At 40.8% G+C, this 52,412-nt stretch overlaps 2 protein-coding genes across 3 annotated transcripts; one reads left to right on the top strand and one right to left on the bottom strand.

Annotated features, from left to right (window-relative positions):
• Window positions 1-12,427: 12,427 nt before the first annotated feature.
• On the bottom strand, window positions 12,428-17,233 carry arv1 (ARV1 homolog, fatty acid homeostasis modulator). The gene is made up of 5 exons (XM_034200175.1): window positions 17,092-17,233; window positions 16,774-16,893; window positions 16,066-16,219; window positions 14,660-14,884; window positions 12,428-13,571 (listed from the first exon to the last, which is right to left on the bottom strand). The coding sequence occupies exons 1-5, from the start codon at window positions 17,185-17,187 to the stop codon at window positions 13,444-13,446; spliced, it is 723 nt and encodes a 240-aa protein (XP_034056066.1). The 5' UTR covers window positions 17,188-17,233; the 3' UTR covers window positions 12,428-13,443.
• A 501-nt stretch (window positions 17,234-17,734) lies between these two features.
• On the top strand, window positions 17,735-50,126 carry ttc13 (tetratricopeptide repeat domain 13). Of its 2 annotated transcripts, none has more exons than XM_034200185.1 (23): window positions 17,735-17,956; window positions 19,790-19,884; window positions 21,493-21,568; window positions 21,655-21,725; window positions 21,836-21,901; window positions 22,591-22,683; window positions 27,932-28,048; window positions 28,556-28,666; window positions 31,962-32,044; window positions 32,182-32,323; window positions 34,603-34,777; window positions 34,916-35,072; window positions 36,267-36,397; window positions 36,476-36,608; window positions 37,662-37,754; window positions 38,005-38,088; window positions 39,213-39,297; window positions 39,636-39,742; window positions 39,871-40,006; window positions 44,354-44,433; window positions 44,878-44,956; window positions 48,135-48,214; window positions 48,294-50,126. In XM_034200185.1, the coding sequence occupies exons 1-23, from the start codon at window positions 17,788-17,790 to the stop codon at window positions 48,406-48,408; spliced, it is 2,478 nt and encodes an 825-aa protein (XP_034056076.1). In that variant the 5' UTR covers window positions 17,735-17,787; the 3' UTR covers window positions 48,409-50,126. The 2 variants fall into 2 exon arrangements, with proteins under 2 accessions (XP_034056076.1, XP_034056075.1); XM_034200184.1 differs by having other exon boundaries at window positions 39,633-39,742.
• The last annotated feature ends 2,286 nt before the right edge of the window (window positions 50,127-52,412 follow it).

The raw sequence follows: 52,412 nt of genomic DNA, 5'->3' as shown, positions 1-52,412 counted from the left end.
AAAAAGTACCCAACTCGCCTGTAGTGGGGTAAGGCGCTCATTTTGCAGCTCATGGTTTCAAAACAGAGATTGGCTGGAATATTCCTGTAAAAAAGATGCCATCTTCTGCTATGCATGTAGACATTTCGGTCTTGAAAGGGGAGTGATTTGTAAAATATCCATAAAGAAAAAGTAAATCTGCTTACAGTTCTGTTTCATATGGGTGTTGAGAGATGTATCCATAGATCTCTTCATTTTGCTCTCAAAGTGCACCAGGTTGATGCTTTTAACTTCAATATTTAAAAAAAAATCTTCCCGTGGGAGCATGCCCCCGGACCCTAGAGAGCGTTAGGTCCACCCCCCACTTATAAAAATAGCACTTTACCACTGCACCCTCTCTAATCTCAGATGCACACTGAGTCATTTTGTTCTGGAACCGGGCCTGGATGTGGTGATGTCGTCTCAGGGCTAAAGTGGTGTTTTCCTAATAAGAAATGTACATTTGATGGACAGAAAAAATCTTAAACTTTTGAACATGATTGTAAAGTTACACAATGTGATGTGTTACCAACATTCTATTTTATGAAAATGTGAAAAGTTTAGGTACAAGTCTCTCATAATATCCAAAAAAAGCTTGGGAGTTTCTACTTAAAGTGGCGCCAATAGACCAGAATGCATTGCAACCACAAAGGTGTCATGTGTTTTGACTAAATTGAGGGTTATTACAGTAATCAGTCACGCCCCAGCTTTAGTGGTAAGCATCCAGGACATTATGTGGACACACTCAACAAAATAACTCAATCAAAGAGACTCGAGGTTTTCATGAGCTTCTAGAGGGGAACTTTATTATTAAAAATGTTGAATAACAGGCCCAAAAATGTACCAAAACTCAATCTTATTTTTCTTAGCTGACCTGTGTTGACACCTGAGTTTAAGCAGTTGAATTGTGGCGCGCTGTTCAGCCAAGAGAAACACAGGAGAGCCTTATAGGCAGGGGTGCACATAACTTTTTTGCCCTGGTTCTCAAAGGAGCACCTGGAGATGTTGCTTGGTGCTCATCCTTAAAATGAAATAAACCGTAACTTTTGAGGGGGTCTGGACTTTATTTGCCAGACACACGGCACTGAACACACATGCAGAGGTGAACACAGAACACACATGCAGAGGTGAACACAAGACAACATTAGCACGACCAGTAATCCTACAAGCTGTCATCACTACCCTCCTGACTGTTCTCCTGACTGTCTTCCTCTCTGTCAGACATGGTAGCTGATGATGTAGGCCTACTTCTTTCTCTCTGGTTGAGTCTGCGATAGCTGCTGGTTTTGGGTCGAAAGTCTCTGTTGTCATCTTAGACAAGTGGATGTAATCAAATAAGTATGTGAACATAACCAATAACCTACCATAGCCAATAACAAATTAATGTAACTTATTTTATTGTTGTTGTTCATTCATATCTTATTTTACCTTAACATTTATATATTTATGCATTTTTTTAAATCTTTCCAGTGTTAAAGGATATTTTTGGTTTACTGTCCTATAGTATACATTGGAATGATTTCAAACCTGTTTATCCCAATAATTATAAAGGAGTGCCTTGGAAATATGTGTTTACATAAATTGTGACCAAAACGTTTGAGACCCACTGAGACAACTTAGACTAAAGTGAACTATCTAAACACTCAGAGTCCTTTACCTCACTGAGCTGTAGTTATCAGCCTCAGTCTGACTGGAGAGGACTCTCCCTCCACATTATTGTAGAAACATCTTCTTCTTATATCCGTTAGAGCAGCTAGCACCAGATGCTAATAACAACAGCGCCGGAACCGGTGCACCCTCCCTCTCTCCCACGCTCACTCGCACTTTGGCTGTGAGCTGCGGGCGCCAGCTAAGCCAACATCCCCCATTTTCATCACTTACAGCGCCCATCGTACAGGGCAAATGAAACGTGTAACCGGGGTGAAAAGGGTGTTACATTTACTTAATTATGAATGTTGTTACATCAAGGCCGAAAATTAGGATGAGCCCCAACGGTCAAAAAATTGTGTTTCCCTCCCAGAGCTGCCAGCGCAGCGCCTCCAGGGATCTGGCGCCCTAGGCGAACATCTATAACGCCAGTGCTACGGCGGGGGCGGGGGCGGGGCCAACCCTGAGTTCATGTGCAACTCGCAAATATCTTTCTCTCTCTCCTCTCTTCTCTCTTTTCTCTTCTCCCTTCTCTCTCTTCTCTCTCCTCTCTCTCCTCTCTCTCCCTCAATGTTGGTACGCAAATGCGCCTTTTTTCAAATGACCCGGTGCTCATTTTTTGGCGGAGGTGCGCATGCGCACCAGTTATGTGCAGCCCTGCTTATAGGTATTACATATACCATCAGTTTCAAAGCATTTACAAGCCTTGAAATCCTAAAACATTGGATTATAATCCACTAATAATGTGCTGTAGCTGCTACATTTGTTTGAATTTGCAAGAAAAATGTCTGACTTTATGTCTGACTTTATAATGATAATTATATCATCCGCCATAATCATTCATTAAATCGCTATATTGATAAAAAAAAAAGGTGTTAATGATATATAAAGGATGTGTTAAACCTGTGCTGCGAACATCCATCATTACTCCATACTTCTTGACTATCAAAGTTATTATACTGATATGAGTTTAATAAAGTGAGTCCATACTTTTCAAGAATGGAGTGAGCTTTTTTTAATGACTACATGAAACCGAACCAATTAGAAAATGTTTGTAGAAATTCAGTATTTTGAGTTTAAATTGTCTCTTAAATCGATTTAACGTCTCCTTGACCAGCAACCTGAGAACACAACATCTTGTGGATAGTTTGCCTTTTTTTATGTTTTCCCCCCTTTTACCTTAAATATCTGGAGCCTGACATTATCCACCAGTCTGGGTAGTGTTTGAGAATCTTAATGCGCCGATGTTGATCCAAGATTTTCAGACGCTTGACAACTGTATATACATCTGAAATAACTCTAAGCTAAAGTACTGTGCCTCTACTGGGACATGTCTCCATGCTTTAATGTTCAAAAAGCTCTTCATTTGTCTCTTACTGCCTGTGCTGCAGCACCTCTTTTCACCCTCTGTCTGAAACCAGAGCCCAGTCTGCTCTGATTGGTTAGCTGGCCGGCTCTGTTGTGATTGGTCATTAACTTGTGATGATGTCCCGCCCCTTATGCTGCGTTCACACCGGATGCGATGCGATGTTTGGGGGTGGCGCGATTACATGTAAAGTCAATGCAGAGACGCGGACAGACCTATGGGACAGACGCGAATTGCATGAAGCGGTGGACGCGAATTCCGCGGCGCGATTGAAGGGGGCCGCGACAAATGCTCGAGTTCAATTTGTTCAACTCGAGCGTCATATTCGCGTGACGCGATCTCGTGGTAGCCAATCAGCGGTGAGGATCTTAGCCTGCCGTCACTGACGTTCAACCAGACAACATCAGCCGTTAGCTGTTAGCCCTCAAGCTCACAGCTCCTCATATCTGTTCAGAAACTAGACAAAAGTTAAACAAGTACAAACCACAGACTGCCTGTGTCATGGCGAATACAGTCGCTGCTTTATGTATGTCTGTATAGGACAGGGGCACTCAAATACAAATCTTAAAGGTCCAAAATAAATGTTTCAATAAGACAAAGGTCCGTTTATTACGGTCATTCAAACTTTAAACAATTGCACAAGATTCTTAACACGAGGTTGCAAAAACAAAATAATCTGTATGCAGGCAGTTTTCATTGGTATTGTGTCTGTGCTTGACCCCCTCAGAGTCGCAGTGTAAGAGCTGCACAGTTAGAATAAAGGCAGCTGCACCCTCTTTCATTCAGCCTTCCCATTATGCTTTATAAATGTCTTGCCCCCTTGTGTGTCCACTGAGGTTCGTCAGGCCCAAACACATCTTCAACAACTCCCCCTTTGCCTCATCATAAAAACTCACAAACACCAGCAACTGAGCATTGTCAGTGGGTGTCAGTGGACTCACCACAGCTAAGGAAATGCACTGTGCATTTTTTATTCCCATCACAAAGCTGATTAATCAAATCACCAGCCAGTATTTATGTTCTTCTGGTTTGCTGTGGAATTGAGAGGGGATTTGCTTGATTTGACCCTGTTATTTCCTCTTTTTGTTTGGCCTCAACATGGATCTTCAGTCATGCATTCTTTTATACTCAGTTATTATCCAGTGGAAAGTCCTTACCTACTGGCCCTAGTTCAATCAAAGTGGTTACTTTTTTTTTGGCTGGGCAGTGTCGTTTTTAAACACCGTCTTATTTGACTTTCTCAGGACTTAAAACAGTTTTTTGGGGGCAGACCCCCTCAAAGAAAACAATATATTTACACACGTAAGGTCATCATCTTAATAGTTTTGTATGCTCATCCGTGAGCAGAGCATCAAGTTGACATGTCTATTACAGCTGAATGCGGCGATTACCATCTTGTCAGCAAAACGCCTCACAAACGTATTAAGAATCAACAGCTTTAGTGCGTTTTGATTCAATGCTGAGTACAGTCAAACTGACAGTCTCTTATCTGTCATTGTAGACCGCAAATACCTCATTCCTTCAGTGCTTGGGTCCGAATGCTTCTCGTTTTGCGCCGTCCAGTTCATAAATGGAAATCGCCGCCAAATCGTATGTCCACGTCGCGCCAGGACCGGGGGATGGGGTTACCATGACGTGCATCTTGTGCTTGCATTCACTGGCACTCGGACATAGAGACTTTCTCTCATAAATGTCCGATGAGCCCACAACTTTTCTTTCAAAACAAAGCTGCCAACTGGGGTGGCAGCTGGGGTGGCAAGGCCTATTTTAGGGTGTCAGTTGCCACCCCGGTAGGTGAAACTAGGCTACTAGCTACAGTACAGATGGAACTAGATGAGCTGTTAACTCTCGCTCTGAATTTTTTTTGTTTTTGTTTTTAATTCTCGCTCTGACTTAGACAGGTGAAAGAGACACACACATTTTCCCACCCGCATTCCGCGAAGACCCGCCCTACTGTGCCTCTGATTCGCAGATTGTTGGGGGAAAACAACGCTGACTGGGATGCTGAATGTGATTGGACCAAAGCGTTGACACACACAGGTGGAACACAGTGGAACAGTCAGACATGCAATGAGGCGGCTGTTTGCAGTGGACATAGCGGGAGAAATTTTGGACTCGTTTGCAGATATCGTTTGTGTCGATGTCTCATCATATATACAGAGAGAATCATACATATGAAAAGTATAATTTGCTCAGAGTCCGGAGGACAGTGGTTGGTTCGGTCCCGGATCCGTGTTGGAGTGTGGACGGTCGGAGCATTGACTGCGTTAGCTTTGCCAATCTCCATTCAGAAAAAAACACATTTTAAAAGGTTGTTCGCCTGCCGTCTGTCTGCAGACTTGTCAAAGCATTAATTCATGGTTTTTACTAACCGGTATCAGTATGTTGTTACTTCGGCATCATTTAGAAACCTGTATTACAATTTAATCACGGTAAAATATGTTCATTTTGTTGTAGTCTTGTTTGAATGATTCGAGTAAACACAGCTGGCAGCCGCGGTGAAACTTCAGCGATAGGAGCAATTAGAGCGAAGCGAATATTCCCATTTGCGTCCGGTGTGAACCTAGCATTAGCCTATCACATACAATATGTTGGAGGGCTAGCCAATAGAAGCACCAGTGTTACATAGTGATGTCACTATGGTACAGAAGTAAGAAAAGGAGTCAAATGGAGGCGTTTTCAAACAGGGGGGGGGGGAAGTGTGTGGGAGAGTAACCTCTGGAGGGAACCCAGATTTGAGCCTTTGCAGACCATACACACAAACCTATACAACACACTACAGGAAAGGGAACAACTCAAAAAGAATACAAAGGCCCCCTTTAAAATACATAAAAAACAGTAAGACAAAAATATGAAGCATCTTCTTTTTCACCCAAAATCAACCCAAGCTAAACTCTGAGCTCTCTCACAGCAAACTGCAGTCTTCCTCCTCTCTCTCTGCTGCCCTACTTCTTCTTTCTTTCCCCTGAATGCATCTCCCTCTGACCTGCATTTAAATGCACCGATCTGCATTTTTGTCCCGACGTTCTGCCACGCCGGAGCAGTTCCGCCTTAATTGATCATTACTGCAGCAGGATGTGAGGCTTTGAAGCAGCAGAGCTTCAGATGAATTACTGATGATGATAACACTGTTTATATTTCCATACTCCGACACTCCTGCATTTCAATTCTCCCTGAGAGACTGAAGAAATGGGTCACAACACTTTCAACTCCGAATGTGTTTTTCTGCTGGTTTGGTATCTCTGCTCTGCTTTTTAATACTGTGAACTGTGTCCTTTTAAATCTCAAGGTCTCAAATAGTAAGAGGGTGTCTCTTTAAGTGTAAGGAAATATGTAATACTCACCAACAGATGACTTTTTAAATGCAGTTAAAGTGTTGTTTATACAGCCTGTTATAATAACCCAGTATTTTAAATGTAATTATGTTACCTTTCACTAACTGCACTTCAATTATCTGACAGCTATAGTTACTGGTTACTTTACAGATTAGGATAAAAGAATAAAATATGAGAAATGGTTATACGAACAACATACAATTTGTCAAATTAGCTGTGAATGCATCAATATCTTAATCCAAAGTAAAACGGCAGAGGGCTTTTTGCAAGCATAATAAATACTTTTACATTTTTACTTAAAAAATGATATTAATATTGTGATTTTTTTTTGTATCTTAAAAAAACTGTATTTTCATTAGTTTCAGTGGTGACAGTAGTGCAAGGAGCATCAAGTGAAGCCCATGTTGTTTTGTTTTTTTTCTCTCTCTCTCTCTCTCTCTCTCTCTCTCTCTCTCTCTCTCTCTCTCTCTCTCTCTCTCTCTGTGTGTTGTGTGTGTGCTCGGCCGCCCTCTGAGCGTCTCTCCGGAGATTAGAGCAGATTAACATAATCTTAACCGAGAGCAAATCCAAGGTGCGCATCACTCTCTCCATGGGGAGGGAGGGAGGGACAGACAGCCCTGAGTCAGTCTGTGAGGACTATCACGAACAATGAACTATAAATCAGTTAGTAGGAGAACACTGGTAATTATATATTAAAGGTCCCCAATTATACTGTTTATCATCAATATATTATAGGTCTCAGATATATACAAAACATGTCTCTGAAGTGTTTTGCTCCAAACACCAAACAGATCATTGCAGCATTACCCATAATCCCCTCTGTTTCAGCCCTGTTTCCAAAGTGCTGATTCTCTGTCAGTTACTTTAGACGAAAAATAAGGAGCCCCTCCCCACGCCCCTCTGAGAGATATTTGGTTACAAAGAACACAATGGTGCTCTAGGAGGAGATTCAGGTGATAAGGTGGGGGGGGGGGGGGGGGGGGGGTTACCTTGGTTGCTGATTGGCTAATTGGTTACACGAGACAAAAACATCGTTATGACATCACAAAGTGGCCAAAATCGGATCACTCATTTTCAGACAGGTTTTATAGAAATGGATCAAAAAGAGAGAGAATCTTTGTTCCTGAAACTTAGAGTCTCTTTCACAGAGGGGACACATGTTGATGTAGAAGAGACATGAAGAAGAGGGGACACATGTTGATGTAGAAGAGACATGAAGAAGAGGGGACACATGTTGATGTAGAAGAGACATGAAGAAGAGGGGACACATGTTGATGTAGAAGAGACATGAAGAAGAGGGGACACATGTTGATGTAGAAGAGACATGAAGAAGAGGGACACATGTTGATGTAGAAGAGACATGAAGAAGAGGGGACACATGTTGATGTAGAAGAGACATGAAGAAGAGGGGACACATGTTGATGAAGAAGAGACATGAAGAAGAGGGGACACATGTTGACGTAGAAGAGACATGAAGAAGAGGGGACACATGTTGATGTAGAAGAGACATGAAGAAGAGGGGACACATGTTGATGTAGAAGAGACGTGAAGAAGAGGGGACACATGTTGATGTAGAAGAGACGTGAAGAAGAGGGGAGGGGACACATGTTGATGTAGAAGAGACATGAAGAAGAGGGGACACATGTTGATGTAGAAGAGACATGAAGAAGAGGGGACACATGTTGATGTAGAAGAGACATGAAGAAGAGGGGACACATGTTGATGTAGAAGAGACATGAAGAAGAGGGGACACATGTTGATGTAGAAGAGACATGAAGAAGAGGGGACACATGTTGATGTAGAAGAGACATGAGAAGAGGGGACACATGTTGATGTAGAAGAGACATGAAGAAGAGGGGACACATGTTGATGTAGAAGAGACATGAAGAAGAGGGGACACATGTTGATGTAGAAGAGACATGAAGAAGAGGGGACACATGTGATGTAGAAGAGGACATGAAGAAGAGGGGACACATGTTGATGTAGAAGAGACATGAAGAAGAGGGGACACATGTTGATGTAGAAGAGACATGAAGAAGAGGGGACACATGTTGATGTAGAAGAGACATGAAGAAGAGGGGAAATATGTTGATGTAGAAGAGACATGAAGAAGAGGGGACACATGTTGATGTAGAAGAGACATGGAGAAGAGGGGACACATGTTGATGTAGAAGAGACATGGAGAAGAGGGGACACATGTTGATGTTAGAAGAGACATGGAAGAAGAGGGACACATGTTGATGTAGAAGAGGACATGAAGAAGAGGGGAGCACATGTTGAGTAGAAGAGGGGACACATGTTGATGTAAGAAGAGACATGAAGAAGAGGGGACACATGTTGATGTAGAAGAGACATGAAGAAGAGGGGACACATGTTGATGTAGAAGAGACATGAAGAAGAGGGGACACATGTTGATTAGAAGAGACATGAAGAAGAGGGGACACATGTTGATTAGAAGAGACATGAAGAAGAGGGGACCAATGTTGATGTAGAAGAGACATGAAGAAGAGGGGACACATGTTGATGTAGAAGAGACATGAAGAAGAGGGGACACATGTTGATGTAGAAGAGACATGAAGAAGAGGGGACACATGTTGATGTAGAAGAGACATGAAGAAGAGGGGACACATGTTGATGTAGAAGAGACATGAAGAAGAGGGGACACATGTTGATGTAGAAGAGACATGAAGAAGAGGGGACACATGTTGATGTAGAAGAGACATGAAGAAGAGGGGACACATGTTGATGTAGAAGAGACATGAAGAAGAGGGGACACATGTTGATGTAGAAGAGACATGAACAAGTGGATTTTGCACAATAGGTGACCTTTAAGGTGGCAGTTGCTTGTTTATGTTGATGAGTGTTGTAAATATTGTCTGAATGTGTATTTTCCCCACTAAGCCCCACTAAGATAATTTCTGTTGAAATGTGCTTCCTTTGTGTTTTCCTTTCAGCCTGTTGATCCCAGTGAGGCCAGTTTACAACAGACCTGCTGTCTCTTTGAATAAGAGACAAAGGACGGCTGGTTAGTGTGCCAATAGGCCTCGTTCCTGCTCATTTAAAAGTTCCTCCATCAGTCCTCAATCCTCAACTGCAGTGCAATAGCTTTGAAAACATGATGTACTAACTAGTCATGATGTTAAGTGTTTTTTCAGTTTTACGTTATCTATGCTAGTTGCTGTAGCTTGTGGTTTTTTTGGTCAAATGTCTGCAACAATTGGATGGATTGCCATGACATTTGGTCAATTCATGTGTATCTAATACTTTGGTTTTTAAAGAAATTCCTTCCCAAATTTCCCTCAGATGTCCTATTAATTTGTAACTTACTATAGCTACTTTTAAAAACACTGAAGACTTTTATATTCATCATCCTGCCTTTAACTAAAACTGCAATCTCTGTTAGACTTAAGCTCTTTTATTCTCCTTGCCCATCTTTTCTGACTGTTTTAATACATCCGGAAATGTGCTATACAAAATAAACAAGCACATTTTAGCAGCTTAACATCAGCACGCTGTTAAGATGCATTCTGATGTTATTAGCATTTGACGAGCACGCTCAAAGCTAAAGCATGGTTAAATAAATCTCTCAATATGTTCTTTTGTTAATGCGAAAAAGAGATACAAATTGTACATCAACCATGACTTCCAATGTGAATTTAATGTCAAAATAAATCACCAAAAATCTGATAATTCCCCGGTAAAGGCCAAGGGTTTTTGAACCAGCATCATGCACGAGGAGGGTAGATTGACTTCATGTTGGATTTACTGTACCCAGCTTTATCTCCTTGGCTAACGCCGGTGCAGACTGCAGGGAGGTGACTGCTGTAATCTGATTAGTCACATTTAACCACTGCATGCCACACTAATTGAGCCACACTTCCACATTTAGAAACTCCCTCAGGGTTTGTTTACAACAAATCTCGGTCAACAAGTTTAGCAGACATCCGGTATCGCCTATGATGTCCCTGCCCATAGGACTCAGACAAGTGTCTACCATAAGCATTAACTGCATTTATAAAGCACTTAACCTTTCATTTAGCGATTTGCACAGCTTTCATAATAGGTGTATGTCATGTTACAACCCCCATTGAAAAAAATGAGTACAAACTGGACTACTTTTCCTACAATCACTCTGCTGTGTGGCTCCATGAACACACCAGTGTATCTCCTGCAGAGTACGATTGTTACATTTCTGTGTTAATCTGAAAACAATGCCGACTTTGTGTTTCTGCAGAGACTGGAGCACAGTGAGGACAGCTTACAACACATTCTTCAGTGTGTGTGCTTTCTCCTCAACTATTCACACGCCTGTAGTAACATGCATCCACGTGCAGACGCAGCACCCACATACGTACACGAATGCGCCAAAACAAATCACAATTCCATGTATTTATGTCGTCCTGTCATACTTTTATGTCAACAGCATATCCTGCAACATTTCTCTGCAGTGTCTCGTGGCAAACTGGCTCTTCAAGTTAATTTACATAATCTATCACAAGATATAAATCCCTGCCAAACTTCAGGGCTTGTCAATGACAGAGAGACACAGATATTCAGGAAGTTAAGGAAATAAGCTTCACATTGAATATGACTCAGAACATAGGAGTGTAGTGCAACAAGAAATATTCAGGAGGCAGCTTCAAGTATAATATTCAATTTAAAGTGGCAAAAATGTAGTTTTATATTCAATGTATCACTATTTTTGAGGAATACACACATCTGCTCTTAACATCATCATAGAGAACATTGGCAACTGGCTTTACAGTGTACTTCTTTGTCCACTTCTTATAAATGGGGTACATTTTGATAGTGTTGCTTCAATATAATATATCAACAGCAGGAGGGAACCTATTGGCAGAAGGAGTGAAACGCAGAAGAAAGAAATATCTTCTTATCTCTTTGACTAAACACCAGAGAAAGGATATGGAGGACAAGACAACAATGTGAAGAAGTAAAAACAGAAACACTTGTAATCGATATTTAGATACATATGATGTTGAATGGATGCTTACTATAGCCCTTAAAACGTTGAATGTCCATCACATTATCTTTGAGAGAATATGATGAGATCTCATGGGTCTGTCAGCAGATGGTTTTGTTCAGAGAGAATCCAGCCTCATAACAACTCGACTCCTGCAAAGACTCCTGGGGGCCGGTTCACTCTTCATACTGTAGGAAAGTGCAGTTGATGAATTCCCATCATTCCACAGACACTCAGTCTGCTCTGGATGTTTGTTTTACGGATTCACTTTGTTTACACACACCAGGGAAAGTAAGTGTAGATTTACCCACATCAACCTACAGCGCCTCACACTCAGGGACCTTACGCTGCTTTGTGTACATTCATCACAACAATATGTATTACTGTAACCTCATCAGCACTTTATTTACTCTTTGCACTTTATGGTTGAATGCAGACTGCATTTAGTTGTACTATGTGCAATAACAATACATTTGAATCTCATCTCACCTAATAAGGCTTGTGAAGATAATTACCTTATCAACATTGTTGGAGCTATCTCTTTATATTATTTAATAGTTTAACATGTATTCTCTTGCTGTTTATTGTAAATGTATTCTTAGTTAGCGTCATAAGTTAAAGTAGTTTCTATGCTTTTATTTTGAAGGCATGTTTGGGCACTGGGTGATTAGAGCACCTGGTGTAATTGTATATATTGGAGACAGGTGGTGGTGGGAGCCAGAGCACTAGTAGGGAAACGGTGTTTTACCAGGGTGTTTCAAGCCACACAAGGGAAAGCCATAGGAACGGCTTCAGGAAAGAGATATAGGAAACCTGTTCATTGTATTTTGTTATTGGAATAAAATGCACAAATGGAGGTTCTTGTCTGGACTTGGATAATTATTGCCCTGCGTAAGATCCGCTAACTAGTGCTTCCGTGGCTGTTTTAGTTCTATAGGATTTTGGCCGCTACAAACGTAATAAAATACATATTCTAGGGTGTTTTGTAGGGGTGGGGGAAATAATCGATACAGCATATTATCGCGATACTTTGCGTGGCGATATTGTATCGATTCACGGATGCCAAATAATGATATTTTATTATATAAACTTTATTTATTTTTTATATAAAGTGTAGCATATCCCTCCGAAAGATGGTCGTATATAAAACAGGAAGTTACGTTAAGACATGTATACAATTGCAATGAAAGTAACAAAAACAATGTCATCTCCTTTTCAGGTTCAAAGAACACAAATTGGGTTATTTAGATAAACTATTCATATTGCAAATACATTTTTTAACCAGGGTTTGTGATTTATAATATCTCAATATATCGTATCGCAATACTTAGCATATCGTAGAATAATCGCAATACTCTCGTATCGTGGCTTAAGTATCGCGATAGTATCAGATCGTGGGGAGCCTGGTGATTCCCACCCCTAGTATTTTGACTGTTGGTCAGACAAAAAAGCAAATTGAAGCCATCACTTTGCGCTTTCTATGGCATTTTTCGTTCTCTTCTGAGATGTAATTGATTAATACTAATGCAAAATCCACATCTAGTCAAACCCAAACGTTTACATGAGCTGTCACTGTCCCTCCTATATACAGTATGGGCTATATAAGCTTTCAGCATTGTAATATATAATGGGAATAAATAAAGGGAAAGTAAATCCTGGATTCTTTATTTATTAATTATCCCCATTTATTCTCACAATGTACCGTGTGTGTGTGTGTGAGTGTGTTTGTTAAGCGAAGCATTTCCCCAATGAGCCAAAGAATGTGAAGAGTGTAGTCACAGTCCTGTCCGAACAGAGAAGTACTTATTGTCACATTATTCAAATATGACAGGAATCTTAAGCACATTATCCACTTTAAAACCACGATAAAAAAACAACGTCACCTCCTAAATATCTCTCCAAAATGAAGATGTATCATATCTCTGTAAAGAGTACAGAATAAAAGTCATTATAATGTCTCTTCTGCTGGTCTCTGTCTCAGATTGAGAACTGGATATGAGCAGCAAACACCTTTCTGTGTAGTGGGTTCCCTGGCACAGTTTGGCATCACTTGTCCATCCCTGAGATAACTGACAGTTCTCTCAGTCTGAGGACGTTCAATCAAAAGTCAAAATGTCCTGGGCGCTCCACAGAAGCTTCTCAGAGGCCTGAGCCACGCAGGTCTCTGACAGCAGGCCGACACACACGGCCAACAGAGAGAGACGCCTGCTGCTGTTCAGGATCACTGCGAAAAGAATAGAGGCGAGAGAGAAATTAGATTCTGTCTGGAGGTCTTTGTGAGAAGCACCAGGAGCAGGGGGATGTTTCACACAAAGTTGGAGGTAGTTGCCACCTGCTGGTGCTCTAAAATGTTTTTGAAGAGCGATACCCCTGAACTATAAGGTTCAAATATTAGAAAATGTTATTAATCAGATACAAAATGACTTCTAATTTCTATAATAATGCCGTTTTATTTTGATCAGCATCGTATCCATCCCTTAAATTATGTGATTCCACTATAACCTCAAAATCTGGTTTTGCTAACACCCTATGTTAGGAGGGCACAGGGAAACACATCTATGGATGACCACTTATATATCATAAGTTTAAGTTTTATATTGGTACTACATACTAAAATGGTATAAAAGGTATTACTCATATTATTTTAAAAGCTCCTATTTCAGATTTGTTTAAAGATCATATTCAAACAAAGACACCTACAGTATTCACAGTGAGACTCTAGATTATCCAGAGTAAAGGAAACATTCTTTGTAGAAACAGATGCTGCCGCTGACTTCCTAAAATGTATATGTTCAACTCTCTGATCCACACCAACTACACACACACACACACACACACACACACACACACACACACACACACACACACACACACACACACACACACAACACACACACACACACACACACACACACACACACACACACACACACACACACACACACACACACACACACACACACACACACACACACACACACACACACACACACACACACACACACACACACACACACACACACACACACACACACACACACACACACACACCACTTCAGGGGACATTACATTGACTTACATGCATTTCCTGGAGACTTATCCTAACCTTAACCCTAAGCAACACATGCCTAACCCTAACCCTTACCCTAACCCTAATCCTAACCAAGTCTTCACCCTAAAATTAATGATTCCCCTCATGCAAACCTCCATTTTGTCCCCATAAGGGAGGCGAGTCCCCACACGTGACTGTGTAAACAGATTTAGGTCCCCACAAGTATAGTAATGCTAGGACACACACACACGTTCTTATACCTCTGATAGCCTGCGAGTTGGAGGTGAGCACGAACATCTTGATGAGGCCCAGGCAGAGCGGGGAGTGGTCGTGCTCCCAGATGACGGCGGGGATGAGGAGGACCTTCCCGTAGCAGGAGAGCAGCAGAGCCCGGAGCAGCAGGCGGAGGTCGAGGGTCGCGCCCTGCAGACCCCCCACCACCACCATGAGGAACAACAGCACGGCAACGCAGAACGCTGACAGCTCTACACACACAACACACACAGATACATGCATTTAATGATACCTTTGTGCAAAAGGCGTTGATGGGAGTGTTTTACCAGCAAGATTTAGCCTGATTCAATATGTTTCTCCATCTCAATGTTTATTTATTTATATAGTACATTTAAAACAACCTAAATTGACCAAAGTGATGTACAGGGAATAAATATAATATAAAATAACACAATGGGAGTAAAATAATAAAATAATCATTCAAAAAATCACAATAACTAGAAACATATAGAAATGTAAAAATGTTATCAACTAGTATTGAAAGCCAGTGCAAAGAGGTGCGTTTGACATGTCATACCAAGAAGAGAAACATTTAGCAGATATATATTCTGTATCTTATACAGCTCTCAACTCCAGGGTAGTGCTGACATGAAGTGTTGACTGACAGAAAATGAATCAACTAAATGTTTCAGAGTGATTCAGTTATTCATTAAGCAACATGTCAATCATTCTGTGCTCCCAGCATCTCAAACGGGAAAATGTGCTGATTTTTTTTAGTAAAAAATAAATCGTAGACTTGGACTGTCGCTTGGCAAAAACAAGTCATTTAACACTTAGGGCTCTGGGAAATTGTGAAGGGCTTTAGTATTTTAAAACATTTTCAGACTAAATGACAGTTATATTAAAACCTCGAGACTAATCAAAATATAGTGTAAATGCAGTCATACTCCCAGGTAAACAAAGCCAGTAACCAGAGGTGGGAAGCAGTGGAGTACACATACTTCGTTACTGTACTTAAGTACATTTTTTCTGGTATCAGTACTTTACTTTATTCTGACGACTTTTTACTTTTACTTCTTACATTTTTAACACAAATACCTGTACTTTCTAATTCACTTTTCCGAATGCTCAAAGTGCTTTACATGACATATTACACATATCAGACAAGTAACAGTGAATACAGCAAATTAGGGTGAAGTGTCTTGCCCAAGGACACAAGGTTATGGGTACTTTTTACTTAAGTACATGTCGAAGCCCACACTTCTTTACTTTTACTTGAGTAAAGAAGTTTAGTCAGTAGTTCTACTTTTACCAGAGTATTTTCAAACTTATCTTATAGTATCTGTACTTCTACTTGAGTAAAGGATGTGTGTACTTTTGCCTTCTCTGCCAGTAACAGAGCAACAGGTGTGTATAAAGCTCTGGTTCTCACCGAGGGCGGCCAATCCGAACATGCCGTAGAACTCCCACTCCTTGGTGTACCGGATGATGTCTGCGGGGTCGCTGCTCTGCTCGGTGCCGTGCAGCAGAGACCACCTGAGGTACGCCTCACACAGCAGGCAGAACACACACAACTTCCACTGGATCTGGAGGAGAGTACACACACACTTGAAGTACCTGAACACCAGTGGTGAAGTATTCAGATCCTTTAATAAAGTAAAAGTACTAATTGAATTTCCTACATTTCCACTCTATATAAAATACTCCGTTACAAGTAAGAGTCCTGCACACAGAGGTAAAAGTATGTCAAAATGAACAGCAACATTGAAATACTGAAAGTAAAATGACTGCAAAACCTTCCAAAACAAAACAATAAAACAATGCATGGAGAGAATGCAATATATACGATACGATATTATTTTAATGGTCAGATCAAGTCTGAAATTTGACTTGCATCACAGCAGCTCCATGTATAACATCAACATAGACAAATATCAGGACACAGTACATACAAAACAACAAAAAATACTATATACTGTTTTCCTGTAAGTGAACACTACTTTCAATAAGCTCTGTGTCACTTAAGAGTCCTGTTGTGAACACAGAGCATGCACAAATCTACAAACTGTTGATACATAGTAGAGTAGTTTATTTTTTATATATTATTGTTTGTGACCATGTGAAAGGAAATTAGACTTACATTCAGGCTCGTGTTGAACAAAATGTGTCTAAAAGCCTGCGTCTTGCACAAAATGGCATCAATCAGGATGATAACTGGGTCATATTCAATGTATTTGTCCACTGGCTTCTGACACGACTCCTGGAAACACACACACAATTTGTATTAAAATGTTGCTGTTTTGGAATAACACGATAATATTAAGCATTTGTGTCAAAAGTTAGGAATCAAACATGTCTATGAGATCTATGTTAGCTGTATCATCTTATAGCATGTAGCATCTTCATTCATAAACAGTGACCAAACCCCTCTAATTTAGGAAGATAAAAACTAACGTACACATATTGTTATCTTCAGGATCCCGTTGCTGTAATCCCGGTGTAACTCTGGTGCTTTTTCGTTACATTCAACACATCTAAAGCCATCTTTCCCCATTCTTCAACCTGTAAACTGATAACTTTACAACACAGCACAGCTAGCATGTTGTTCAATCAAAGCGGAAGTACGATGGTTCCAAACAGCTCCGCCTTCAAAATAAAAGCACAGATTGTAATTAGCTATTTAATCAATAATTAAAAGTTAATCATTTTATATTCTCCCCCAATTAATTGTAGTTATTATACATATGTGTACATTATTTTATTTATTTATTTTAATATAAAAAAAGTTGTATCACTTTATATGTCTTCCCCTGATAGGAACTTTTTTAGATACAAAATATATGATGTTCAAATATGTTCTTGAATAAAAAAACAAAGAAAAAAAACAAAGAAAATCTGGAAAAATGTGGAGCCATACAAATAAAAAGTATCGCAATTTTATTTTATTCTGAAAGTGTGTTCGTTTTGTCCGGCTTGCTTGACCGCTTTACACTGGACCGGTTTGACAGCCGCAGAGTATGCTGGGAAATGTAGTTTAATCACAATCTCCGTCTGCAGTCTTCTTCTTCTCTCGCGCGTGAGGGGGGCGTGTCCCTCTGTTTCGGAACCAACTGCCGCAGCTTCCGCTCTCAACGCGTCACACATGTAGCACAACATGGCCCCTGCCAGCCGGGCTGTTGTGGTAGCAGCGCTCTCTCTGCTCTACCTGAGCCGAGAAATCCTCTCCTCTGAATATTTCTCCACTCTCACCCTGTTCAACAATGAGCTCCACAAGCAGGGATGCAGCTCGCTGTCCGAGTGGGAAGAGTACGCGGCTGACTGCGGTAATAAAGTCTCCCTTTTTCGGCTGTTACTTTGCCACGTCCTACCTCTGTTTCAACTGTCACTGTGGAAGTAGCCTAAACGTTTGTAAGCTAACAGATGAGCTAATAACAACAAGCGGTGAGATAACTGAGATAAGCTATGGCTCTTACCACCGTAGAGGTTAAATGGGATTTGAAATGGTGATAAATGACAGTGTACATGAATGTGTACAGAACAGTAAATTAAGGGAACCTACAACTCATTCACAAACTGCATTGTTGTTGGCTTACCCTAAAAGGTCAACACCAAACTCCATTCAGAAAATACATTATTTTGGTGTTGACTTGCTCTACAGAAAAATCTCATATTTATCAGAGCATTAATTAAACATTTTTGTGAAGGCAATAAGCTTGTGGTGGATTCTGCTATAGCCCCCAGCTATATACACTGAACAAAAATATAAACGCAACACTTTTGTATCTGGGGTGAGGGGTAGGGGTAGGGTTAGGGTAATGTTGTGAATCGAGTGGCCCATGGTGGTGGTGGGGTTATGGTATGGGCAGGCGTATGTTATGGACGACGAACACCGGCCACTCGATTCACAACATTACCCTAACCCTACCCCTACCCCTCACACCAGATACTGACTGGTTTTCGGACCCCCCCAATAAAGCAAAAATGCACGTTTCAGAGTGGCCTTTTATTATGGCCAGCCTAAGGCACACCTGTGCAATAATCATGCTGTCTAATCAGCAGCTTGATATGCCACACGTGTGAGGTGGGATGGATTATCTCGGCAAAGGAGAAGTGCTCACTATCACAGATCTTTTCAGATTTGTGAACAATATTTGAGAGAAATGGTTATTTTATGTATATAGAAAAGGTTTTAGATCTTTGAGTTCATCTCATGAAAAATGGGAGCAAAAACAAAAGTGTTGCGTTTATATTTTTGTTCAGTGTAGTTTAATAAAAAAACTGTTTTACTTACTGCAAAGTGCATATAGTGCATATAGTGCAAATTTAACTGTGAATTATACTGGAGAGTTGTGGTGCAGTTATGTATCAGATAATTTGACCAAGAGGGGCCAGGTTGTACAGTCTGGGAGTGAAATAAAGGTGAACTGGTTGTACAAATTGACATTATGCTGAGATTACGGCTGTCTGCTTTAACCCATGTGTGTGCTGACTGAAGAGATATTATTAACCAAATCTAAAATATTTAAGAACACTAAAAAAGCATTTTGAGCTGTTAAATGTTTTTCCTGCCGCCTCGGCAATCCGCTTGCTTGGTTTATTTATTATTATTATTAAAGGTTATCTTTTTGTAGTAATGCATTGGAAACATAACAAAAAAATCTCTTTCAATGCTTTAAATATTTTATTTTTTACCCCACATGTATAACATAACTCAGACACACTCAAATACACCTCAAATATGCACAAACCTACTTAATTTGGCAAAAGCCACGTGTTTTGCAGGAAGTTTCCTAAAACACCAATATAATAATTCACTTTTTAAACCACAATTGCAACTTTAACTTCCCAATATTTTAATATAACTGCACGTGTGTTTAAAGAATGATCAATATATACATTTTTTAAAGCTTAAACTATGCAGTTAAAAGAGGACAACGTCTTCCAAAAACATGATTAGAATTAATAATCAATAAATAACTTATGAGTGCATTACTTTCGTTCTCAAGAGCTTTGTGGAGTAATTCAAACTGCACTGCTGACGTGCCACTGGAAGTGGGGTCAGGTCTGCTTGGCAGTTGTCGTGGCACTTCCTCGTTGTGATGTTTTAAATGTAATTTGACCCCTTTTATAAATGCTCTGAATATTTCTCTTTTCAGAGTCCTCTATTTTACAGTTGGAAGACCCAGACTGTGAGGAGGGAAGCAACCCGCCCTGCGAGTCAGTCTTCTCCCTTAACGCAGAGAAGATCCTGGTGAGATCGCACACACGCACACACGCACACACGCACACACGCACACACACACACACCATGTATACATCACTTCAGGGGACATTACATTGACTTACATGCATTTCCTGGAGACTTATCCTAACCTTAACCATAACTAACACATGCCTAACCCTAACCCTAAACATAACCCTAACCCTAAACATAACCAAGTCTTCACCCTAAAATGAATGATTCCCCTTATGGGGACCTCCAATTTGTCCCCATAAGGGAGGCGAGTCCCCACACGTGACTGTGTAAACATATTTAGGTCCCCACAAGTATAGTAATGCTAGAACACACACACACACACACACACACACACACGCACACACACACACACACACACACACACACACGCCTCAATCTGATGATTTGTCTTTGCCCGTTTGCTTCAGGGAGAGAAATGTAGGTTTTTGAGTCGAGCATATTCAGCTTTGTTCTATTGTAGCACATCAACTCTGCACTATGTGCTACATGTCTGTTACAAGCTCTCCCGTCTTTCATTTGTGTATCAAGGAAGAAACCTGACCTGCGTATTATTGATTGATATCCTCTTATTTATGAATGAACTATTACACTATGCTCATGTTTCAGTTTGATACGCATTGTTTTTTGTAATGCTTTTACACTTTGATCACAAGATGAATGACAGAATCTCTTTGAATTCTGAGGGGAAACAACAACCTTGCTGCGTGTATACCAAAGTACCACATCTGTTGCACTTCTAACCACACCCAACAAATGATGCCAACACCGCACCCTTCCTCTAGAGGTGAAATACTTGAGCTAGTGTTCATTCCCAAAAGTGAGAAACACCTGAAATGTTGGCGCCTTAACAATCAAGAAGATGTCTGCCTGATAAGTTAGAAAGAGGAGAAACACAACCTGCTGCTTTCTGCCACAACCTGAGTTCACATTCTGATGACCGTGACTCTATCCGATGATGTCGGTTTTCTTGCCGCCGTTTTGAAAACCCGAAATGCTGCCTACAGCGACATTTGCATGCTGTCTATTTGCATGCTGAAATGGTGTATGTCATGCTGCCATTCTGCATTAGGGATGGCACGGTGACACGACGTGGCACTGTGAGAGGGAGGATGACAAAACAGCCTTTTTAAGCAATACACAGAATAGGTATTGCTCCACAGGAACGGCTGCAGTCGCCGTCCTCAGCAATGGGCTTGAATTCTAAGAATAACCTTGATCTTGTTGCACTTCATCTTTGTGCTTTTAATGTTTTTCCACTTTGAGTAACCTTCTTTAAAATGTGTTTTATAGTGGAACTTGGCTTGCCTTGAGAAAGCTTATTGACACCCCTTTTAAGTCACCTAAATGTTCTTGACAAAGGTTTTAATTTAAACGTGTTCTGTACTTGTTTCTAAAGAATTCAAAGGAACAGGAAGCGTGTTTTTAGATATAGCCCCTCTGATAACCATCTTGTTAATCTGAGTTTCTTCCACAGTTAGTGGATCTGTCGTTGGCTTGGCTTCACACAGGAAGCTACTGTTTTTTAGTTTAGCGTGCCATCTTAATAAATGTCTTTCTTTTTTTAACCCCTACATGTTTTTTGTTCTCGTCTCCACCTCACAGAATCAAGCCAAGTTGTTTATAGAACAGAAAAAAATCCCCTTCCCCGTAGATAACCACAACACAAACGAAGAACTTGGTAAGTTTGCTTGATGTTCTAAATACAAAACCTATCTCTCGCCATGTTCTCCTGGTTATTCATCATCCTTTGTTCTGTCATTGCAGCGATAGGCTACGTTCTGATAGGCAACGGTCTTTATGATGAAGCCATCAAACACTTCTCACTCTTATTACAGGTGTGTTTTCATTTTGCCGCACTTTTGCTATTTTGTCAACCCCCGTGAATCCTTTCAAACCTAGAGTTCCTTTCTTTCTGTTGCATTTGACAATATGTTTTTGATTTAAGGGTGACCCCGAGTTGGTCAGTGCCATCTATGGGAGGGGGATAGCTTACGGGAAGAAAAGCTTACAGGTGAGTGGTTGACGATTGTGTTTGGGAAATCCACAAAACGATTCTTGTATTTTAGTGATCTGAACTTTCTGTGCACATGTAATGCAACCTGGCTTTGAAATGTGCAAAAGACATATAGTTTACTTTGACTTTAAAACCCCCAGATAGCATCAACGGTATACTTTGTGGCCTCATTAGGATATGAAGTGATTATATCCTCAATGATACGGATGGAAAAATGTGGTTATTTATGAGAAACACTTATAATACTACTTGTTGTAGCTGTCAGCGAGGTCTTCAGATTATTCACAGCAGACGACTCATACCTGCAGAACAAGCTAAATAGTTCCTTTTCTGTTTTCTTTAGAAATGGAGTTCCTTTATTTGCAATAAATTGGGAGTCTGCCGATAAAAAAAGAACCTTAGTTGATATATAATTTAGAGACGGTGTTTGTTGTCTGTAGGTTTTCTTTTTGCATCATGCATTTTGATGACTGCAGCACTCTCAGGCATGTGCAGGATGACTCGGTGTGTCATTCAATGAATACAAATGAAATCTGTGGCTAGGAGAAACTGCCCTCCAGAAAAAACACTGGACAGCACTTTTTAAGCTTTCTTAGTTGTTTGTGGCGGTGCTCCTGGTTTTGTTCACTATATATAAAGGTTTATGTCAACAAAATGTGACCGCCTCTCCTTCCTCTCCACGCCAGGACATAAAGAATGCTGACCTGGCGTTGTTCGAGCTCAACAGAGTCATCACCCTGGAGCCTAACTGGCCCGAGGTCTACGAGCAGCGAGCAGAGGTGAGCTGCACTAAGACACCAACAAAGAGTCAATGGATGGTTTGCTCTCTAACCCTCCTTTTAAAAAGTGTTGTTCTTAAAGGTCACCTATTATGCAAAATCCTCATGTCTCTTCTACATCAACATGTGTCCCCTCTTCTTCACGTCTCTTCTACATCAACATGTGTCCCCTCTTCTTCATGTCTCTTCTAAATCAACATGTGTCCCCTCTTCTTCATGTCTCTTCTACATCAACATGTGTCCCCTCTTCTCCATGTCTCTTCTACATCAACATGTGTCCCCTCTTCTTCATGTCTCTTCTACATCAACATGTGTCCCCTCTTCTTCATGTCTCTTCTACATCAACATGTGTCCCCTCTTCTTCATGTCTCTTCTACATCAACATGTGTCCCCTCTTCTCCATGTCTCTTCTACATCAACATGTGTCCCCTCTTCTTCATGTCTCTTCTACATCAACATGTGTCCCCTCTTCTTCATGTCTCTTCTACATCAACATGTGTCCCCTCTTCTCCATGTCTCTTCTACATCAACATGTGTCCCCTCTTCTTCATGTCTCCTCTACATCAACATGTGTCCCCTCTTCTCCATGTCTCTTCTACATCAACATGTGTCCCCTCTTCTTCATGTCTCTTCTACATCAACATGTGTCCCCTCTTCTTCATGTCTCTTCTACATCAACATGTGTCCCCTCTTCTTCATGTCTCTTCTACATCAACATGTGTCCCCTCTTCTTCATGTCTCTTCTACATCAACATGTGTCCCCCTCTTCTTCATGTCTCTTCTTCATCAACATGTGTCCCCTCTTCTTCATGTCTCTTCTACATCAACATGTGTCCCCTCTTCTTCATGTCTCTTCTAAATCAACATGTGTCCCCCTCTTCTTCATGTCTCTTCTACATCAACATGTGTCCCCTCTTCTTCATGTCTCTTCTAAATCAACATGTGTCCCCTCTTCTTCATGTCTCTTCTACATCAACATGTGTCCCCTCTTCTTCATGTCTCTTCTACATCAACATGTGTCCCCCTCTTCTTCATGTCTCTTCTACATCAACATGTGTCCCCTCTTCTTCATGTCTCTTCTACATCAACATGTGTCCCCTCTTCTCCATGTCTCTTCTACATCAACATGTGTCCCCTCTTCTCATGTCTCTTCTACATCAACATGTGTCCCCTCTTCTTCATGTCTCTTCTACATCAACATGTGTCCCCTCTTCTTCATGTCTCTTCTACATCAACATGTGTCCCCTCTTCTTCATGTCTCTTCTAACATCAACATGTGTCCCCTCTTCTTCATGTCTCTTCTACATCAACATGTGTCCCCTCTTCTCCATGTCTCTTCTACATTAACATGTGTCCCCTCTTCTTCACGTCTCTTCTACATCAACATGTGTCCCCTCTTCTTCACGTCTCTTCTACATCAACATGTGTCCCCTCTTCTTCACGTCTCTTCTACATCAACATGTGTCCCCTCTTCTCCATGTCTCTTCTACATCAACATGTGTCCCCTCTTCTTCATGTCTCTTCTACATCAACATGTGTCCCCTCTTCTTCATGTCTCTTCTACATCAACATGTGTCCCCTCTTCTTCATGTCTCTTCTACATCAACATGTGGTCCCCCTCTTCTTCATGTCTCTTCTACATCAACATGTGTCCCCTCTTCTCCATGTCTCTTCTACATCAACATGTGTCCCCTCTTCTTCATGTCTCTTCTTCATCAACATGTGTCCCCTCTTCTTCATGTCTCTTCTACATCAACATGTGTCCCCTCTTCTTCATGTCTCTTCTACATCAACATGTGTCCCCTCTTCTCCATGTCTCTTCTACATTAACATGTGTCCCCTCTTCTTCACGTCTCTTCTACATCAACATGTGTCCCCTCTTCTTCATGTCTCTTCTACATCAACATGTGTCCCCTCTTCTCCATGTCTCTTCTACATCAACATGTGTCCCCTCTTCTTCATGTCTCTTCTACATCAACATGTGTCCCCTCTTCTTCATGTCTCTTCTACATCAACATGTGTCCCCTCTTCTTCATGTCTCTTCTACATCAACATGTGTCCCCTCTTCTTCACGTCTCTTCTACATCAACATGTGTCCCCTCTTCTTCACGTCTCTTCTACATCAACATGTGTCCCCTCTTCTTCACGTCTCTTCTACATCAACATGTGTCCCCTCTTCTTCACGTCTCTTCTACATCAACATGTGTCCCCTCTTCTTCATGTCTCTTCTACATCAACATGTGTCCCCTCTTCTTCATGTCTCTTCTACATCAACATGTGTCCCCTCTTCTTCATGTCTCTTCTACATCAACATGTGTCCCCTCTTCTTCATGTCTCTTCTACATCAACATGTGTCCCCTCTTCTTCATGTCTCTTCTACATCAACATGTGTCCCCTCTTCTTCATGTCTCTTCTACATCAACATGTGTCCCCTCTTCTTCATGTCTCTTCTACATCAACATGTGTCCCCTCTTCTTCATGTCTCTTCTACATCAACATGTGTCCCCTCTTCTTCATGTCTCTTCTACATCAACATGTGTCCCCTCTTCTTCATGTCTCTTCTACATCAACATGTGTCCCCTCTTCTTCATGTCTCTTCTACATCAACATGTGTCCCCTCTTCTTCATGTCTCTTCTACATCAACATGTGTCCCCTCTTCTTCATGTCTCTTCTACATCAACATGTGTCCCCTCTTCTTCATGTCTCTTCTACATCAACATGTGTCCCCTCTTCTTCATGTCTCTTCTACATCAACACGTGTCCCCTCTTCTTCATGTCTCTTCTACATCAACATGTGTCCCCTCTGTGGAAAGAGACTCTGAAAGTTTCAGGAACAAAGATTCTCTCTTTTTGATCCATTTCTATAAAAACCTGTCTGAAAATGAGCTGATCAGATTTTGGCCACTTTATGATGTCATAACGATGTTTTGTCTTGTGCAACCATTAGCCAATCAGCAACCAAGGTAACACCCCCCCCCCCCCCCCCCCCCCCCCTTATCACCTGAATCTCCTCCTAGAGCACCATTGAGTTCTTTGTAACCAAATGTCTCTCAGAGGGGCGTGGGGAGGGGCTCCTTATGTTCATCTAAAGTAACAGACAGAGAATCAGCACTTTGGAAACAGGGCTGAAACAGAGGGGATTATGGGTAATGCTGCAATGATCTGTTTGGTGTTTCAGCCAATCAGAGACAGGTTTGTATATATCTGAGAGCTATAATATATTGATGAAAAACAGTATAATAGGAGAACTTTAACTGAGATTTGAAGTTCCATAAAACACTCACTTATCTGATCCCACTGATAACTTATCACCACTATATCTGATCATTGTATGTTTGGATGGTGGCAGTGGAGCATAATTGGCTCCTTGATGACATGTGAGTCACACAGTGCCTTTCTGGTGCAGTGAGAAGCAACACATACAGTATGTTCACTGTACTTTATTTAGACTTTTTAGGAAGCACACAAAACATAAAATGGTGTGTGAGATGTTAAAAATAATTATTTATTTTTAAGTAGCTGACACTTTAAAAGATGGGGAAGTTATCAGTGTTGATTTGATAGCACAGAAAACATCATATGGAAAAACGCATTTGTTACTACATACAAATTGTAGTTGTTTCCCAGGCAAATCAGACGAGCAATAACTGTGAGTTTTTACTTTGAAGAATCATTCTGCTAGGTTTCACTCTGAGGCCGTTTCCTCTTTGTGAGCCTCTTGAAAAACATCTGTGTTGAAATCAAGCTGACATGCAAGTCACACAAAAGCGGTTACACAACCCTGCCTTCACACGACAGAGAGTCACTTTGTCATTTAGTGTCGCCTTATTATGGTAACTCTTTAAGAACAATGCACCAACACTGCAGCCAAAAGACCCCGTTAGGAATTTCACGAGATGTTTAAGTGTTTGTTAAAACATATTCTTCAAGATCCTAAATGTCTGTCTTGTTGTCCTTAAATGTATTTGTATTTAACATAAGAAGTATCACATTAGAAAAGCTCTAAGAACTGTAAATGGCGAAATGTGATGAACTTCCTCACCTAAACGTGACGAGTGCGATTTGCATTAAAGAGATTATCATACATTTCTTTCAGTTGTAATTATCAAACCAGCTTTTCCTAATAGTGGAAGCAGTTTAATATCAAACAAAGGAACCACTTCCTAAAAACCCTGCCATTGTTATTGTGTGTGTATTTGTCTGCCTAGTAACTGGTGAAGTCATGTTGGGAAAGCCATAGTCCTTGTTAGATAGGCAAATCAAATCAAGTGGATTTCTGCAAGAATGATATGAAAATATATGTTGGTTTTAGAACTTTTTATTTATTCCACAAATATATAACATCCATGGAGATGTATATTAAAGTCACACCCGCCTCAGTTTACAGTCCACTCAAATCTACACGTTATTGCTCACATACATACATACATACATACATACATACATACATACATACATACATACATCACCCCTTTCCTTCCAAGTCGTGGCTAATTATACTTAAATACAGACATTCATTTAAATTCTCTGACCTCTCGCTGGGTAGTCGGTACAGACAGGTATTCTTACAAATCCGAAACAGGTGCTAGTTAAAATTTAAATATAAACTAATATACAGAGTTCTTACGGTCATTAAAAACCTGGAAAAGTCATGGAAATTCAAAATGCAAATTCCAGGCCCTGGAAAAGTTATGGAAAACAATATTATTCCCAAAGTTTTGGAAAAGTCATGGAAATGTAACTAAAGTTGCATCAAATATAATTTATATTTGATCTAATCGCAGAAATAGTAATACTATAATGATAATACATAGTGTATCGTATAGTAATGAAACGTAAAATGGCATTTAACTGACGAGGTGTTTTGCTGGTGAGAGATTTGAGTTGCTTTAGCGTGTAGAAGCGAGTAAGCCAACTATTTGATTTGTTTTAGAGGCACAACATGTTTCAGACCTTATTTTCCTGTTCCATGTTCAAATAAACCATTTTCAGTGGTACCGCTGAGAAAGAGTAATGTCTTTGGTCATGGAAAAGTAGGTAAAGGTCATGGAGAAGTCATGGAAAAGTCATTGAAAATCATTGGTGAAAAAGTGTATGAACCCTGAATATAATACCCAACCAAAAATAATATGTAAAATAAAAATACACATTTAAAATAGGTGTAGAGCTCAGATCTCACTTGTGTTATTGGTTTCCATACATATGTTGTTTTTATTGAGTGTGTGCGTTGTCTGATTTCCTGTGTAGATCCTGTCTCCTCTGGGTCGAATCAGCGAGGCTCTGGGCGATCTGACCAAAGCCATCCAGCTGCAGCCCTCCGCCCGCCTCTACAGGCACAGAGGAACCCTGCTCTTCATCTCAGAGGTGATCATCAAACATTATGTAATCCCCAGCTGCCCATCAGGACTGGATTAGAGATGTCTTTGTTAATATGGATACAATTAGATGAGAGGGTCGTCTGCTAGTTTTAAGAAGACATGGGGACCAGTTTTTGCATATACTGATAAAAGGACCTTTGATACTATCCCGGACTGACACACTCTTAATTGGTGTATTACTGCTATGCACTCAATATATGTACGAGTATATGTGAGCACTTACAACTGCCATGTATCAAGATCATTTCTTAACTGTCGAGGTGACCTATCGTGTTTGCTCGTGGCCTTTTTTGTTAGTTTTACCAGACAGGTGCTCGGTTTACTCTCCCTCTCTAGCCTTGTGTTTCTTACCTGTTCTTGTATTACCTAAAGCCCAATGTGATACTCTGAATACTACTGTTGCCTGTTATTTGTCTGAAAACCGGTCTTTATGTGCATTATGAACATGCATGTCCTCATTCGTCCACATGCTGATCCTGTGCTCTCTCCCCAGGACTATGTGGCAGCTATGGAAGACTTCCAGCAGTCCTTAGAGCTGAAGAAGAATCAGCCCATCGCCATGCTGTATAAAGGCCTCACCTTCTTCCACAGAGGCATGCTCAAGGTAAGGGTTTCACTGCAGAAATATAGGTATTTGGATGTGTGTGTGTGTGATCTGAATATCAAGGAAAACTGAAAATCAGGCTTTAAAAATAGCATTCACGGCACAAACATCCCATTTAAGATTTGTTTTGCCTTACTAAGAGGGACAGTGGGGCAAAAACAGCACCCCATTTTTGTTATTTGTTTCTTTACTGTCAATAACTGCACGATTAACGCAACAATAGGCAAACTGCACTTGCTAGCGACCTCTCACTGAACGGAATATAACATTTGTGGGTGCTTAGGAGCATAACAAGCTTTAAACCAATCCACATCTTTTAGAAAGTCTACTTATTTTATTGTGGGAATTGATCAAAACAAAAAGCCTTATTGATAATATGTTTACAATCAATAATATTGGGGAACACTTTAAATGAGATGTATACAGAATATCAACAAGGACATGCTTTGAAGCTAATGGTGTTGCATGTGCAAACTTAATTACCATCCAATATATACACTAAACCACCTATGAGCAGCTGCAAACTAGTAGACTGCTTTGGGAGTGTGGGTTTTCTTGATTTTTATGTCACACGATAAGAGAGTTTGAGCAGCTCTCTCAGTAGGGAGAATTGAATCCGTCTGAATCTGAGCGAAAGCTGTGTTTCACACCAGTTTCCTGTGTCAGTTTCCTGTGGACTGCTAATGTCATCAGAAACCTCAAAGACACTTCAGGGTGTTATTCGACACACAGGAGGCTGTACTTTAAAGGTGTGGTGTTGCAGACGGGGTTCCCCTGAGGGCTGGGCAGGCCTGATGCATAGCTGACTTCCCATCTCATCTTCAGCAGTCCTAACTAGGGCTGCTCGATTATGGCAAAAATCATAATCTCGATTATTTGGGTCAATAATTGATATCAGGATTATTAAAAACGATTATCTATTTACTTTGAAAACATCCATTTATTGGAGAAACAGTTGATTACCCTGAACTTTAAGTATAATTCAACTGATTAATAAAAAAAAACAATACAATTATTTATTTATTTTTAAATAAATAAAAAGTAATAATAATAATAAAAAAATAATCGTTTTATTTCGATTATGTTGTTTTCGTAATCGTTGCAACCCATAATCGTAATTGCGATTAAAATACGATTAATTGAGCAGCCCTAGTCCTAACCCTTTACATACATTATTTTGTACCATTCTCATTAAAAACACACACTGGAAATGTCCTGAAAAGTCCCTAACAACCGTATGTAGGCACACTAGAGTTCTTATCTCACTTTTCAAATGCAAGTTGCTTCATTTTGGCTTCATGAAACAACTTAAACATATTTGTCCAACTCTTGTTAGTCAAGTCAAAGTCAACTTTATTGTCAATCTCATTTTGTAGTCTCTCAAACCTCAATTACAGCACATTCAGTGTGTCTCAGTCTTTGATTAAAAGATGTCAGATTAAGTGGAGTGCCGAGCTGCAGCTGTTTAATCTGAGGGTTTCTGCAAAGCTGCTCCAGTTGCTCGGTTTAATTCAGTCACATGAGTGTGTGGTTTGTTTTTGGTTGTGCTTATCACCTCGGCTAACGCTCGGCTAACCAATTTCCTGGGGGAAGCCCTGTGCAGCAGCTACTGAAAACACACTGTGAATATACTGAGAAAAGAGCCAGTAGAACATTTGACTATCAGAACCAGTTACTCTCACCATTAACAGTAGTCTAATGATGTAACTCTGATATGAGAGTTTAATGTATTTTAACAATTTCTCATGAAAACAAGTCTACTCTGCATCTCTACATGCTTCTAATCAGTAGGAGGAACTGTGACGGAGTTCTTTTTTGTGAGAAAGGGAGACGGTTGTCTGCTGACCCATAAGCGGCCCCTTCCCTCAATGGTTGAAGATAACTACATTTACTCATGTTATACTAAAGTACAATTTAGGGGTCTTTGTTTTTTACTTGGAACATTTCCATTTCTTATACTTGAGGCACTTTTTATTCTACTACATTTACTATAAAGCTTCAAATACTCTTTTAATTGTACATAAAAAAATGCAGATGTCCCCACTTAATGTTTCAGATTTTTTCATTTAAACAACTGTTACCTAACGTCCACACGGCAGCTTCAACGGAGACGCTTCCCATTCGCTTTGAGTGACGTCACGCTTTGCCGAACTGCATTGTGGTTGCTTCGCTTTGCCTCCGTTGCTCGTTTAGAAAATTCAGAACATTTCAACTTTTCAAGCTTCGACGGAAGCGCCAGCCAATCAAATCATATGCCAGTACAAGCGCTAGCCAATGAAACCGCGTGCTTGTGTGTCCGGGGCGGGAGATTAATGTGATTGGTTGTTGGTCGCACGCCAGACACGCCCACCGGCAAGCTTCAACGCACGCTGCCGTGTGGACGTACCGTTAGAGGCTCAAAGAGGGAAAATGATCCACTTTTTCACAGAAATGCTAAATTTGAGAAAAGTCCAAAGGAGCATACACATTTTAAAAGCACAACTTTGTTTCTCCTTGGTCTCCCTCTCCCGTAAATATTCTCAAGACCCATCTCATTTATCTTGTGACCCTTACATAATGTGTTTTCAGTACATTAAGATAATAATACAACTGTTCTTTTACTTGAGGAAGATTTCAAATGCATCACTTTGACTTATTGTGGAGTACTTTTACATTTGTGTATTGGTATTTTGAATTAGGTATAAGATCGTACTACTTCTATCACTCCTTGCAAGGATTACATAGTGGGATTGTATTACATTTACACTTTACAAAACATTATTTTATGCATCTACATCAGTGTTTCTCAAACTTTTTCACACCAAGGACACTTAACCAATAAAAAAACACTCGCGGACCACCTAACTCCACAAATATCAAAAAACACCTCATTTTTCTAGAACAGATTACAAATCGCCTGAAAATGGTACAAACAAGTGGCAACATGTGTGACGAAGGTGTTGCGCTTAAGCTCGCTCCATTGTGGAGATATTCCCACGAGAGTGCGGAAAACTTAAATCAATTAATTTATTTCAAATGTGAAATGTTACCAATATACTCACGGACCACTAGGGGGCGCTCACGGACCACCAGTTGTCCGCGGACCACACTTTGAGAAGCACTGAGAACAGAGTTGGAGGTTCATGAGTTCCACTGTGACGACTGTTCTGTAAACTAAAATGTGCCATCGCTATCTGGTTATATCTGAAACAAGGTCTGCACCATCTGCCGAGTCTAACATTTTGGGTCAATTCTCCTTTTCACTTTTTGTAATTTCCTGTTAACTTTGTGTCGTCACTTTGTTTTCTCTCGTCAGGAAGCCATCGAGACATTCAAAGAGGCGCTGAAGTTAAAGGCTGACTTCATAGATGCTTATAAGAGCCTTGGACAGGCCTACAGGTACAGAGACTTTTATATACCCGATAACACATGTCCTTTTTTGCATTGAAGGAGTTGAGATTACCCCCCCTCTCCCCTCTGCTTCGCTAACAGCATGTGCATGTTGCTCTCTTGGTTTCTCTTCTTCCTCTTTGCAGAGAGCTGGGGGATTTTGAGTCTGCGATGGAGAGCTTCCAGAAAGCCCTGATGTTGAACCAGAACCACATCCAGTCTCTGCAGCTGCGAGGCATGATGCTGTACCACCACGGCTCGCTGCAGGAGGCCATCGGGAACTTCAAGGTGAAGGGGGGGGATACACTGTGGAATTATATAGCTAGGCTTTATATCCTATTTATTTGTTGGGCCTAATATTCATTTACATTACATTGCATTTAGCTGACGCTTTTATCCAAAGCGACTCACAATAAGTGCATTCGAGCAACAAGATACAAACTAGAAGAAAACAGAATCATAAAGTACATCAGGTTTCATAGAGCAAAACATTTCAAGTGCTACTCAACTAGCTTTAGATAAGCCAGTCCTTTATTAGTGTATAAGTGCTTAGTTAGTAATTCTATCTCTCGAAGTGGAGTCGAAAGAGATGAGTTTTCAGTCTGCGCCGGAAGGTGTGTAAGCTATCAGCTGTCCTGATGTCAATGGGGAGCTCATTCCACCATCTAGGAGCCAGGATAGCAAACCCACGTGTTTTTGCTGATGGGAACTTGGGTCCCCCTCGCAGCGAGGGCGCAGCGAGCTGTTTGGCTGATGCAGAGCAGAGTGCACGTGCTGGGGTGTACGGTTTAACCATGTCCTGGATGTAGGAAGGGCCAGATCCATTCGCAGCATGGTACGCTAGTACCAGTGTCTTGAAGTGAATTCTATCAGTTACTGGAAGCCAGTGAAGGGAGCGGAGGAGCGGAGTGGTGTGGGAGAATTTAGGAAGGTTGAAGACCAGACGAGCCGCTGCATTCTGGATGAGCTGCAGAGGTCAGATGGCACATGCAGGTAGACCAGCCAGGAGGGAGTTGCAGTAGTCTAGGCGTGAGGTGACGAGAGCCTGGGCCAGAACCTGCGTCGTTTATACTGCAGTTTTAAGCTATAATATGTAAAACATTTCCAAAAATGACTAAACCTGTTATAATAATAATAATAATAATAATAAAGCTTTATTTATATAGCACTTTTCATACAACACATGACGCTCAAAGTGTTTTACAAAATGACACATCACAAGTTAAAAACAAACAAGAAATTCCCCTCAGATTATTTGTTAAGAACTTTACAGATAAAAAATATAACATTTTATCAGGCTGATAAACACAAGGAGGTCAAATGTATGATAATTAAAATAAAATAATATAAAAAATGGTTTCTCTCCGACAGATAAGACACAAGACAACTGAGTCGATGCAACAATATAAAATATAAAACCCCATAAAACAAAGTGAACATATAGGTACAACAGAAATAAAAATAAAATATATTTTATACATTTGCGGTACGTCCACACGGCAGCGTTGCGTGCTTCAACGGAGACGCTTCCCATTCGCTTTGAATGGGGTGACGTCACGCTTTGCCGAACTGCACTGTGGTTTCGTCGCTTTTCCTCCGTTGCTCCCTTCGAAAGTTGAGAAAATATCAACTTTTCAAGCTTCGACGGAAGCGCCAGCCAATCAAACCGTGTGCTTGTGTGTCTGGGGCGGGAGATTCATGTGATTGGTTGTTGGTCGCACACCAGACACGCCCACCGGCAAGCTTCAACGCGACGCTGCTGTGTGGACGTACCGTTGGTTTCGTTTTTTACTACCAAGTGTTTCCATACATTTTCCAGCCTGGAAAAATTAATAATAAGTTATATTAATTGTAATTGAGGTAACGGTTTTTAGCCATATTTCTTTCAATGCTTTTTTTGGTCATTTGTTGCACAGAGTCCAAGAAACCCTGATTTTTAACCCATAAATGCTCATGTGGGGGGGGGGATTACACTATTAATTATATGGCTATTATATTTATTTTGTGGGCCTTCTACTCGTTAAACTGCAGATTTAGAATTATAATATGTCAAATGTCACATTAAAGTGTCTCAACACGGTCTATATATTTGGTTTAGTTGAATTATTTCAAATCTTTCCATACATTTCCCAGCCTAAAAACATATTTTAAAAGTTTAATATAATGGTAACGTAATTATTCTACTTTTTACTCATATTTTGTTGGCACATCTCCATTTGTTGCACAGAGTCCAAGAAAAACAGATTTTAAACCCATAAATGCTTAATTTTATAACCACCTAATCCAGCTGTTGGTAAACATCTCCTGAATGATGAACAATGCTTACAACGGAGAGGATAACTACAATTACAACAATGGGGGTGAAAACAACAGCTCCCATGATACCACACTACGTCAACATGTCACTACATCTTTTGATATTGTTGTAAATGTGAGACCCCTTGCAGCAAAAAAATCCATATTGAACTTCTGTATACCTTAGGTTGGTTAATAACAAACTATCTTTTTCAGTCCAACCCTTCTTATTGTTCTTCTGTGTTTGTTCCCTTTGTATTTCTCTGCTGCAGAGGTGTCTTCAGCTGGAGCCGTACAACGAGGTGTGTCAGTACATGAAGGGGTTAAGTCACGTGGCGATGGGTCAGTTCTACGAGGGCATCAAAGCTCAGACTAAAGTCATGCTGAACGACCCTCTGCTGGGACAGAAGGCCAGCTCTGAATACCTCAAAGTCAAATACCTCAGAGGTCAGTGTCCACACAGTCCCTTTAGTTATCCCTATAAAAGAAACCATAAGCAGCCGACAGTTACTATAACTACAAACCTCTATTTATAAACTAAACCAGTACATTTTAAATGATATCTTGCATTTATTTTCCCACCAGAGTACTCTCGCTACCTGCACTCCCACCTTGACATCCCGGTAGCAGAGTACAACGTGGACCAGGACTTACCGGGAAACTTTAAGAACCACTGGGCCAAGAACCTGCCGTTTTTAATAGAAGATTATGAAGAACAGCCCGGCCTGCAGCCACACATCAAGTAGGTTTGATCAGTGGCGAACCGTGTCTATCACAACTGGACCTTCTGTAGACACACACACCCCCCGCCCCCCCCTCCCCCTCCGCGGCGTTATAATGTCCGTCTTTTCACTGAATTCTCTGAATACCTTGAAGGCCCTGACGGTTCGCCACTGGGTTTGATCGGTCCTATACAGCTGATATTATACTTGGTTTTTTCTACTTTTTCCTGCTCTGAGATCAAAGAAAAACTGCAGTTAATGCTTAAGATATTAGCAAAATGTAATATAATAAGGTACTTCATTTGTAGCGCAATCAAAGGGGTTTCAAACCAACATATTAATATATAATATTCATACGTTTTCTTGGTTTTATTTGGTTCATTACACAGTGTCCTGCACGGAAGAGTAATAACAGGGGGTCCGTAAAAAGTATTAAAAATCAATTTAGCGAAAATGAAGGCTATTCAAAAGTATTAAAGGGCATTTTCCAAGGTATTACATGTTGTAGCTTGTTTTCAATAAGTATATAAATGGTCCAAAGAGGTTGTATTCCACAGTCTGCCTGAATGTAATCATGGCGTAGGTGTGTAGTGTGATTCTGTAGTTTATTGATGGCATCCCGTTGGATTTGACGTCATCTGAACAGGACATCGCACGCTCACTGCTTGATAGCGCGCGAAGGTCCGTTTACGCCGGTTGTTAAACAACATCGTTATGTGGAAATGCAAGTCTGCGTCCAAATGGTTGGAAGATAAGGAGGAAGGACAATCAATACTGTATATAGTCAATGTGAGGTAAAGTGTGTCGCCAAGGTAACCGGTTAAAACTCCAAGTGGCGATGAGGTCTTAAAATGTATGGAAAGGGTCTTAAAAAAGGTCTTAAAAGGTTTTAAATCTGACTTCAGGATTCCTGCATATACCCTGAATAACTTAATTTCAGAAATCATGATCCATCACCTTCCTATTGTCTTGAGCTGTAGTTTGTAGAAAACGCACGAGCCCAGAGCCCATCCAAACAGTGTATAATGGTTCATAGGCAACACCTGCCATCTTTTCTATAAGGCTTAAAAGATCCAGTGTCCTTAAGGCAGATTTTTTTATGCCAGAAATAAACGTTTTCTTCTGTTTCAGAAGCTTTAACAGTAGCCACAGTACAGTCCAGAAATAAACTAATAAAAGGGCACACCTCATAGATTTGTGTTTGTGTTCTGCAGAGACGTGCTGCCTCAGAACTTCGAGAGCTACAGCAGTGAAGTCCAGAAGCTGATCTGCACAGCCGACCACCTGGGGGCGCTCATGCAATACGACACTCCTGGTTTCTTACCTAACAGGAGAATACACAGAGGTGATGAATGCTGCAGTTCATACAGACACTTGAAGTATAAACAAAGGCAGTAGAGTAATGATGTTTGTGCCGTTTCAGCCATGGGTTTAGCCACTCTGGAGGTGATGCAGGCCATGCATCGGACGTGGAGCAACTCCAAAGTCAGAGTCAACGGGAAAACCAGGCAAATGCAGTGGAGAGACATGTTCGACATAGCTGTCAAATGGAGGAGGTGAGAACTGATTCTGATCATCTGTGTTGAAATAAACACTATTGAACTTCATCCATTCACAGTCCAACTTATCGACTGTTAACATCAGTTATTGAGTCAAAAAGTGGTTACTCTTAACACGGTGTAAATGTGTTTTGACTAGATGAGAAAACAATGAGTAAGACACCTAAAACTGTATTGTATTCCAAGAGAAATTAAACGCGGGAGCAACTGTGGATACATATTCATCTCCGGGAGCTCATTCTAAAACACACAGGATTCAAGGGATAAGAAGACAGATGATTTGATACATCATAGCCACCAATTTACCCTCTTAAGTAGCATAGTAAATGCTAGACTCCAGATCTGTGTGGTCTTAACACTGATAGAGAGGCGAAGACCCTCCCTTTCCGGGGACCTTCATGGGACCTTATTTCGGAAAAAGTATGTATTGAAGTCAATGGAGAGAGAAAGATTATCTTTCGATCCCGTTTGAATTGTGCCATGAATTACACATATGTTTGTCAATTTAAAAGATCATTTTGCAAGTAAATCTTTTTTAAATGTGTCGTAAAACTGTTTTTGTGTGAAACCGCTCAATGACCTACATCTCCCGTCTCGCACCACACACCAAGACGGCCGTCACGTTGAAACATTTCACTTCTTTCTCTCAGAATGAGGCGGAAAGTATTAAACGAGGTCTGGGCACGTTGAGAGCTGTGCATACACACAAGGGGAGTTAGTCGGTTCCGTGAGAGCCAGCATGCGGGACCGGGATTCTGGAATTTGTAGTCTTTCTGGTTGCGTATTTTTCATAGTCTTCTATTTCAACAGTTTTACGACAAACTGTGACTTTTTTGACGTGGAAATAATTTTTTAAGATTGACAAAAATCATATATGTAATTCGTGGCACAATTCAAACGGGATCGAAAGATACGTTTTCTCTCTCCATTGACTTCAATACATACTTTTTCCGAAATAAGGTCCCATGGTGCGGAAGTAGATGGGCGGGACTTCGCCTCTCTATTGAACTACAGTGCTAACGGACTCACCATCTTTTCCTCTGCTCGCAGGATCGCAGACCCAGACCAGCCCGTCCTGTGGCTGGATCAGATGCCTGCCAGGAGTCTCAGTCGAGGATTCAACAATCACATCAACCTCATCAGGTAACAGCTTCCCCCCTGGAGACAGAGGCTCCCATAAGTCCCTGGAGTGACTTGAATTTCCACATTGCCTTGCTTTGTCTCCTCAGCTTTGTATTGGTAACACTTGTATTGAAATTCATGGTTATACGACACTGTTTGTTCAGTTTTTAATCACTGTAGCCTTGACTCTGACAAACTCACAGAAAGCTCTTCTTCATACCAAAGCAGATCTTTTGACAGTATGAATTTTGTTGTCCTTGTCTTTCCTCAGGGGACAGATTATCAACATCAGATACCTGGCGTACTTTGACAACATCCTCGACTTCATCAAAGACAGAATACTGGTGTATCATGGGTAAATGACACCATTACTGAAACATTTATCACAAACAGTTACCCTAATATTCTGTACTGCCTCTGTTTTAGTGATGGGAATGATGGCTCTTTGAAGGGAGCCGGATCTTATGGCTCCGTTCCTTTCAAAGAGCCGTTCAAAAGAGCCGTTCAAAAGAGCCGTTTAAAGGGTTACTAGGTTTATCTGCGAAATAATCACCAGGATAATGATTGACTGTATTGCCAGACCTAATGTCAATCATCTGCATTGTAAACATGACACAAGGTGGCGCCGTATCCATGTCATCATGTCAGTGAATGTACTTTGAATTTCCCCTCTGTATGTGTTGAGTAAATAAAGTTGCCTTGCCTTGAATGAAATTCACGCAACTCTTAATATTAGATACTGTGTTTTTAAGTGGCGATGGAGATTATTTGTTGACCCTGCTTTAAAGGATATTTTGCCTTTACAAATGGTGCGCTTTATCACCGCCTGGGTTTTGGTTGAATGCTGCGTTTTCGCGTTTGGCTCATTTTCCATCCGAAAAACACGTCGTCTACCGCTCCTGTACCACTTGTTATGACTTCTCTCTCGCGCGTATTCCGTTAAGACCCACCCCGTCTCACTCCTCGTGCTGAAACCTAGCAATCAGAGTAGGGGCGGGTCTTCACAGAATACGCGTGGGGAACAAAATCAAGCTTTTTAAAAGGCGAGTGGATTTTGGAGTGAGTGCGGACCAACAATTGAACGATGAAAAGAACGGCTCTTTGGTACGAACGAGGGGAATCGAGTCGTACTTGGTGAGAGCCGTTCTTTTTATCGTTCAATCGTTCAAAATAATCGGCTCGTTCGCGACCGACACATCACTGCTCTGTTGCTGCAATATCCTTTTAGTTATTTCCTTTTTTCCTTCCTTTGCTTTCTTTGAAAAGCTGTATCAGAAAACAACGAAAGACTAGCATCCCCATGTCTGTCCTAATTTATTTCCCAGGAGCTATGGTATTATTGTTGCTACTGTATTCTGCCGACAAAGCAGAACTGTGTACATTATTCTTTCCTTCAGGCTTTTACATTTTTGTTTTGCATGAATTTTCTTATGCATGAATATAAATATTTATTCAACTTTCTCCTGTTTTGTGTGTCAGGGCGTACAACCCCAGAGGACTCTTAGAAGTCCGGCAGGCTCTTGAAAATGTGAATAAAGTAGAAGATCTGCTTCCTATAATGAAGGTAAGGACGAAAAGCGGGATGATTAGTTAAGAGGAAAGTAAACCGAAGATGTGTTCATGACTAAAGTTGGATGCAAAAATATTGCTCTCAACTCGAGGCTCTACTGCAGTTTTTAAATATTATATAACATAAGGTCCTAATAAGCATATTGCTCAGTTAGAAATACAAAGGGGACCATGAGTAAAGATTGTTTTACCAACTGCCGTCTCAGTGTCTCAAGAAATTAACTCACAATCGAGTTTTTATTTCGTTGTCTTGTACAAAATACATGTCTTGTATTCGTTCAGCAGTGAAAACCCGGCTGGTTGTTTGTGTGTGTGTTTTATTTCCTGAAGCAGTTCAATAGTAAAACCAGAGATGGCTTCACGGTCAACTCCAAGGTGCCGAGCATGAAGGATCTTGGGAAAGAGTACGACGGTTTTACCATCACCATCACTGGAGACAGGTACGAGGCAAAGTATATTTTAAGTGTCGACCTAGACAATGACAGTTTCCACTTTGTTGGAACTATGAAGCCAGAAGGAGATGAACTGATTGCTTGTTCAGATGTTTGAACTGTTTTCTGTGTTTTAGGGTGGGCAACATGTTGTTCTCAGTAGAGACGCAGACGACAGAGGAGCGGACGCAGCAGTACCAGTCAGAGATCGAGTCCATCTACAAAGACCTCACTGCTAAAGGGAAGGCCTTAATGCTGTCCACTGAACTCGGGGTAAGATTCATCTCTGCTGTCAACCTTCCTAACTTTGGTCTTCCATAAATTACAAAAAGCAGAATACAGATCAGATCTCCAGACAGGAAAACTAGTGAGGGAATTTAATTAATCGTCTAGAGCAGTGCTTCTCAAAGTGTGGTGCGCGGACCACTGGTGCTCCGTGAGTGCTCCCTAGTGGTCCGTGAGTATATTGGTAAAATTTCACATTTGAAATAAATAAATGAATTTAAGTTTTCCGCACTCTCGCGGGAATATCTCTGCAACGCTTAAGTTTCACTTTCGATTGCATCATATAGCCCAGCGCAACACCTTCATCACACATGTTGCCACTTGTTTGTACCATTTTCAGGCGATTTGTAATCTGTTCTAGAAAAATGATGTGATTTTGGATATTTGTGGAGTTAGGTGGTCCGCGACTGTTTTTTTATTGGTTAAGTGGTCCTTGGTGTAAGGGAAACTTCTGTGCAGCAATGCAGTGGGAGTCACCGACTCAGGAAAGAGACACGGGAAGAGCAGGAGCTTTGATGTCAAACACTGATGGTTTATTTGGAGTTTCGGCCGGAGAATTCACATCACAAGTCCAAGAGCCAGAGGTTCTGACTAGTGTTAATTTTGTCAGCTATTTTTTTATTTAGTTTTAGTCTTAGTCCTGTGTTAAATTTTCTTTTTAGTTTTAGTCATATTTAGTCACCTTCATCCTGTTTTTATTTAGTCAAATTTTAGTCGACTAAAAGTCCGAGTATTTTAGTCTTATTTTAGTCAAAGAAAACTAATTATTTTAGTCTACTTTTTGTCAATGAAAACTGTAGTCTTTTTTAGTCATCAGATTATATAGAACATTTCAGTCAAACTAGTCTAGCCAAAACCAATAATTTGTCATTTTAGTATATATAAATAAGATTATATCTTGTCCTTATTTGATGAAAAACAGGTTGAATGATTAAGAAGCTTTGCAGAGAGTATCTGCTCAGGTTTGTGGTGCTTTCACCAGCTGTGTTATGGCCACATTGCTTCCCTTCTGATAAAACAATGCATTCGCTTTTTTTCTCCGCCTCATTGTAGCGAAAATGGGCCCAAATATCACATCGTTTCTTTCTCCCAAGCAGTGGTGGCTTTAGACTTTTTCGTTGTTAGTCATTTTGACGGACAGGATCGTAACATTTCCGTCATAATCCATTATTATCCGTCGAGTGCACAATGTATCTCTCACTCGCGCTGACGGGGGGGGGGGGGGGGGGTATTCGGTTAACGCGAGTGCGACCACTGCTCCCAAGCCCTGTTGTTGCCATTTTATTTTCTGTTAAATAAGGTTAGTTAGACCATGAGTTAGACCCGAGTCTTCCTGACAGTTCACAGTGTGCCGCTGCCCGGTGTAATTCAAATCTACCGCCGCGCGCAGCACAGACACACAGCTGCTGCCCTGCCGCAGCACCGGAAATGGAACTGCTGGGAGAAAAACTGACTATCAGAGATGTAACGTTATCTTTGATAATATTTCGTCTCCTCATTTTTCGTCAACGAAAGTAAAGAGAGATTTTGGCATAGTTTTTATTTAGTAAACTACATTTTCGTCTCGTCACTTTTCGTCAACGATATTGCATGATGATTTCGTTACAGTTATTGTTTACTGCCGTCGGTGCCGTCTCGTCATAGTCTCGTTTTCGTCATGGAAAAAAAGGTCTTTGACGAACATATTTCGTCATAGTTTTAGTCAACGAAATTAACACTAGTTCTGACTTCACGGTAGAGTTGCCACGTCAATTCTGGAGCGCCTCTCTCTCGTTAGCCCATTTAACTGGTTTCACAGAGTAATCAACATATTTTGATAAGATTGCTTAGACAGTTGGGCACACTGAGTTACTTGCGTCCGTCACTTATGGCCTCGAAGGTTTCATACCTTGGAGTCCACAAACAACAAAGAAGGAAGTGTCCCAGTGCACCCACAACAATAGACCATCTGTGACCTAGGGTTGCCCGGTCACAGAATGGGAACAACAACATTATGGCTGAAGCAGCCTATCTCCTTAAAGGAGATAACAGATGTCAGGGTTGGTCATGCACATCATATCTAGGAGTCTAGGACAATTATTTCCCTAACACTTGGTATGAAAAAGTTTGAGAAACACTGATCTAGAGCAGGGGTTCCCAACCTTTATTGTGCCAAGGACCGGCAGATACATTAAAAAAAAGTCGCGGACCGGTTGTCAATTTTAACAGATTTTAATATTTACTCACCAGCAGCAGGTAGCAACAGAGGCTAATTGTACGTAACAGCCTGAACAAATACTAGAACAATATAATAATAATACATTACATTTATAAAGCGCTTTTCCTGGTGCTCAAAGCGCTTACAAACAAGCCTAAAACAAATATGCATCCAAAACATATTTACAACGTTTAAAAAAGAACCGGAGTCGTTTTTCAAAAAAACGACGTTATTCAGTTTTTAAACCAAAACAAGAAAACAGATAAATCAACGTTTTGGTTTTGTTTATATGATTTACGGATAATCATGGGAAAACGAGGTGTGTGTGTGTGTGTGTGTGTGTGTGTGTGTGTGTGTGTGTGTGTGTGTGTGTGTGTGTGTGTGTGTGTGTGTGTGTGTGTGTGTGTGTGTGTGTGTGTGTGTGTGTGTGTGTGTGTGTGTGTGTGTGTGTGTGTGGTGTGTGTGTGTTTGTGTGTGTGTGTGTGTGTGTGTGTGTGTGTGTGTGTGTGTGTGTGTGTGTGTGTGTGTGTGTGGTGTGTGTGTGTGTGTGTGTGTGTGTGTGTGTGTGTGTGTGTGTGTGTGTGTGTGTGTGTGTGGTGTGTGTGTGTGTGTGTGTGTGTGTGTGTGTGTGTGGTGTGTGTGTGTGTGTGTGTGTGTGTGTGTGTGTGTGTGTGTGTGTGTGTGTGTGTGTGTGTGTGTGCTTTGTTTTCCGCCGATCTTATGATAGTGACGTTCGTTCCGGTGCACGTCCGACAGCATTTAGCACTACATCGAGATTAAGATTAAACTAATTTATTTTGGGAACACCCGCATATAGGCTACCTATGGAGTTAGCCAGACGTGTGTAAATTACTGTTCATGGTCATTTGAAAACAAATGCCGGTGTCGGACAGACACAAACACACCGAACACACAGAGCTGAGCTGAGCATGCGCCTTGGTGACTGGACATCTCCTTCATAAAACTAATAAAAGGGGGAGTAATCGGGCAGTTTGATGTGTGTAGCGATATGTGTAGAGGTGTGTGTGGTTAACACGTAGCAGCCTGCAGTCACTCGCTGTTCTGATGAAGGTAAACACAGCGAAGGCGGTGCGTAAAAAGGCACAGCTCTTTACCCGCTGGTGCTGCACTTCTCAGAGGCGGAGTTACACGTCCCGCTGCCTCCTGATGCTGCAGCCATTTCATGAAGTGAAGGAGGTTTTCCTTCTATAAAACAGCTGCAGATACCGTGAGAGTCCCGGACATGAATTCATAGATCAAGGCAGACTGGTTTACTCTCCTGTTTTGCCAATCCGGTGCTTAAACAAATAGCTCTACACCCCTGGCCGACATGTCCTTAAAATGAAGTCTGAGTTTGAAATATATCTCAAATAATGTATGCACTGCCATTTCCCCACATAAACATAACCGTCTGCAGTTAAGCGGTTGTCTCCTGTGCGCTCCTCTTCCTACTTGGCGCACCGGTAACTTTCTCGTGCGCACGAGAGGCTGAGACCTTATAGGCTGAGCCGCCAAATCCCTCGGAACATTATAAAAGCCATTTTCAACGGTTTTCTGGTGTAAGATTAAATAGGCTACGTGATGAAATAATATGACTGGTATAGGTGCGAAAAAATATTATGATAAAATATATTTATAATTCTGCAAATATTACGTTAAACTCACAGCTATTTCGCGGCCCGGCAGTAACACCTCCGCGGACCGGGGGTTGGGAACCCCTGCTCTAGAGAATATCACAGATCAAATACAGGATTGTAGTTGAATGTGTTCAGCAGCTGGTTGTTGTGGAGGATTTTCAGACTTGAGAAAAAACTATCGGACATTTATTAAAGACACATTTTGACTTGATTAAAAGTCAGTCAGTTCAACTTAGGCTCAATTCCTCATTGTTCAGCTTCTAGTTACTTGATCCAGACTGACAGCTGTGTGGTCAATGTCGTTATTATTGTAACAGCTGAAACAGATACCTGGAACAATATGAATGTCCTCTTTTGTTTTGTTTTTTGTCTCTTACACCCTTTGTTGTTTAACCGAAAATATAGACAGTTCATAGTGAAGGCAGTTTTAAATTGAAGGATGTGTCTGTAAATTCTTGCTCCGTCAGTTCGTGACTAAACGGTCGTTTGTCTGTCCTCCAGGATGCAGATGCCGTATGTAACCTGATCCTCTCCCTGGTTTATTACTTCTGCAATCTCATGCCCCTCTCCAGAGGATCCAGGTAATTCAACATGGAAACAGCCTGCAGTCTTAAGATTTTCAAAAGGTTCAACTATAGTGCAACTAACGCCTCGTACACACGGTTCCGTCGCGTTGAAGCTTGCCGGTGGGCGTATCTGGTTCGCAACCAATCACATTAATCTCCCGCCCCGGGCACACAAGCACGCGGTTTGATTGGCGAGCGCTTGTACTGGCATATGATTTGATTGGCCAGCGCTTGAAGCACGCAACGGAACCGTGTGTAGGATGCGTAACTGTCATTTTAGCTTGTTTTCTTGCTGTTTGAGTGGGATCCCTATTTACAGTTAACTTAAAAAGTGTTTACTTACTTTAAAATAGATTTTGGAAACTTTTGAGTAAACTTTTCTTACTTTTAGCGTGCTACAGAGCAGTTCAGTTTATGATGCTAGTGTGAAAAGTGTTTCTCTGATGTTCCTCTCCTCAGTGTGGTGGCGTACTCCGTGGTGATGGGAGCGCTGATGGCCAGCGGGAAGGAGGTGGTCGGCAGGATCCCGAAAGGAAAGGTAAACATGAACAACCTTTCAGACATTCACCTCAGTATGGCAGACCTTATAACATGTCAGATTGATGTCAAGTACAGTTGAAGAAACCGATGACTTCCTTCCTCACTGTTACACTTTTCACACGTTTAATTTCTGCGCTTCAATTTTTAAACTACAAAACATTGTTACAGGGATTATTCTCATGGCATACGAATCTCTAAGCAACCTTTGTCGAAGCAGAAGAGTTCAAAATAAAAGGAACACCAATAATAACACAACTACCTCCCTTTGACATCCACGACAACTGCGTCAATGAATATTCAGCTTTACATATAGCACCTGAGAATGGGAAAAGGAATAAAGTTAAAGTCTGAATATAGTGTCTGACCAGAAGAGAAAACACTCGTTTTTTTTGCTTTCATTTAACTTTCAGCTCACCATTTTTATTCTAGCTGTGCAGTGTTTCCGCCAGCACAGGGCTGAGAGGCTGGTGACTTGAGCCGTCCCTTATAGATACTATCTCTTTACGTATTAGTGATGGGAATTCCGGCTCTTTTTAGTGAGCCGGATAATTTGGCTCGGCTCTTCGGCTCCCAAACGGCTCTTCATGTTACCACAGTTTACCACGGAGCCTCAGTTTCGCCGGTTCGAGGCTCCGGCGCTCGCAGCTCCGGCGCGTGCTTCACTAGCACCCCCCCCCGCTCATCGCGTCCAAATCGCGCACGTTCCGTGTTATCCTGTGACAGCCACCACCGATGTCGGGGAAACGATCTTCAATACTCCGAAAATAATCCCACCAGATTCCGTTGCCCCTCCAACAGCGGGATGTCCTTGGCCTTTTTCCTTTTCGTCATTTCAAGCGATAAAAACTCTCGATCTTCTCTCAAATTATTTATTTTTTTGGACGCCCTCGGCTCGAGTTCAGGGCGTTCCGAGCTGAATAATGGCATCAAATTACGGCAAGACCCCCCCCTGGCGGAAACGCTGTAGCTGTGATATCGCTCCCCCTCACACAGCAGGTGCTCGCAGCTCTTAACCGCGGTGGTTTTGGCGCAGTGGTTAGAGCGTTGGTCATCAGATCAAGGGCCGTTGGTGAACTCCAGTTCGAATCCCGCCTCGGCCGCCACTGCGTCAGGCCGTTGTGTCCTTGGGCAAGACACTTCACCCGCATTTGCTCCTGTGGGTAATGTCCGCAGTAATGACTCTAACATGTCTAATATGTGTAATTGTAAAGCGCTTTGAGCACCTGTAAAAGCGCTCTAATAAAAAATGTAATGCATTATTATTATTATTATTATTTATCTGAATACAAACGGACATTAACGTAAAGTCAGAATAATAAAAATCCACAAGTTAAATAGCTTTAAAACCTGCAATGTGTGACTCTGGATTGGAATGACGTGAGTGTTTAAGAGGATATAATACAAAACAAAAAGGACTAGTTAAGGATCATTGACTCTTTTTTTGTTATCTCTCTAAATAAAAGGTGTTCATTTCATAAGAGTCTATTGTTCCAACACATTTACTCCAGACATCGGGGGAAAGATGCTTGGCTGGATCTCTTATGTTGCGCCGGCCAGGCAGACACTTTGTTATCAAAACAAGGCAGGAAACTGATCAGGTGTGAGATTTATACCCAGGAAGCGTATTGTCTGATCTCATAATGTCCAGGCTTGTCTTTGTTTGACTCAAGATGTCTGGGCATTTGAATATCTTCACAAATGAATACAAAAACCTGGGAAACCTACAGTTCACGTTCTAATCCTTCTCATAGACACACTGCTGCTAGGGAGGGCTTTTGTTGCTTTGAAGAGGCTTTAATAGGTGCAGAAAAACAAACATTTAGAAAACATCCTTGTTTGATGTTCAACTACATCATATATAGAAAATAATGACTGAAGTCTTCTTAGAATTTTACGGTAGTAAGTTTAAATATCATAGTTATCCGTCCTAATCTGCACTACAAACGAAGGGCAAGACTCTTGGAATCTTTTACAAAAGTTGTTTATTTTAAGTCAGGAGGGCACCATAGAAGTACATCTGTTGCACTCCCTGAGGTTTCTGTCATTGTTCCCAAATAATTGTGGGATTTTCTTGGAGTTTTAACTTTTCCACTGCTAGGGTAACACAGAGATTAAGACACTCTTAATGCCCTTGATACAAATGTTTAATTGGTGGTGTGTGGCTATATACATAGAAACTGATGGATTGACCCTGAGATGAATTCAAGCAGATTTGAATTGTTGAATTCTCTAGGATAAAATGGTTGTATAAATATCTTTCAGTTCTAGAAATGTATAAAGAAATATTCATCAGATCAAGCGTTATGCAATCTGGTGATTTATTGTCTACGGCTCTTCATTCTTCTTTATCATGTAACTCTTAAAGTGGGTCGTTGGGTAACTGTGTAATTGACAGATCATCTATTTCACATGTGTCAAACTCAAGGCCCGGGGGCCAAATCAGGCCCTTGGTGGATTTAATTTCGGCCCGCAGGATAATTTCTAATTACTATTAGATCTGGCCCTCCGGTATATTGCACGCACACCTTCACTCCATCCTGAGGGTCTCCTCCGCTCAGAGCCTGAGCCCAAACATTGATGACCTTGCTCCCAAGATGAGATGCCCAGTATCTGAACAGCACAGAGCAGCACACTGAGTTCAATGAATGTTTCCTTCTGCACTTTCTCTCTCACGACAACAGGGCATGTTTGGGTTTCTCTTTGAGGGGAATAGTTTTTTTGAAGCTGTTGTTGGCCTGTGGGAAAATGTACTCATAAGAAATGACTCTTAGCTGCAGATAGAGCCATAAGAAATGAATGCAGCTGGTTATTTAATGTTTAATGTTGTTTTTATAGGCAATCATTTAAGCTTTGTTAGTTCCAGGTTGAATATGTGCAATAAGTTCATTTCAATACGTTTTGCAATAAACATTGAACCAGTCCGGCGCTCCACTAGTACCCATTTTTTTAATTTTGGCCCACTGTGTATTTGAGTTTGACACCCCTGGTTTATAGCATAACGTTTATTTTCTATTCTGAAGAGTTTTTTTTACATAAGTGCCATGTTTGGTTTTGAAAAACGCTTGCTTAGTAGGAAAGGAGGTTGACATTTTTTTTAATCGGATGTTTTTTTGTTAGTTTATAAGACATGTATCCCGAGTCTTTGTCCTCTAACAGTTCATTAAACATTGTTTCAGCTGGTGGATTTTGAAGCCATGACAACACCCAGTCCAGAAAGCTTCAGTAAAACAGCCAAGAACTGGATGAACCTCATGAGGTAACGAGACAAAACCGTTCCTTTTATTTATAAATACTCTTCAGTGCAGTTCATTCATATGTTCTGTCTCCTTCAACAGTTTACCAGTTTGGTACCAGAGTCTTCCTTCTGTAGCAGAGACGTTCCCGTCCAGCAGAACGATGATCGAGGTTCTCAACACAGACTCATCCTCACACTGTCCCAAGAAGTCCTAACAAAACTTCAGGAGTCTGTTCTGTCTCAATAACGGAGCTGCTGCACTGAGCAGGACAAAGGGCCGTCTTCTTCTGCATCCCAAACTAAACCCCAAAAGCATCTGAGCTCTAACGGTCATTCCCTACATTTTAAATGCATATTGTTTATTCCACACATTTGGGAACCAGGTCTATTGGGCTTGGCTAAAAACTAAGGTCATACCAATTGAAAACGTGTATTTAAAAAAAGACTTTTCCTCTGAGAAAACATTGCTTTTTCTTTGGTTTGTGGAAAGCTGAAATATATCTTATTTGGTATACAATGACTTCCTACTCAGTAATCCTCTCTTAGACACACGTTTTAAGTTGTGAACGTGCATACTTGAGCGTTCATCCAGCAGGTGCACACAATGTTTTCATTACCTTTGAACATGTATTTGCCACGCAGGACTATAACTACCGTAGTAGCAGCAAAACAACTGCAACAACAGTCCCTGACACACTTTGTTCAGATGCTCGTCAACATGTTCACATGAAACTACACATTTCGCCTCTTAGCTGTAGTCTATATTGTTTTGAGCGTTTTAGAGAATATTCACCATACAGATGTCTGCCTTCTTTTTTATATAAAAAAACCAACATGGCATTCTGTCTGTTGAGCTCAATGAGTCCAAAGATTAGTTTTAACTCAACAGGAAAGACCTTGTTGGAGGAAGTGTTTTATTTCTACAGTACACCACCTGCCAGCAGTATCATTGCACCGAAGGAAGGAAATGACGCTCTCCATGAGGCTGTTGAGTTTCTTTGGCGCTTTGAGCACCACAAGCAGAGTTTTAGTTCCATTATGTTATAGACAAGGCAGACATCTCTATGATCAGTATCTCAAACGTTTCGCAACGCACCCGAACTACAACCTATATAGAACAGGTAAGAGGACAAATATATTTTTTCCACTTGACTTGTCCCCTTTCATTGGACATTATGTCACGTTTATACAGTTTCAAATTGATTCGGATTTAGTTCAGGTACAAAAACATAATGAAATATTTTGGTGCTACCTTGTTTCAGTCCCAATATTCACACACTCCAGCTGTTTGGGTGAAGGTGAGTTTGGGATGCAGAATGGATTCTGTCCACCCGCGTCTGTTTCTCTGCTTTATAGGCCTTCACACTGAAACACACACAGTACACACAGTCCTCCATCTCAGCAGGAACAAGTCATGGTTATTAAATTAATACATCTAAGCGTTTTTGGATTTAAACTTAAAATTGGATGTTAATTTGGCGTCTGACGTGCACATTTTCTTAACCACTAAGGTACACACACACACACTCCAGGCTATCAGCAGAGAAAGAGTTTCGGGATCTACGGAAAGTAAAATGATGATAGAAAAACCTTCAGGGCTATTGAATTCCACTCTGGATACTTGAAGCAGTCTCTCTTTTTTATTTTGTTTTTTCTCGACACTCGCAGGAAGTGTCGCTTTTGTCTTATCGGGGGGATTGAACCCCGCTTTCTTTTAGCGTGACCAATAAAAGGGTCGGTGGTGAGAGGGGTTGGCTGCTGAACGACTGAGAGCGAGAGTCAGAGGATTTCAGAGAATTTTCAGAGGCATAAAGTCAATGATTTGTCGAAGGAAAACCGCTTCAAAAATATGTTTTTTCTGCGTTTTACGTCATGATAACGTGAATTATTTGAGTTTCAGGAAAAAATAAACTTGAATTTGAACAATGTGAAATTCAGAGTACCGATTTTTTTTTGTTACATTTCAATACTACATTTAGGATTTCACACAGCAGAGAAATGGAAGAGAACTCAATTTTATTAATGAGAAAATAAAGAATTCAAAATTGTTTTAAATATTTTTTGCAAAAGAAGACGTCTATACGGTTGTGTCCATTTACTTGAAAGATTTATAAAATGGTGTTAATGTACATTTACAAATATACCACAGATAATATTAAATATTTTTAAGATTGGAACATGATCATAAATAAATCGCAAAAATGAAAAAGGATTTTCAAAATACAAGAAAATTCAACAGAAATTGATCAAATAAATGTGTTTATACTTAATACAATTAAATATAATAAGACGAGCAGCAAATCAGTGAAAAGCGAAAGATACACCAACAAAAACAGCCACCGTTGGTTTTTGGATATAATACTTGATAATAATCGATTGTTTTGAGTTTTAGCGTCATGTCTTTAAGCGATGTGCTGTGGTGGAAAGACTTTCAAAAGAAGCATAATAAGCTGCGTTCAGTTATATGTCTCATACCAAACATAAATATGAGTAAGGGTATTATATAGTAGTCTGATTTAAAAAGCACTAAAGCAGTAAATGTCCCTTTTTTTTAAAGTGAAATAAGTACCAAAAAAAATGAGAGCAACACGAACAGACTCCTGAATATTCTCTGACTGCTGGGTCTCGTAAAGGATTAATTAAAGATGGCGGAAAACACACTGTCATCGTTTTTGCTATCATTCCCTTCTTGAACTGGATGCCATCTGTGTCTCTCACATCTCTGGATTTTCTTTTGCCCCCGTCGATTAAATGTGCCGTCACACGCTGTTCTGTAAGAGCATTACTTTGGGAGAAAATGGCTCCAAAAGTCTTAAAAATACTGTCTATAAAAAGACAATGTGGGACAATTTCTGTCTTTTCTAGATCACAGATATCTGGGGAAAACCTGGCCAGATTAAAATGGATTAACCGGTTTGGGAAATCTTCAAAAACACATTTAATTGGCTGTTAATTTCCAAATATGTACCACTGTTTGGTATTCTCTTTAGTTAAACTTTATTAGTTTAATTCTGTCTTTACAAAACTAAAAACGCTCTCATGGAAATTGAACCTATTGCTACAAATAAGAAACCTGATGTTTCAACGCCCACCAAAATCACCGCAGAGACGCGCACCATCTCCCCCGTCTTCATCACTGCGCCTACGTCAACCACCTCCCCCCCCCTTACTGATATGTGCTGGGTCCAGGCTCAAGGGCGTATGGCACTCTCAACTCTTTCCAGGACATGTCGGGGCCCTGCCTGCCAGTAGCTTTGCCGATATCTGTGTTGATAGGTAATAGATTAATAGCGGTGAATCATCTTAGAAACAGGAAGCGCTCAAACGTTTGTGTGAGTGTATCTAATTTAGCAGTGATTCCATGTCAGCCACAGCTTGTTACAAAAAACATGACTGATAGTGTGTTTAACAAACTTAAACTAGCTTTATTAAATGTCAGGTCTTTGGCAGGAAAAACATTTTTAATCAATGATTTTATCACTGAGCACAATCTCGATTTTATGTTTTTAACAGAAACTTGGATTGAACAAAATAACAGTGCAGCTGTTCTTATCGAATCAACCCCTCCCAACTTTAGTTTTATGAGTCAGGAAAGAATGCATAAGAAAGGGGGTGGAGTTGCTATTCTGTTCAATGATTCCCTTCAATGCAGGAAGACATCTTATGGAAACTTTGCTTCTTTTGAATATGTGGCCCTTCGGCTAAAATGCTCCTCTCGAGCTCTGTTCCTAAATATCTATAGACCACCCAAATACTGTGCAAGCTTTTTTGATGACTTTACTGAACTGCTGTCTATAGTGTGTATTGACTTTGACCGTCTAGTCATTGTTGGTGATTTGAACATCCATGTTGACAACCCCCAGGACAGAGGGGCAAAAGTGTTTTGTGTTCTTGATAGCTATGGACTGACTCAGCATGTGACGGAGCCCACGCACAATAAGGGGCACACTCTGGACTTAATTATCTCAAAGGGTCTGAATATCTCTAAGGTTGTGGTGACTGATGTTGCACTCTCTGACCATTCCTGTGTTTTCTTTGAGAGCTCTATTTCTGTTCACAAAAATGTTCAAAAAGAGGTAACCACAAAGCGATATTTAACTGAAAACACTAGGGAAATGTTTACTCAGAATTTCTCTTCCACACTTGCCCCTGCCAACATCTCAGTAAATGAGCTAGTAGATCATTTTTAATTCAAAAATTAAAAATGTTATAGATGCCA

This window comes from Gymnodraco acuticeps, unplaced genomic scaffold (assembly GCF_902827175.1).
Source record: "Gymnodraco acuticeps unplaced genomic scaffold, fGymAcu1.1, whole genome shotgun sequence".
Lineage (NCBI taxonomy): Eukaryota > Metazoa > Chordata > Actinopteri > Perciformes > Bathydraconidae > Gymnodraco > Gymnodraco acuticeps.
This window is presented reverse-complemented; position numbering and strand designations above follow the sequence as displayed.

Excerpts from the sequence above, each read along its gene's own strand:
- ttc13 (XM_034200184.1), top strand. The coding sequence starts at position 17,788 with ATGGCCCCTGCCAGCCGGGCTGTTGTGGTAGCAGCGCTCTCTCTGCTC. Across the intron at positions 39,298-39,632 it reads ATCTGCTTCCTATAATGAAG|CAGTTCAATAGTAAAACCAG; the intron begins GTAAGGACGAAA and ends TATTTCCTGAAG. Across the intron at positions 39,743-39,870 it reads ATCACCATCACTGGAGACAG|GGTGGGCAACATGTTGTTCT; the intron begins GTACGAGGCAAA and ends TCTGTGTTTTAG.
- arv1 (XM_034200175.1), bottom strand. The coding sequence starts at position 17,187 with ATGGGGAAAGATGGCTTTAGATGTGTTGAATGTAACGAAAAAGCACCA. Across the intron at positions 14,885-16,065 it reads GTTCGGATTGGCCGCCCTCG|AGCTGTCAGCGTTCTGCGTT; the intron begins GTGAGAACCAGA and ends TTGTGTGTGTAG. Across the intron at positions 13,572-14,659 it reads CAACTCGCAGGCTATCAGAG|TGATCCTGAACAGCAGCAGG; the intron begins GTATAAGAACGT and ends TTCTTTTCGCAG.